Source organism: Papaver somniferum, chromosome 7, assembly GCF_003573695.1.
Source record: "Papaver somniferum cultivar HN1 chromosome 7, ASM357369v1, whole genome shotgun sequence".
Lineage (NCBI taxonomy): Eukaryota > Viridiplantae > Streptophyta > Magnoliopsida > Ranunculales > Papaveraceae > Papaver > Papaver somniferum.
The window spans coordinates 86,755,678-86,827,766 of record NC_039364.1 but is presented as its reverse complement, the minus strand read 5'-3'; the positions used below and the strand labels follow the sequence as shown (position 1 = coordinate 86,827,766).

The 72,089-nt window shown below is 36.9% G+C and overlaps 4 protein-coding genes across 4 annotated transcripts; 3 read left to right on the top strand and 1 right to left on the bottom strand.

Annotated features, from left to right (window-relative positions):
- Positions 1-7,168: 7,168 nt before the first annotated feature.
- LOC113294874 lies at positions 7,169-7,936 on the top strand. The gene has a single exon (XM_026543249.1). It carries the CDS (start codon positions 7,169-7,171, stop codon positions 7,934-7,936), a length of 768 nt encoding a protein of 255 aa, XP_026399034.1.
- A 17,093-nt stretch (positions 7,937-25,029) lies between these two features.
- Positions 25,030-27,712, top strand: LOC113294873. The gene is made up of 8 exons (XM_026543247.1): positions 25,030-25,107; positions 25,259-25,441; positions 25,545-25,725; positions 25,817-26,023; positions 26,143-26,177; positions 26,326-26,822; positions 26,932-27,022; positions 27,188-27,712. The coding sequence occupies exons 1-8, from the start codon at positions 25,030-25,032 to the stop codon at positions 27,710-27,712; spliced, it is 1,797 nt and encodes a 598-aa protein (XP_026399032.1).
- A 25,372-nt stretch (positions 27,713-53,084) lies between these two features.
- On the top strand, positions 53,085-62,726 carry LOC113297810 (WD repeat-containing protein 75-like). The gene is made up of 17 exons (XM_026546391.1): positions 53,085-53,239; positions 53,442-53,577; positions 53,664-53,849; positions 54,029-54,199; positions 54,790-55,189; positions 55,329-55,447; positions 55,562-55,639; positions 56,012-56,149; positions 56,913-56,957; positions 57,596-57,762; positions 58,404-58,482; positions 58,563-58,648; positions 59,302-59,431; positions 59,943-60,075; positions 60,661-60,818; positions 61,271-61,469; positions 62,085-62,726. Exons 2-17 carry the CDS (start codon positions 53,458-53,460, stop codon positions 62,291-62,293), a joined length of 2,418 nt encoding a protein of 805 aa, XP_026402176.1. The 5' UTR covers positions 53,085-53,239; positions 53,442-53,457; the 3' UTR covers positions 62,294-62,726.
- A 350-nt stretch (positions 62,727-63,076) lies between these two features.
- On the bottom strand, positions 63,077-67,399 carry LOC113297811 (tetratricopeptide repeat protein 1-like). The gene is made up of 5 exons (XM_026546392.1): positions 67,143-67,399; positions 65,522-65,701; positions 65,156-65,282; positions 64,923-65,036; positions 63,077-63,514 (listed from the first exon to the last, which is right to left on the bottom strand). The coding sequence occupies exons 1-5, from the start codon at positions 67,353-67,355 to the stop codon at positions 63,399-63,401; spliced, it is 750 nt and encodes a 249-aa protein (XP_026402177.1). The 5' UTR covers positions 67,356-67,399; the 3' UTR covers positions 63,077-63,398.
- Positions 67,400-72,089: the final 4,690 nt, after the last annotated feature.

The window sequence follows — 72,089 nt, the reverse complement described above, 5'->3', positions numbered from 1 at the left end:
GTTCAAGAATGAAATTTTATTGGAACTGTCCATATCCGGTTCATCCTTCGGAACCATATCACATCCCGGATCTGATGAAATAGGATGAATTGAGACGGTATTTTGTAAATACGTAATTATCTTGAATATATCAACCATTTCTTTATTTTCCGATCGTCTGGAAGGGACAAAAGAAACATCTTGTTCTTTCTTCAACAATTTATGATCTCTAGTGGACCTCTCAGTAGGATTCGAACCCAGATGAAGTTCTGACCATCTGTCAGAGAAAAAGGAACGAATTGATTTTGTAGAATTCCCAAGAATTGCTTCGATTTCTTCCGGAAGCAGATGATTATTCATATGCTTATCACGTTCCGTGAATAGCCGGGACATTGAGGAATATCCAGAAAGGCATTTCGGGAATCAGTCTGATTTTCTCTCTGTTCGTTCCGTTTGAAGAAAGGAAGGATCCCAAAGAATCGATCTTTCTTTTTGTTGTTGAATCTCTCTTTGATTGATCAATGTGTGATATTTCGAATCCTCATTACTAATCGAATCGAAAGGGTCTCTAGATTGATCAGAAGATCCTTTCAATTGGCTAGAATTTGTTACTTTAACGAAAATAGATCTTGTGGAATCATATTGAATATTTGACGATACATTCCGTACCTTGCTAAAAAACCGATCCTTGATTACCAACCACACATTGTCTAACCAAATCCAACTCTCTCTCGATACGTTGCTCAAAAAATCCGACTCGTGCAGATTCTTTCCCCAACTAATGAAGATATCTTGGCGGAATTGCCACATATGAAATTGAGCACAATTTTGCAAAGAAATACCCCACTTGTTTCTCGAGAAGAGATGGGAAACATGTTCAATCTCATTTGATTGAATAGTTGACTCAGCTCCTTGTTGTTTGAAGAAACCCTCCACTTCAATTGGTCTTTTTCACGAAAAGCAGACATAAGATAACAAATCCAGTGTTTCACTAAGATTTCGAATAGCTGTACCCAATTCAAGTTGATTATGTTTTATTTCTTTCTCAGAGAAAGACGATCAAACAATTCCCAATCATGGTCCTTGCGGATCGAATCATCCATATAGGATACAAAAAGAAACTCCAGATATTTGATATATTTCTCTGTAAATAAGATCTCAATTCCAACTATGGTTTCCTTAGATATATTACAACTAGAATTCCACCTTTTTTCCGATCTGGTTCCTCCACCACCACGAACTCCGTTAGAGTCAGGCACTATACACTTTTTCGTTATTTGGAGAACCCAAGTACTCTCTTTCGGATCCATGAAACAACTCTCAAAGATATTTTTCCCTTTTGGAAGATAGAGGAGCGAAACAATCAACCTATTAATATTGGAATACCAAAAAGATTCTTCCGATGTATCATTTCTGGGTCCAATGGAATTCATAAGTATACGAAGAAGCCCCATCAAATAGAATTTTTTTTTTCCGACCATATTTTGATTGTTAATACGATATATAAGGACCACTACTACAAGCAGTACTACACCTTTGATCGTGAAATATTGATTGCTTGTTGAACCTTGTGAATCGCGTGAAAGGAGGATACTTCAAATTCGGGGGTCAAAGAGTTTCATAAAACGTTCTTGGTGGAAAAAATGTGAGTGAAAGATCCCACTGAATCGAATTTGGTCCATGAATCTAAGAAATAGTGAGAATTCTTGATCTCTCTCAATTCGAAGATCCAGGATTTGAATTGATGTCGTTTCATTGATTCTTGTTTCATTGATTCCTCCTAAAGATTTCATTTCAATTGGAATTTGGTTATTCACGATGTACGATGATCCCTGTTAAGCATCCATGTTTTAATGGTTAAAGCGCCTAACTCATAATTGGAAAATTCGTAGGTTCAATTCATGTTGGATGCACGCCAATGGGAACGTTCAATAAGTCTATTGGAATTGGATATGTATCAATGGAATCTCATCATCCATACATAACGAATTGGTATGGTATATTCATACCATAACATATGAACAGTAAGAACTAGAATTCTTATCAATACTGGAACTCATAGGGAAGAAAATGGATTTATGGATGGAATCAAATATGCAGTATTTACAGACAAAAGTATTTGGTTATTGGGGAACAATCAATATACTTCTAATGTCGAATCAGGATCAACTAGGACAAAAATAAGACATTGGGTCGAACTCTTTTTTGGTGTCAAGGTAATAGCTATGAATAGTCATCGACTCCCGGGAAAGGGTAGAAGAATGGGACCTATGGGACATACAATGCATTACAAAGGTATGATCATTACGCTTCAATCGGGTTATTCTATTCCACCTCTTAGAAAGAAAAGAACTTAAAAAAAATACTTAATAACACGGCGATACATTTATACAAAACTTCTACTTAAAAAAAGCAATTACTTGCGTGTGACATTAACATACTTAAATCTTGGTTGTGAATTGGGAAAAAGGGCGACTAACTCGTTTTTCAATTCGGTCATTAATTTCTCAATCTTCTTCGAATCTGGTAAGATCATATTAAATCTCAGGTGTTTTTCAGGTTGTTTACTAATGATTGATGATAATAGAGTTCTGATTAGTTGTTTTAATTACAATTAGAATGGCAGAATCAGGATCTGGTGTTGGTTTGAACGAAAAAAAAATTGGAACAAATTTTAGTGAATCTTCAAATATGAATTCTGAGTGTGGCACACATGGGAATTCACCATCTCTTTTTATTCCTGATGATATAATTGAAGATAGTATCGAGGAATGGAAATTTAGCTTAATTGGGAGATTGGATGTTGTGATTGTAAAATTTAAGATTGCAGAATCGTCACTCAGAAGGCAATGGAAATTAAAGGGTTTTGTTCAACTTATTCCGCTGGGTAAAGGCTATTTCATTATTAAATTAGACAATGAAGATGATAAACGTTATATCTGGGATGGTAACTGGATTGTGGAAGAACAAAATCTCACTCTTAAGAATTGGGAACCAAATTTTAATCCAGCAGCACAGAAATCGACTTCAGCTTTTGTATGGGTGAATTTTCCTGGACTTAGCATTGAATATTGGAAGGAGAAGATTATTCTGCAAATGGGTAAAGCTCTTGGTAGACCAATTAAAGTAGATGAAACAGCATTGAAGAAGGAAGCTGATTTTTATGCAAGTGTTTTTGTTGAGGTTGATTTAACTAAGGATGTTCCAAGTAAAATTTGGGTTGAATCTAAATATGGTGGGTTTGAACAAGCAATTTAGATTCCTAACCTACCAAAATTCTGTAATCATTGTCAAGTAATTGGCCATTTTGTTGCAGAGTGTAGAAATAAGAGAAAGGAACAAGGTAATTCTGAAGAAGCTACTATTTCAAAGGCAGGTGTGGAAAAAAGTAGAACCAAAGAAAAAACAAACTCCATTTAAATCTGGATTTTATATTTGCTTCAGTTCACCTTCAAAGACTAATGTGATGGAAAGTATTGATGAAAGCTTAATGGATAATGATGAGGAAGTATGCAATCATTCCTCCTATATATACAAATGAAGCATCTACAAGTACTATAAATTCAGGTAAATTTCAGATTCTGCAGGATATGAATGAAGATATTTTCAACTCCCAAGTATAATTTCCAGTTTTAAATATTGAACAAACTCTTAAGTTAGCTTCAAGTGCACCTTCAATAAATGAAGTGGTCCATGTTATACCAGCAGTAGAAAAAGAAGTTGTTCATGTGGAAGCTCCTAAAGTTAAACAGAAAGCTGTTAAACATATCAGCATTATCAAGACAAGAAATCAAACTTCTAGTTTAGTGGGGAATGTGTTTCAAATTGGGAATCAGAGAGGGAGTAATCCTTTTCAAACTCCATCAAATAAATGAAGATTGTCTTCTGGAATATCAGAGGCCTAAGGAGAACTAGGGCCAAAGATAAACTTAGAAGTTTAGTGCATAATTTTAATCCTTCTTTAGTTATTTTAGCAGAACCAAGAGTTCACTATTCTACTGATTTTTGTAAGAAATTAAAACTAAATGGTATGCATTATGAAGCTATTCACAACTCAACATAATCAAAAAAAGGTAACATATGGATTTTATGGAGTTCTTCTATTCAGCAGCCTTCTATTATTTCAACTACAGATCAATCAATAATTGTTGAGGTGGGTGGAGCTCTTATTACAGGAATTCATGCAGATACTTTAACAGTAAATAGAAGAGAATTATGGTGTGAGATGGAGAACATAAGTGAACTGGATAAGCCATGGCTTGCAATTGGTGATTTTAGTTCAGTTCTTAAGGAGGAAGAAAAGAAGGGAGGTTTAATACCATTGAGAATATCTATGATTGAATTTAATAACTGTTTACATAGCTGTGGATTAATTCAAGCTCCTCATTATGGTTTAGAGTTTTCTTGGTGCAACAATAGGGATGGAAAAAAAGGATTGTATGCAACTTGGACAGAGATGTTTACAATGAAAAATGGTTAGCTTTGTATCCTAGTTGGGCTTATAAAGTGGGAGCAAGATGGATATCTGATCACAACACCTTATATGGAGGAAATGCTTCTATTCCTAAACCATTAAATGTTCCTTTTAGAGCTTTGAAGGTGTGGAAAAATCACTCTGGGTTCTTACCACTCATTAAGGAATCATGGAACAAGAATGTTCAAGGTAATCTAGTTTATGTTTTCATGAGCGAAGTAAAGAGATTAAAAATTGATATTAAGGAATGGAACTGGTCAGTTTTTGGTGATGTTAATAAAAAATTAAAATTAGCAGAGGAAGAGGTAGTAAGTACTACAATGGCTTCAGATCAAGAACCTGATAACACAATTCTTTTGGATAAGCTTGTGACAGCAAGAGGCAAGTTGGAATTATAAAGCAGCAACAAAATGAGATTACTCAGCAAAATACAGAGTTATGTGGATAACAGATGGAGCTTCAAACTCTAAAAAATTTCATGTAAATATGAAGGTAAGGCAAGCTCAAAATATGATTGTGGAACTAGAAGATGGTGATGGAAATATTATTTCTTCTCAAAAGGATATAGCTACAAACCTAGTAACTTACTTTGAAGATAAATTTAAATTCCAAGATGTGGAGATAAATCAACACTTCTTGGATGTTATACCAAAAGTGGTAGATGGGGAAGATAATAAAATGCTTGAAGAAATCCCTTCAGATGAAGAAATCAAAAAAGCTGTCTTTGATCTTAATCCAGAAAGTGCACCAGGACCAGATGGTTTTGCAGGATGGATATAAAGATTTGCTTGGGAAATAATGGGACCTTATCTGATAAATGATATACAATACTGCTGGAGGAGAGGTTTCATCCCTGATGGTCTTAATGCAACTTCCTAAGTTACTTCCAAAGGTCAGTAATGCAAAGAGAGCTAAACAGTTTAGGCCTATTGGGCTAATGAATTTCAGCTTCAAAATCTTTACAAAAATTTGGGCTAATAGGTTGGGAAGTATTATTCACAAGATTGTTTCACCTCAACAAGGATCTTCCATCAAGGGTAGGACTATCCAAGAACAAATAGCTTTAGCATCTGAAATGGTGAATGAATTGGATATTAAAAGAAGAGGTGGTAATTTTGGATTAAAGATAGACATTACACAAGCTTATGATTCCCTTAGTTGGAGGTTTTTGTTCCAAATCATGAGCAAGTTTGGGTTTTCTGATACAGGAATTCATTGGCTTCAAATTCTTCTAAATTCAGCAAGAATTTCTGTTTTAGTAAATGGTGGTCCAGAAGGCTATTTTAAAGTGGAAAGAGGTTTGAAACAGGGTGATCCCCTGTCTCCTTTACTTTTTGTTATGGCAGAAGATGTGCTGAGTAGAAACATTACAAAGAAAATACAAGATGGAGCTCTTAAAGAAATGGTCAATAGAAATGGAATTAAGCCTTCCCATATATTGTTTGCAGATGATGTATTCTTATTTTGTAATGGTGATAGGAGTAATGTGAAAAAACTAATGGAAATACTTAACGGTTATCAATATGCTTCTGGGCAAATGATTAGCATGGAAAAAAATAAATGTTTCATAGGGGGTACAAGTGAAAGTATAAAGAGTCAAATTTCAGAAGACTGTGGAATTCCTCTAGCTGAATTGCCTGACAAATATTTGGGAGTGCAATTGTTTTCTGGTGGTGTAAAATCATATCATGTATGGAATGGTGTTGAGATGATGCAGGACAGACTAGATGGTTGGAAGGGTAAGCTGCTCTCTTTTCAGGAAAGATTAATACTTGTTAAATTTGTTTTGAGTAGCCTACCAATTTACAATATGTCAGTCTATAGATGGCCAAAAAGAGTTATAAAAGAATGTGAGAGAATAATAAGAAATTTCTTATGGACTGGTGATCCTTCCAAAAGAAAGCAGATAAATTTAAAATGGAATAAGGTTTGTTCTCCACTCGGTGAAGGGGGACTTGGAATAAGAAGGTTGGAAATAGTCAATAAAGCTCTCATTATGAAGCTATTTTGGAAGATTCAAAATGGAACAGAGGAAATGTCTAAATTTTTCCAAGCTAAGTTCAAGAATAAAAAGGGAGAATGGATTTCTTATTATAAGAAATCATCCATATGGCAAGGAATAAAATGGGTGATGGAGGATGTACAGGAAGGTACAAGATGTCTTGTAGGTAATGGTGAATCTGTATCAGTGTGGAAAGACAAATGGATTCATGATAGAGCACTGGAGGAAAACTTCCATGGTAATTCTTTTATTCTTCAATTCCCAAATATGAAAGCAGCGGATCTTTTGCTAGATGGAGAATGGGTAATTCCTAGTGAGATGATGGAGATGATTGAAAGTAATGAACTGCCAATTATTAATAGAAGGGGAGATAGAAGAATTTGGTCATACACTATTTCAGGTCAATTCTCAGTGGCATCTGTTGTAGAAGCAATAAGAGAGAAATTTCCAAAGTTGCAATGGACAAATCAGGTATGGCATCCATCTGTTCACCCTAATGTTTCAAGAAAAATATGGAAATTAGCTAGGAGCATATGTGCAACAGATGAAAACCTCAAAAAAAAAGAAAAGTACAACTAGCTTCAAGATGCTGCTTCTGTAAAAAAGAGGAAGAAAACAAAGAGCATATCCTATGGTTCTGTAATTTCAGTGAACTAATTTGGAAATGGCTAGGAAATATGTTTAATTTCATCAATCCTAGCTCATTTGATGAAATGGTGAAACTGGCAAAGAACAAAAGTCCATCCATAAAGGAAGTTTGGAGAGTTATTTCATTTATTACAATGAGAGAACTGTGGTTTGCTAGGAACAAATATATTTATGAAGAAGAAGCTTTTTCCTTAGAGATAATCAAGTCAAAGATATTGAAATTTACAGTGGAATGTGAAGTCAGGATGAAAGCATCAATGTGGAATAACTCTTATGACTTACAAGTTTTAAAAGCTCTGGGAGTGAAATGGATAAAAGTTAAAGGAACTAGAGTTAAAGAAGTTTATTTTCAACTTCCTCCTCAAAATAAGATATTGTTGTGTTGTGATGGAGCTTCAAAAGGTAATCCTGGAATATCAGGGTATGGTTTTATTGGCAGAATAATCTCTGGTGAATACCTAGTTGTTGTTGCAGGTGCTTTGGGTGTTTCAACAAACTTTTTTGCAGAAATACTTACTATTTTGAATGCAGGTGAATGGGAAGTGAGCAAAGGTTACAAGGAAGTATGGTTTAGAACTGATTCAGCAGCTGCAATTTCAGCATTTCAAAACAACAAAGTGCCTTGGTTTGCAGTAAATAGATGGGAAAAAATATGTGCAAGCATTATATCCTGGTGCTTCATACATAGCTACAGGGAGGTGAACTTCTCTGCAGATAACCTAGCAAAGAAAGGATCTACCTTATCAAGGGGAGAAAGAAGAGAATATTATTCAAGACCTGCTTTCTTGAAGACCATGGAATTACCAGATCATCCATACTACAGATTCTGTTAAGAAATTCCTAAAATGTATTTGAATATAGGCATTGTTTATAGATTGTTTTTGTGTCTTTAGTTAAATTACAATTTTTTAGTATCTTTTTGTAATAAACTTTTGATATCAATATAATCCTTTGTTTAGAAAAAAAACTTGCGTATGACATTCAACCTGATTGTAAAACTCTACTAAGATAGTCATCGTACTTGTTACAACTTTCGTCACAACACTCGCATACTGAAATCACATGGATAGATAAGAATATGGAAATAGAAAAGTAGTGTGCAAATGTTGACTAAACTTAAAGATGTTACCCACAATACTTGTATGAATGTCGTCAAAGGATTCTTATTTATAGCGCAATAGTTGAGAGAAGCACCCATTTAACTCGACAACATGATTAGATACTCTAAGTGCATGTTCCTTTTCAGCAAGTACATGATAGTTTCCTTGGATCCTGCGTTCCACGCTTGTTTAGGCGACGGAGACAGGGACAACGTTTCACACATACTGCTATCCAAGTGTCGAGAACCTCATCAATAGTCTTTTTGACTTGATATATAACGATGAAATGGTTTTTGTTGTCATCGACTATGATTAATCCGAAATTCCGGACCTATCATTTATTAGTGTCGATAAATGAAGAGGTGCCTTATATAAATGTTTTTTTTCCCGGCTCACTCTTTATGAGTGTAAGACAATTGTCTACAGGGATTTTATAAACTCAACTAATGATTACCTTGCTACAACATCCATGGCAGTATCAGGATCCCACCAAATCACTTTAGAGAAACATATAACTGCAAAAATAAAAAGAAAGTGATTCAGTAATGATTAATTGCGAGGATGACTCTTTCAAATGACTACCATAGCTGAGTTTCACATTCATTTATGAGTATATAATAAAGGATTGTGGAACGATAAAGTGGAACTCAATCTGTAGCCGTAAGAACTGTTTTAACCTAAAAAGGTTTAGAGTGTCGTCCTAAATAGCACATAATTAACTCCAAAATATGAAGTCTCAAGAATGCAAGAAATAAAAGAGTATTATTTATTAATTTATGCAAACCAAACATGCTTAACTACTCCGCCTCACTTAAACTCAACATTGTCCTCAATGTTCAAAGCCGAAAATTCTGATTTCTGACAACAACCCTGAAAAACTCGAAAAATGTACAAATGGGTAGGGAACTAGGAAAAACATCCAAAACGAAAGTTGTTCTCCCACGTCTTTTCTATAAGGTTTCAAAAGGTCACAGTGTTTCGATAAACGGTCTGACTTTTATGGTCTCCGGACTGACAGACATGCAATCTGAAAAAGTTCTGTAAAAATATCGAAACTCAAATGTACAGGCACATCGCTCCAACTTAACAGACTCTGAATTCAGATTTTTTTTTGAAAAGAAAGGCGAGTCTGTCCTCTTTACAAGTTGGGGTAAACCACTCAAATCGGATTTCGTATGAAGTCTCGATAGCTATTTTTGTGACAAGTGCGCAGTCAGAATTTTCTGACGAGAATTCGTCAAAACTTTCATTATAAATATAGGACATAAGACTTTGTAAAATATAGATGGGAATGCAAGATATGATATAAAAAACTAAGAAAATTAAAAACAAAAAGGATAGAGATACAGAACCGATGGGTTGCCTCCCATGAAGCGCTTGGTTTAACGTCGTCAGCCCGACGTTATTGTTATCGTCTGTACACCAACAATCTGAAAATTTGGTAATCCTTCCAGACAATAATCTGCAATTCAAATAATAGCTTCACAAAAACATTAGAAAATAATCTGCACTTCGAATAATAGATATTAAATCTATCACTTTATTGAAGTTTCCCCCCACACTTAGTCCTTTCTGTAGTTGCAGGAAATCCTACACTACACCCCTCATATGATTTCATTGTTGATCAACTCATTTTTAAGTTTACACTCTTAATTTTATTGATAAATCTTTGAATGTTCTTACAAGAAAGATAAAGAAGTCAAGAATGATCTCTGCTCTAAAATTTCTCTCTCCTATTTACTTGTTTCTTACTCAAAAAAGATCCCTCCCTTTCTTTACAACTCGAACGACTATTTATAAAGAAATACATAGTGGATGACAGCTAATCTGTCCTTTATTTTCGGGTATGGTTTGCGACATTCTCGCAATCTTACAAATATTAATTTCGAAACTCTCTAATTTTCGCAGAACTATCATATCTTTCTCGTGATCTTTGCTGACGTCATTTATTTTATCATTCTTGAAATTGTTCTGCGACGATGTTGTGCTGTGTCATTGATAATTTCGTTGAAACATTGTCATTGCGATATTCTGATCCTACATCATGCCTCTTCTCATATCTTCTCTGCAAAGTAGAGAATGATGTGAGAAATGCCGCAGTTGCTTATCTTTTCATATTCTGCATTTATTACACGTATTCTTTCTTCCATTTATTTCTCGACACGTCTTTTGTAACCGTTACTTTTTAACCGCTTATATCTTTCCGTATTAATCGTGTTTATTTTCTCGAGGATAAATTCCCTCTATATATATTCCTTTTCACTCTCTTCTTCTTTCTTTTTATCTTCTCTGCAACTTCATCGTTCTTCTGCAAATTCCATTATTGCAACTTTTCTTCTTTCTTTTTCAATCTTTTTAATTTCTTCTTCATCTTCATACTATTTCTTCTGCAAATCTTCATAGTTCATAATTTTCTTCGAAACATTCTCCCTGCTATTATCTTCCATGGATTCATCAAGGTTAGTTTTCTTTTTTCTTCTTTATGAGTTTTGCTGAAATTGAACTTGTTTATTGCCTTATTTGATGTTGTTTATGTGATTCTCATACTCTTGTTATTTCAGCAAAAGCGCTTCCAACACTAGATTTACAGTTCAGAACCCTAACATTCCCAAGTCGCAGCATAAGGTTGTTGCACATAAAAAAAAGTCTGCGAATGAGAAGGTAGTAAGAAACACTATCTTTTATAATAACAATATTGTTGCCTCTGTTTCTTATCTGGATTGTAATTCGCAGGGTGATAAAGATGTTAATAAACCAAACAAGAAATCTCGCCACCTTAAAACTGTTCCAACTTCTGTTCCCTTCCACTTACTCATTTCTTCTAAATCTTCTGCAACATCTTCGCAAGATAAACCTTTGTCTCCAATTCGCGAAAAAGCTGCCTCAGACTTCATTTCTTCAACTGACCTCTCAATGATTGAAACTCCCCTTGTTGATTCTGCTGTAAATGAAACCTCTTCTCTTCCCATTGAGAATGTTTCCCAACCTTCTATCTCTACCAGTTCTTTACCTAAGTCTCTTCCTCTTTCGAAAGAAACCGTGGAAGGGATAGATATTGCCTTCAAAGTTTTATCTGAAGTTCTGGATGATGTAAAGAAGTCTTCTACTGATCCCATCAAGTCTAATGTTTGCGAAATTCTGAGCAAGCATTTGGGTTCTGATAGAGCTGCTTCGCAAACAGCTTTGGAAAAAGAATGTAATGCTATTCGTCTCGAAAATCAGAAGCTTCAGAATGTTTTACTGGATCGTGATAATCTTCGCAAGAAGAATGATGAATTGATAGGTATAATTTTCTTATCTGTGTCTTTAATTTTCCTTTTGAATGGTTTTATCCTTCCCCTATTTAATTATCCTTGAAATCCCTCTTTCGCATGTTAAGCTTTAAACCAGAAATGAATAATGGAGAGATATCAATTTGAATCTGCTGTTGAAGAAGCTCGTGTTGATAAAGAAATCTTGATGGATCAATATAACCAATTAGATAACCTCTATTCATATTCTCTTGATCATATAAATAACCTTACTAATGAAAATACCCAATTAATTCAAAGACAAGATTTATTAAGTAATAAAGTATATCGTCTTTCTTATTCTTTAACTAAAGCTAATTTAGGGATGGAAACTTTATTAGATGAGAATAAAACCTTGTCCCAAGAGAAGAGAACTTATTTAAACAAGATGGTGATATCTTCGCAACAACTTAGTATTCTTCAAAAAGTATGTGATGACCAAGAGCAATCTCTTCACTCTTTGAGAAATGAACTTAAAGAAGTAACAGAGTCATCTATCGCTGAAAGAGATACACTCATTCAAGGTAGAATAGCTTAAAGTGTAAAGGCAAATCAGCTTAAAGAATATTCCAAATTAGAAGAATCTTATTCTTCTCTTGCGAAGAGAAATGCCTTTCTTATTTCTAAAGAGAAAAATATTCAGTCTCGACTTAAAGGTTTAGTTGGAGATAAATTTGATGACGCAATGGACCGTTGGGAGAATAGTTGTTTGTTCTTGATTCAACACCTTATTTCGCAAAAGGAAGGTAGTCATAATAGTTTGACTGCCCTAATTATCTTTTCTTTGTCATATCTCTCTGAATTCCTTATCTTAATAAAATTTTGTATTCTATTTTTCGCAGAGTCTGAGAAGAATCTTCATTCTTCTATTTTTGTTTTGGAGGCTAAATATGTCGAAATTCGCAAAGAAAATGCATTGCTCGTCTCTACCCTTACTGGTTCTCGCGACCGAGCAGAAAGAAGACTTGATTATCTTGCTTATTTTAAGGATATCCAAGATAGGAATCATCAGAGAGCACTTCTTCGCCAAGTTCATCTCCGGGCTGAAGTCCTTGTAAATGATATTTTATTGTCCAACTCTCTTCCTCCTACATCAATTGATCCTTTAGAAGTAGATGATGATGAAGTTCCTCGTCCTGCTGATAGTGATTATGATTACGAAAGCGGTGCAGAGGATAATTTCTTAGAAGATGAAGAAGAGGTTCCTTCTAAAGAAGCATCTGCTGGTGTTAATCAGAATGAGAAAGAAATTTCTCCTGAAGAAGTAACTGCTGTCGATAATCAAGATGCTAGTCAAGGCGAAGACCAAAACCGAATGAAGGAGAGGCTTGCGAGAATGTTGGCGAAGAATTTCTGTTATCTCTTGCTACTGAAATTAATACTGAAGTTTGAGCTTCTTATTTAGTTCTGTCTTCTTGAACTGTCTTATTTTTATTACTTTTGCGAGTTACATTTTTCAACCAACTTTGGAGTCAACTTTTCCCTTTAAGATTTTGTTGTTGAGAAAGATAATGCTTCTTGTGTATTGATTCCCATACTTGCCTCTCATTATCTTTCTTGCAAAAAATAATTTGTTACGAATACTTATAAATATTTTGTTTGATAATATGGTCTTATTTTGCCTTCCTAATTAAAGGTCTTATTATGCCACCTCTTGTCATTGCGACAAAATCGCAGGACGTCCTTGCACTTTCATGCAAAAACCCATTGATCTTTCCTTAACTTTTTCTTTTGTATTATGGCCTCTTCAGGAATGTTGCGCCAATATGATAGGCCTAAATATTCTTGCGAAAATAAAGTCCCATGACATTGTCGTCTTGCGACGAAATCGCAGGACGTCTTCGCACTTTCATGCGAAAACCCATTGATCTCGTCTTATCCTTTTCTTTTGTATTATTTCCTCTTCAGGATTGTTGCACAAATATGACAAGCCTTAATATCCTTGAGAATAAAAAGCCTCATGACATTTGCGTCTTAAGACACTTATCAGCTCCCTAATGGAGGGTGCCGCCCTTATCTCCCCCTGGTTGCCCCTTCAAGGAGGCGTACTTCTACCATACAAGGTTAGATCCTCCCATCCAGTCTTAACAACAACCAGTTGTTTTCGCAGCCTCTTATCCCTTTTACCTATAGGGTTTATGGTTACGAGACTGCATCCTAAGTGGGGTTTTCTTCAGGCCGAGTGCAGTATAAGCCAAGACTTGTCAAGAATGGCAAGGTACGCTTCAAACGTCCCTGGCACTCTTGACTCAACCGTGTACCTCGACGCCTTGATCAGATCTGCACTCCTTGGGAGATTCCTTATTACCTTAGAGCAACCACAGTGGGCGATTATAACCAAATATTTGGTCAAAAAACGAGACACAACGGACAGACTATCGATTAAAATCCGGACCAAAGACCAAATCCCAGACTATATTTGGTCCAAGACCAAGACCAAAACCAAATACAGTCGAGCGAACGTATAGTTAACGCCCCACCACCAGGCGGGTGTATAGTTAATGCCCCACACCAAGCGTGCATAAAGTCCCCGCCCCACACCAGGCGTGTTTTATACCTCCGCCCCATTTGTTTTTTTTTGGGTGGGGCGGGGTTTATACCTCCGCCCAACTCTTTTTTTCAATTCACTTTATATATGGGGCGGGCTTTATACCTCCGCCCCATTTTTTTTATTTTTTATTTTTTGTTTTTTGGAATCTCATCGAGCGTACGTATAGTTTACGCCCCACACCAGGCGAACGTATAGTGCACGCTCGACCAAATTTAGTCTTCTACCCGTAGCGTCACACACCAGACTAAGCTCAAATTTGGTCGTTTTTTTTGGTCTTTAATCTTTGGTTATACTCGCACCACTACAGTTGCTCTTAGTCACCCAACCCAAGTAATATGCTTAAGCTGAGAATCCAAGGTGCCTCTCCCGGATGGGCTTTATTGACCCCAAATCTCCATGACTCAGGTTCTGGTGGCGGTGTAGCCTTTCCCTGAGCCATGCAACAGGTACCCCCTAATATGACGTACTTTAGGTCTTACATTTGCCTCTTGCGAAATTTTATTCGCGAACTAAGGTGTACGCCATAAAGGTTCGCCCCTTTCTTTTATGTCATTGTTCTATAATTATCTCTGCAAAAATTTCGCACATCATGATCTTGTTTTGATATGAGTAATCTTGCAATTATTCTTTCAAAATCCATAACTTCTCAAAGCTTCTAACGGATAATATTTTTTTAAGTACAACCTGTTCCATGGTCTGTCGAATCTATGACCAACATCTCTTCCTTCTGGATCCATTAATCTATAAGCTCTTGTTCCAACTATCTCCTTAATGATGTAAGGTCCATCCCATTTTTTCGCTAATTTTCCACCATTTTCTCGCTGATATATAGGTGTTTCTCGCAGAACTAAATCTCTTGGTTGAAATTCGCGTATTTTGACACGTTTATTATATTCTCGGGCTAGTCTTCGTTGATAATTCTCCATATGTTGTAAAGATTTTTCTCTTGTTTCTTCTAACTCATCAAGTTTATTTAAAATCAAGCCCGCACTAAGATTTTTCTCCCAAGCTTCTCTTTTTGTTGTCGGAATAACAACTTTTGTTGGTAGCACCGCTTCAACTCCGTATGTTAAACAAAAGGGTGACATTCCAGTAGCTTCTCTTCTAGTTGTATTATAAGCCCATACTGCATTATGTACTTGTTCGCACCATGCTCTGTGATGTCCTTCCAATTTCTTCTTTAATATATCTGCAATTGTTTTGTTTGTTGCTTCTACTTGCCCATTAGCTTCTGGATACAAAGGAGTAGATTTTCCACATTTTATCTTGAATGCATTAAGTAGCATTTCTATATTCTGTCCTTCAAATTGTTTCCCTTTATCAGATACTAACTATGCAGGAATTCTGAATCTGCAAATGATATTTTCGAATATGAATGTAAAGATATCTTTGTCGCGAATATGATGTACTGCCTTCACTTATGTCCATTTTGTGAAATAATCTGTTGCGACTATTAAGTATCTTCTTTGTCCAGATCCTGGTAAAAATAGCCCCACAATATCTAAGCCCCCACTTTCCAAAAGGCCATACACTAGTTGAAGATGACAATGGTGCTCCAGGTGCATGTATTTTCTTTCCATGCCGCTGAAAATCTTCGCAATGTCTTGATATTTGTTTTGCATCTTCAAGCTTGTATGGCCAGTAATAACCTTGCGTTTTTGCTCTATGTGCCAAAGACCTTCCTCCACTATGATTGCCAGCATCCCCACTATGTAACATTTTTAGCACCTTTTCTCCTTCTTCTCGTGTCAAACATCTGAGTGATGGTCCATTAAAGGACTTTTGGTATAACATCCCATCTCTTAATTCATAATTCGTTGCACGGCTTTTTAACTTGTGTGTTTCTGATCTATTTCTTGGTGTTTCTCCTTTCGCCAAATATGCATGAAGTTCCATTCTCCAGTCTGCGATATTGTTCATTTGTTCTTCTTTTTCATTGTCTATTATCATCACGTCCACGTCTTCTTCTTCTTTATTGATTGATGGTGACATAAGTGTTTGTATTTTTATACATCTGGCAGTTGGATCTGTCATCATGCTTGAGATGAAAGCAAAAGCGTCTGCGAGTCCGTTATCCTTTCTTGAAATGTGCCTCCATCTTATTTTTGGGATTTTCGCTGACAATTCTTCAACCAGCTTCTTGTATTTATTCAAGGATGGTTCGTTTTTAGTATACTCTCCCTTTATTTGGCGAATAACTAGCTGCGAATCACTAGTGATCCTGGTATTTTCTAGTTTCATTTCTATTGCGAATCTTAAAGCATGTACCACAGCTTCATATTTTGTTTCATTATTAGTGGATGCAAATTCCAGTCTGAATGAAAAGGCCATTTTTATTCCTTTTGGAGAAATTAAAACAATTCCAACTCCATTTCCTTCTCCATTTGATGATCCATCTACCAATATCTCCCATCTATTTGGTTCTGTTAATAAATCTTTTGGATCTCCATGTTCTTCTTCTACATCCATCATTTCTTCTACTGCTTCATCTTCTTCTAAAGGAAATTCTGCCAAGAAATCTGCAACAACTTGTGATTTTGGTGAAGACAAAATTTCATATTTAATATCAAAGTGGCCTACTTGTGCATTCCATATCTCCACTCTTCCTGATCTTTTAGAATTCTTCATCACTGATTCAATTGGTACTTTTGTTAATACCTTTATCTTGTGTGCTTGAAAGTATATGCGGAGCTTAAACGATGCATAAACTAATGCTAAGATTAACTTTTCAATCTTTGAGTAATTCTTCTCAGCAGTATTAAAAGTTTTGCTAATGTAATAAATGGGTTTCTCCACTCCTGCGTCTACTCGCAGTAACACACCACTTAATGCATGCGACGTCGTCGCAAGATAGATCAATAATTCTTCTCCTGATTCTGCCTTTTGTAAAATAGTTGTATTCATAAGATGTTCTTTGATTCCTTGAAAAGCTTTTTCACATTCATCAGTCCATTTAAATTTCGCACCCTTCTTGAGTATATCGAAAAAATATTTGCATTTGTCTGATGATCGCGAAATGAATCTCCCAGCGAAGCTAGAATACCATTCAACTTCTGTACATCTTTTATTGTTGTTGGTGTTGGCATGTCACGAACTGCTTGCACTTTTTCTGGATCAACCTGTATTCCTTCTTTTGATACAATGTAGCCTAAAAAATTTCCCGATGCAACTCCGATAGTACACTTCTCCGGATTCAATTTAATGTTATACTGCCGCATTTGTTCAAAAATCTCCCTCGGGTCTTGTACATGGTCTTTAGCTTCTTCACTATTTACTAACATGTCGTCCACGTATACTTCTAATGTTTTGTGTATCCATTTTGCGAACACCTTCTCTACCATTCTTTGATATGTCGCTCCCGCGTTTCGCAAACCAAATGGCATTTTCGTGTAACAATATAAACCTATAGGAGCAAAGAAAGCAGTATGTTCTTGATCTTCTTCAACGAGAGGGATTTGGTTATACCCTTTGTATCCATCTAAAGATGATACCCTATCATTTCTAGCTGCGGATTCCACCATTTGAGGAATATCTGGTAACAGAAAACTGTCTTTGGGGCAAGCTTTGTTTAAATCAGTGAAATCTATGCAAATTCTGATTCCTTTGTTTTTCTTTGGGACAATGACCATATTCGCTATCCATTCTGGGTATTTAGCTTCTTTTATAATTCTTGCCTCAAGCATTTTCTGTAATTCTTCTTCTATTTGGGAATGATAAGTTGTTGCAATTTTTCTTATTCTCTGTTTAAATGGTCTCACATTTTTTTTAATCTCCAACTTGTGGCATGCAATTGATGGATCTATTCCCGGTATCTCATCCATGTTTCCTGCGAAAACATATTTATATTCTCGCAGCAAGTTAACAGTTCTTTCTTCTTCTTCCATATCCATTTTGGTTTCAATTCTCAATATTAGAGGTTCTTCTATAGTCCCAACGTTTATTTCTTTTGTTGGTTCTGCGGCAGTGTAAGTGGGTTTAGGTTCTCCCATTGGTGTTGGTTCTTTTATTATTTTCATAGGTCCTTCTCCTTCTTCCGAAATTTCGCTGGGTATTCCTTTGCCTTTTTTTGCCCTTATCATATATACTCTAAATTCTTCTTCCTTCTTTGCTTCCTTTGCCAATTTTCTGCGAAATTGTTTCTTTTTTGCTTGTCCTTCATAATGTTTGACTTCAATTTGATGACATAATTTCGCATTGTCAACATCTCCTCTGATTTCACCTATTCCGTTTGGAGTGGGGAATTTAATACATTGATGCAACGTTGATACTACAGCTTTTATCGCATGTATCCATGATCTTCCTAATAACATATTATATGGCGATTCCATATCCACCACACACAATGTTACATGTGTTTCAATTTCTCCAAGTGGAATTCGTACCACTATCTCTCCTTTAGTTTTTGTTGTGGATTTTCCAAAGCCGTGAACAAAATATGCTGAACTGGACATTTCTTCATCTTTAAATCCCATTCCCCGGAATGCGTGATAAAATATTATATCAACTGAACTTCCTGTATCGATTAAAGTTCTGTTCAACATCCATTCCCCTGTGGATTTTATTGTTGTCTCCTTGTATTTTCATCTAATAGGCACTGTGATGACCAACGGAGATGTGTGGTTTAAATTTTCTTTTGGTATTTCTTTTGCCATGAATGCAATTTTTTGCTTTTCCCAATCTTTCAAGGGTGATGTTTTTTCTACCGCCATAACTTTCCTTCCTTCAAAATTTCGTTTATGTATTCTTCCTTTGATGTTTTCACGGAATTCATTAATCATCGTTTTTGTTATCATATTACACTCCAATCTTTTGCCATTTTCACTAATTATGTTCATCTTTCTTCTAATTGATTCACTGATTTGTTTAATCACTTTCTTGACTTGAATATTCTCAATGAACAATCTTCAACTTTCGATCTTCAAATCCCTGTTTCTAGCGCCATTATGTAGTTGCAGGAAATCCTACACTACACCCCTCATATGATTTCATTGTTGATCAACTCATTTTTAGGTTTACACTCTTAATTTTATTGATAAATCTTTGAATGTTCTTACAAGAAAGATAAAGAAGTCAAGGATGATCTCTGCTCTAAACTTTCTCTCTCCTATTTACTTGTTTCTTACTCAAAAAAGATCCCTCCCTTTCTTTACAACTCGAACGACTATTTATAAAGAAATATATAGTGGATGACAGCTAATCTGTCCTTTATTTTCGGGTATGGTTTGCGACATTCTCGCAACCTTACAAATGTTAATTTCGCAAACTCTCTAATTTTCGCAGAACTATCATATCTTTCTCGTGATCTTTGCTGATGTCATTTATTTTATCATTCTTGAAATTGTTCTGCGACGCTATTGTGCTGTGTCATTGATAATTTCGCTGAAACATTATCATTGCGAAATTCTGATTCTACACTTTCTACACTCAGAAGTGGATGAAGAACATATAATTCGGGAACTTCAAAAGGTTCCTCAGTTTCGTGAACCTGAACAATACTCAAATCAAACACATAAAGTGGTGGATACTTAAAAGCAAAATAATCCATTAAAACTTTAGAAGCACACAACTCCGATCCTAAGTGAGGTATTTTCTTAAAAATTGGGTTAAAAACTCTTTGAGAAGCTACTTCGATTAGAGGAAAAGGATCAATGGATATAGAATTATGCAAAGGATTAGATAAACCTTGTTTCGGATCCTCGTTAGTCATCTCCAATGAATTATTTACCTCAAGTATATCGTGGTCCTCTATCTAACTATTGTTATCTATCTCAATTGGGTCTTCCACGATTGTAATCAAATTGGTTTCATTCTCAATATCTAGCTCTTCAACAACCTCGTCATCAGAATCAGAATCCTCTCCTAAAACGTCTAGTTCATTGATCCAACTCCTAATTTCTTCGTTTGAGTACGTTACATCATTTATAACAATAGATATGTCATACCCAATCTCCTCCTTTTGAATAGGCGAAGGATCTTTATTATGATCCAGAGTTGGAATAATTGTATCATTGTTACAAGAATTTTCCAAAGGTTGCTCATCTTCATTAGAATCTTCGTCAATCTCGTCATCTTCCATATCCCAACGACGTTGAAGTTCGGTTCGTATGGCTCTATCAATTTCTTGAAGAGTCTCTTTCGATGCTCCAGTTTCTTCTAGCTGCTCGTATTGCTTAAAAAGTTTTCTGACATTAACACGCCTAGTCCGTATCTCTTCTTTTGGAAAAATTGAAGGAAAAGCACGATAAAGAGGAGTAGGTGTTGATTCAGTATCATAACTCCCTTTCATCTGCACATTACTAGAAAACGATTTATCAGAAGCATAACTATCCCTCCATCCTCGTGATTGTTCACATGCATGTCCGTCATAAGGTTGTTGACATGTATGAGAATATCCATAAGGTTCCGTGGGATATTGATCATAGCCAAAAGATTGGTTTTGATTATACCCATAGGATGGTTGGTAGTTGTCATATGAATGGGATTGAAAACCATAATGATTACCACTATTATGTGATTGATCTTGTGCTCCGTACATGTTATTTCCGTAAGGAAACATTACGATTCACAAGAAAGAAAGAAAAAATCAAAACAAAAATAAAAACAAACTAAACAAATAACAAATCAATTTGCAACTGCTCCCCGGCAGCGACGCCAATATTTGTATGGGTTGTCGTTGGCACAACAAATTAATAAATATATTTACCACTAATTAACTGGTAATATAGCGGTAGTAAGAGATCGTTCCCACAGAGAGATGTGTAATTGATAGGTTATTTGATCAGCAAAATAAAGTAAATAACAATGGGGGATTGGTTGTAAGATGAATATAAAGACAATAATAAAGAAAAGGATGATTAAGGAATCCTTCGCCGTTCCCAAACGATAACTGGATTAATATACTTATCTATCTTTCGTAAGAACCATTCATCACCAACCGTAGAATAACAACTAGATCAGTATTATCCCCAAAACTCCTTCAATCGCTGGATAAAGAAGTTCTCGACTACCAGATTCTGTCCAACGAACCACCAAGTAGTAGATCACTCAAGATGTAATCCAATCGAACGCCTTAAGCTTTTGCAGATGGTGGATTTTCGACAAAGGGTAGAATTGTAAAATTATACTCCAGATTCGGCAACCGGATGAGTATTGAGGCTCATGTCTCTCATCAAAGCATGAAAGCTCATGCCATAAAATCTCTGACTGAGAAGGCTGTCTCTCAGAGTACATGTAGATGTGTAGTCTCTCAGCTGAGGCCACGACACATCTCATGAATACTGAGCAATTTCAGTAATTACTCCGGATCTGGCAATCGGATGAGTATCGAGACTCATGTCTCTATGCATGAAAGCTTATACCACCTCTGATGGAGAAATTCTCTCAGAGAAGATGTAGATGTGTAGTCTCTCAGCTGAGGCCACGACACATCTCATACTGTATAGAATCGAAAGATTGGGCGGCTCCTAGACAGCATGTCTGCTAGTATAGAGCGACAACGTTTTCGGGATGTAACCAAGTTTTCCCCGACTATGCAAGAGGAATATGACACTCCAGCAAGTTCATATTGCTCAACCCTCAGATAATTAATGCTCCTAGACAGGAAGCCCTTCTAGTATAGAGCCAGCAATTAATTATCTTAAATCGTCTGAATATCCAGCAATATTCTACGAGCCATCACCTGAATATCCATCAATATTCTACGAGTCGTCAATTAATCGCCTGAATATCCAACAATATTCTACGATTCCTCGTTATATTTCGTTACTTCAATCTGTGGTTCTTCCCAGCAGAATTCCACAGGTTAGTAATAAATATTCAACGAAACAAGCATCTGAGCATCGAATAAGCCCTGACAAAAATGGTGCAAGTGTAATTAGCAGATGATGCACATACCAGCATTTTGAATGCACGAACGAGCATTTCAAAAATACGAATGAACGAGGAACCTATGTAAAATAGGAAGGGAAAATAATAATAATAATAAAATATTAAGCAAAAGCACCAGGGGACTAGGCTCACCAGCCGTCCAGTCATGCCGTGACTAGTCCCGCACCCAATTTTATATTTTATCATATTTTTACTATTTTCACGATCTCATGAAAATCCTCTTGTTCGAGCAAATTTCCTTTATTTCAAAGAAATTATCTAAATCACATGATTTTATCAAAAATAATAAAATTAGGGAAAGGTGTCGTGGGACCGAGTACCAGCCGGCCATGTCTTGGTCGTGGACGGTCCCACACCTCACGTCCCATTATTTTATTATTTCTTCTCAAATTATGAAAATTCCTTGATTTTATAAATTTTCCCTAAAATCATGAAAATTACCTAATTTCATGTATTTTTATCTAAATCACATGATTTTATCAAAAATAATAAAATTAGGGAAAGGTGTCGCGGGACCGCCGGCCGGACGGTCATGCTTTGGCCGTGGCCGGTCCCACACCTCACGTCCCATTATTTTATTATTCCTTCTCAAATTATGAAAATTCCTTGATTTTATGAATTTTCCCTAAAATTACCTAATTTCATGTATTTTCTCTAAAATCATGGAAAATATTAAAAAATTAGGAAAACTTGTGGGACCGGGCTCTAGCCGGCCAGCCATGCCCTAGCCGGTCCCACACGCCCATTATTTTATTATTATTTGGTGTTTTGTTTCCTGATTTTCATGTAAACTCCCTGATTTCAACAAAATATCTTGGTTTTCAACAAATCCCTTTGATCTTATGAAAATTATCTAAAATCATCAAAACTACATAAAATTGGGAAGAGTGCCTTGGGGCCCGCGCCCATTGGCCGGCCGGCCATGCCACGGCCATTGCCGGTCCCACACTCCCGTTTCCTATTTATATTTTAATTTATGTCTCTCATCTCATGGAAGTTCCCTAATTTCGCCAAACTCTCCAGTTTCATGGAATTTCCCTTAAATTATGATGATACCTCGTCTCAGCAGACACGTTAAATTCATGAGTTTCGAAACATTTACTCACACATGTTCAACTCAGCGCTACATGGACTCATCGTCCCATAAAGTCAGCAACTGACTCCAAAATCACGAGATTTCAATCGTGTCACATGGGGGGATATTAACTAGGGTTTTGGTCACGATGAGAATGTGAGCAAGTCGTGCAATCAGTTGGAAGAGTCAGCAAAGTAGTGGGTGGAAAGTTAACCAAGTCTCCGCACGATGAGTAATTGGTTTTAACATGATTTCCCCATTTCCAATTCTCTGATTCCAGCAACTGTCACACTTCATGGGATCATGGTGTTTTCAACTACGGCATTATAAAATGTCTCTGAATCCTGATTGAAAAGACAGAAGTTTTCGAACACTCGAACAACATTCACCAAGACGAGCAATTTCTCATCAAAGTTCATGCAGACAATCTTTCGTCAACACGAACTCACAGAAATTACTCTCAATTAAGCAAAATTCAATCATTCAGAGCATTTTCACGCTGAATTCACAACACACCTACAATCTCAGATCACCATTGATCTCATGTATTTCTGAGCTTCCCTCCTACAGATCAACCCATCCTCTCTTGTAACCGAATTGACTCTGGAATGGCCATTGTTCTTGGTTTAGGCCGGGGTCTTATATATTGATCTCTCGAACTTAAAGCACTCCCTTCTTGTAGTGCATCTGTGTAAGGTTCAACATTTCGCTCGGTTCAAGGAGTCTCCACACGGTCGACTCTTCAATTCCGTAAAAGCCAGCAAATCATTTTCCCCCACTCACAGCTTTGTGATTTAGGTTGATCCCAGTAGTTAAACTCTTAGATCAAGGTTTACCTACTGGTGTTGTCCTCACACACGATTCCTCAATAGAATGCCTCTACGAGGTCTCACGTTATCTACTTATGTAAGGGTTATTCAACAATTACACGGATATCATAACCCTTTACTAGCAATAGAATGATCAAAAGATTAATCCAACTGTACACTTGAACAATCTAGAAATCAATCATAAACCCTAAATATAGTGAAAACAAACGATAATGATTAAAACCTCAAATAGACTTGTATTATTAATAAAGCTTCACGCTTAGAACATTGAATTCATCCTTAATCAACAAAGGATTTAGCTACTCATATTACAAGGAAGATCAATAATGGTGGTTTCCCCCTAAAGGGGCAAACCCTAGGTTTTGATGTAAAACTTGTGATATGAGATTCGATCATGATATGTGAAAGGCCTAATACCTATTTTTATAGGTTTACATTGCTTGGCCTTCACGTATTTAGTTCGGTTCAAGAACCTGACCCAAAAAATAACGAAATAACGTTCCCAAACGTGCCCTTAGGCCTTCCAAGGAGTTTATACACATTTTCCTACTTGCTAGGTATGCGTACCCGTACGCGTACCTCAAATTCCAGCAGAAATTTTCGGAAGCAGGGTATGCGTACCCGTACGCGTACCCTAGTTGTCTTCGATATTCAATAAAAACTCGTTTTGGCCCCAACTTCTTCGTCCGAACTCAGAATGATCTCATTCTTTTTGCATTCTTTTTGTCTTTCAATTATCTTCAAGATGATAATGAGAAACCCTTAATTTGAATGAGTTAATCTTGGTCTTTGGACTGAGTCTTTATTTTGAGCGTTTTGCTCCTTTTCGTCGCACTTCTTCCATTTCTCTTGGACTTGGGCACTTGGATGCTTGGAATACTTATCTTCTTAGCTCTTTTCAGCACTTTGTAGATCCTTTTTGGATGATTCACCTATTGGAGGCAAATAAGAGAAAACAAGAGTAATAATACGAAAATATGCAAGAATAATAGCTAAAACAAGTATGGAATGGACACTAAAATCATATGAATTATGCACTTATCAACATGCAGAGAACTTTAGGCAAGAATAAGAGGAAGACTTGTTCTCAGAGGAGATAGGTGAGGAATTTGATCATAAAAAACTTGTAGTTGGTACCAAATATGTAAATAAGAATGAATTTAAGAAACATGTTAGGTATTTCTATGTAATGAATGGACATGAATTTGTATGGAATAAATGTGATAATAAGCAACAAAGAGCAGTATGTGTTAATTGTGAGAAGACCAAATGTAAGTTTATGATCTATGGCATCAACAAAAAGGGTGATGGAGAGGCCTTCACACTCAGAGGATATAAACTAGAACACAACCATCGAGTTCGTGGAGATGGGTACAACAGGAGTGCAAATCCTGCTTTTGTAGCTGATTGGAACATGGACAGAAGACAGGTTGTGATGCAACAATTCCTTGTCCTTATGACTTAGCAGCACAGTTCAAGAAGGCCACAAATGTTACCATTGCATACCATACTGCATGGAGGGCAAGGGTTATGGTGTTGGAGAAGATTTATGGGAATTATGAGAAGAGTTACCAACAAGTTCCTAACTTCTGTGAAATGGTTAAGGTAATGTTACCTTTTTTTTTCTTGTTAGTTATTTTTGCAAGTTATATTCATTTTATTTATGTCTTTTCTTATTAGTTATTTACTCATATTATGTTGTATGCAGAGGACAAATCCAGGAAGCCATTGTTCATTCTCATATGGCACTGAAGACAATACCTTCCTCTCTTTGACTATTTCATTTTTTCCTGCAATAAAGGGGTGGAAGGCTGGCTGTAGAAAGGTCATTGGTTTGGATGTTTGTCACTTGACAGGCAAGTTTGGTGGTGTGATGCTATGTGCAACAGGTAAAGTATTTATCTTCTTCACTTATATATTCTTTCTAATTCAGTTTATATGTCTTTAATGGATTATAACCCACTTGTTATGTGCAATCAGGTTTGGATGGTCAGAATGGCTTAGTTATGCTAGGTATAATGATGTGTAGGAATGAAACCATAGAGAATTGGAAGATTTTACTTGGATACTTGAAGCCTCTGATAGATGAAGATGGTGTGCGTATTTGTTTCATCTCAGACAAGCAAAAGGGAATCTTGGAGGGTGTTGAAGTCTCTTTCATTTATATGAACACAGATATTGTTTTAGGTAAAATGTTTATGATTGCAGACTACTATTCCATATAATGTGTTTGAATGTTTCTTTTTATATCACTTGTAATATTCATATTTGTTCACTTATGATGTGTTTGAATTCACATGTGACAGGCTCTTGCTTGCAAACTTTGAGAAGAAGTACATGGGTTTTAGTTTGCAAAATCATCTTTAGATGCTGCTAAATGCTACAAGAAAAGGCATTTTGAGGTAATGCATAAGCACATTTCACTTGTATAAGTACATTTCCTCAAAATTCTTATTGTTATGCAACAATAAGCATTGTTTTTGTGTTAGGAACATATGGCCAAGGTGAAGGCTGAGAATGTTGATGCTGCTTTGTATCTCTTGAAAGAAGAACAACCAGAAACCTGGTCCAGGTCCCATTTTCCTAATGACAGCAAGTGTGAGCACATCAACAATAATTTTTCTGAGTCCTTCAACAATATGGCAAAGAATATTAGGGACAATCCCATTTGCAAGCTAGGCATGATGTATGGAGAGCTGGTGATGAATACCTGGTATAAGAGAAGAAATGGGTCTGCTAAATGGACAGATGGTGAGATAGTTCCTAAAGCAATGAAGTTGATAGAGAAGATGATAGCTTTGAATCCTAATTTTAAGCTGGTTCCAGCTGTGAAGTATAAAGTATATGAAGTGGTTAGTGTGCATGAAGCAGTTTTTATTGTGGATCTCCAGAAGAAAACATGCAGTTGTTTGCAATGGGAGCTAAGGGGATTTCCATTCCAGCATGTTGTTTGTGCTTTGGCTCCATTGAGACCTAACTGGGCTGAGTTAGTTTCCCTAACCTTGAACCACTTTTTCTTATATTTCATCACTTTGGTTTCTATTATATTATTGCTTGAACCATTGTTTAATCCCATTTTGTTTTATGACTTGTAGCTATTGTAGCCCTTATTACACAGTGGACTATTATAAGATGACATATGCTCCCGAAGTCATGCCATTGGAGGGTCTAGCTGACTGGATAGAGGTGCATTTAATTTTAAATATTTTTGTTTATAATTTTATTTATTTTGTCTTTATTGTTTGTTGTGCAGTAAATCAGGGCAATAAAGTAGATTCCTTTAGGGTTTCATTGTACTAGTATAACAACCTCCACAAGTTCTCTAACTCTTATCTTCTTCTTTCTTTGCAGCCAGAAAAACCAAAAATTATGAAGCCACCAGTCAACATTAGACAGCCAGGGAGGCCAAGGAAAGAGGGGATGAAGTCATATGATGAACCAACATGTGAGAAGAAAGCTAGAAGCTGTAGTAGGTGTGGAAATATAGGTCACTACACAACAACTTGTGTTGGAGGACCAGTTGGAGGAAATCCTAAGGGATTCAAGCCCAAAACCTGTGTTGATGGCACAAAGAAGACAACAGTTGAAGCTCCACCAAAGAGAAAGTACAAAGCTAAAGCTGTTGCAAGTCTGGAGGTGCATCTGGAGAAAATTCTCAACCTTGTGCCAGCAGATCTAAGACACAAACAAGTGTTGCTCAATCTTCCCAACCAGCTGCAACATATTCTGCAAAACCAAAAGGTGTCAAGAGAAATGCAGGTGATGAATCTTGTTCTCAGGCCACTTTCAGTCAGAAAAACACCAATGTTGCATCTGTTAGCAACCATATTAATTTTACAACTCCAAAAGAAAAGAAGAAAGATAGGAAATATATGAAGCTTTAGATCTGTCTCTTTTATGTTTGTGTTTGTGATGACTCTTTTTTTCTTTTTGTTATATGACTTATGTTGAGACAATATTATGTTAAGAGAACACAAAGCATTTGTTCCTTTGTTAAATAGATAGTCTTTATTTAAAGATGGTTGCAGTTGCGTTTACATATTTTTCATGAATTCCTTACCTATTTCATTTACTTTCTCCTTTAGTGGTTCTTTTGTTTCGGTAATTATTGCATCTGAAGCCCATTTAACATGAATTAACTGCTGACATCTGAAGCCCATTTCCATGTATATATTCAAGAGGGAAAACAAGGATTTGACCTTTGAAATGTGGGACCACCTATTAAGTTCCACGCGTACATAGCAGACGTGGCAGAACAGGTCATTGGCACACTAAGCGCTTTTAACATGACTTAACTGCTGACATGGAAGATAACTTTCTGTTAGCCGTTTTTTCAAAAAAACGGCCCAAACCGGGGTACATTTGTAAAAGTGAAAAAACGGGGGTACATTTGTATGTGCACAAAAAAACAGGGGTACATCCATATTTCACCCATATTTATAGACCAAGGAAGTTTGGACACCAAGGAATTTCCAAAACCGAAAATATTCTCAAGATATGCAATATATTCCAGATTCGGTTTCCATAATTCCTGGAAATGCTTTGTCCAAACATTGAGCGAAAATCTCCAATTAGTAAATGCACATTACCAATTTTCATTTTCCAAAATAAAATTAAAAACCCTAATTAAAAGATTCTCAAAAAAAAAAAAAATTAAAAGATTCTCAACTTATTTTTCGATGTGAGATTTTCCTTTAGTTATTAAGGAATATCTTTGAATAATAAAAGATAAGCGTTACTGCACATGTTCAAAGTATGTCGGCATCTTTATTTTGTAAGTCCTCTTTCATACTTACAATCTTGAAACCGATTTGCCACACTTCCAAATGAGTTTAGAATTGGTTCATCTGACTTTCAAGAACTATGTGATTGATTAAGGACACTCAATCACAAATCATGGGTTTCACGGTTCTACCTGTAGATGGTGGATTTTCGACAAGGTCTAAAATCGTAAACTCATAATTATACGAAGCTCTGATCCAGCAATCAGACGTGAGTATTGAGACACGGGTCTCTCATCGAATTCTCAACGGAGAGTACTTTCTCTCAGAGTACGTGTAGATGTGTAGTCTCACGACTGGACAACGACATATCTCATGAATACTGAACACTTTCAGTGATTATTTCTATATAGTATCACGAGATGGAAGGCTCCTAGACAGCTTGCTCTGCTAGTGTAGAGCGATAACGTCTTCAGGAACAAACAACGAGTTTACCCTGACTATATAAAGGATATGACTTATCGACAAGCTTATATCGGGATAATTAATGCTCCTAGACAGCTTGCTCTGCTAGTATAGAGCCACAAATTTAATTATTCCTAATTAAGATTAATTCTGCCGTGACATTCACTACTGAATTCCCAGAATAATATATTATTGCTCCTATTCCATGGTCGAATCCACGACTGGTCCCATGGAGTAGCAATAACAATTGCTCCTATTCTATGGTCGAATCCACGACTGCTCCCATGGAATGGCAATAACAATTGTTCTGATTCTATGATCGAATCCACGGCTTGATCTCATAGAATAACAATAACTATATTATCTCATTACTCCGGTTTCATGATCGAATCCACAACTGGTCTCATAAATGGTAATAGATAAATCTTAATTACTCTGATTCTATGGTCGAATCTACGATCCCATGGAATGGTAATGCTCACTTTATTATTCTGAATTCGTAGTCGAATCCTCAACTGATCCTATGAATTAATAATAAACATCTTATTACTCAGTTTTGTGAATTATTCTCCACTGAATTCCACAATTAGTAATAAATAATCAACAACCGGGCATCTGAGCTACCTCTAAGTAAGCCTGATTCAAATGGTGAAAGTGTATTCAACGACGATACACTAACAATCACCGCACGAACGAGTATTTCAAAATACAACGAAAGGATGACCCTATGCAAAATAGGGAAGAAAATAATAAATAATTAAAAATATTGACCAAGGTGCTGGGAACACGGACACACGACCGTGCCGGGGTCAGTTCCATGCCAGTTTTATATTTTAATACATTTTTATTATTTTCCATGATTTGATGAAAATTCTCTCATCTGATCAAATCTCCTTCGTCTCGAGTAAGCTCCTCGGTTTCATGGTACTTCCATAAATCCATAACAAATAATATAAAATTAAGGAAAGGAGTGTGGGGCGTGACCATTGGCCAACCGGCCATGCCTTGATCCCAGCAGGCCCCACACCCCTCGGTTCCTTATTACTTTTTTATTATTATTATTATTTCTCTAATTTCATGAAAAAACTCCTTGATTTCATGGTATCAAATCATCATATAATAATAAAATAAAATAAAATTATGAAAACTTGTGGGACCGGGCTACTAGCCGGCCGGCCATGCCCTAGCCGGTCCCACACGCCCTTTCCTTTATTATTTTATTATTACTTATCCTATTTTTCCTTGAATTCATCAAATTCCTTGATTTTATGGTATTTCTCTCAAATTAGGAAAAATTCCCTCAAAATCATCAAAAATATCTAAAAATATTTTAAAAATTATGAAAAACTCGTGGGACCGGTCCATAGCCGGCCGGCCATGCCTCCATGGTCCCACACGCCCGTGTTTTTATTATTTTAATATTTTGTTTCCATGAACTCATGAAAACTCCTTCAATTCATTGAAACTCCCTAAATTCATCAAATTTCTCAAAATTCATGAATTTTTCATAAAATCATCAAAATATTATAAAATTAAGGAAAAGGCACCACGGGACCGTGGTCACGATCGGCCGACCATGCCTTGACCAGGGCGGTCCCACGCCTCCTTATTCCTTATTTTATAATTATTTTTCATCCTCTCATGGTGTTTTCCTCAGTTTCGTCGAAACCCTAATTTTGGCATATTTTCTCGAATGGATGCTCAATTGCACGCCAGAAAATATCAAAATTCTCAGGACTGAGATGCGGACGCCTTGGGGACACAAGCACGCTATCTTGACCGACCAAGATTGGCTCTTTGGCTCACGGAAGCCGGTCCCATCAATTTTCACAGTTTTGACCTAATTTGCACAATTGCTCGTATTAGGTCCAAAACTCTTCCAAACACTTTGGATTTTCATGAAGTGATCGTCAGGCGGTCACGTGACAACCCAGGGCCGGTTTCATGACCCCGTTGTCGGTCCCTCACTCCGTCATAATTAATTAGGTTTTCTCACATAAGGCTCAGACGAGCATTTTCGAATAAATGATTAAACCAGCATTTAATCATTCTTTCATCAACAAATCGTCAACTCTTCAGGAGTTATTTGTATTTTCTCACGTGAGCATATGGACACTACATGGTTAATCCACGGTCCCATGTAGTTGCTCCCTCCTTCGTCCCATGGTTAAACTTCTGACGAACCATGAATTGATCATCAATTGATCAAATTAGGGTTTCCGAATCCAAGGATCATCATTCCAGATTCCAACTTTAATAATTTTACGACCACCTCATGGTCATTAATTTTATTAATTATGCTCGGTTCAACAACCAGTATTCTAATTAATATTTTTGGTACGCTGCCAATAACCCATCAGATGAGCAACACATGCTCAGACGATCAAATATTCAACAATTCATCACATGAGCAACACTTGCTCAAATGATAAATATTTGCTCAAATGATAAATATTTGCTCAAACCAAGGAATATTGGTTCAACAATCAATATTCAAAGATCCATCGAATGAGCAATACTTGCTCACTTCATCGTAAGAACTATACCTCTATCTCATGACATGTTCAATTCATGAGTTTCAGAACATCATATTCAACTCAGCAACTACATGGACTCATAGTCCCATCAAACCACGAAGTCATCAATTGACTAACAAACCACGAGACGTCAATCGTGTCACTTGGGGGGATATCACTTAGGGTTTTGGTCTGGCAGTCTACGGCACGTGTGTTCAAACACACGATGGAATGTGAGCAAGTCGTGTAATCAGTTGAAGGAATTCACGAGGTAGTGGGTGGAAAATCGACCAAGTCTCCACACGTTGAGCAACTGGTTTCAAACACGATCTCCACTTCCCCACTCCTTGATTCCATCAACTGTCACACTTCATGTAATCACGGTGTCTAAAATTCCAGTAATATAAATAAGTCACTGAATCACGATTGAATCGGCATCATCGGTATCATCAATCTCACGTCAAACTGACAACACGAGATCATCAACTCATCAATTGAGCAACTACTCTCAATTGAGCAATTTCAATCACTCAGAGCTTATCATATTCAGAATTCACACACCCACAATCTTTGATTACCATTGATTCCACACATTTCCCAGCTTCCCTCCTACAGATCAACCCATCCTCTCTTGTGACCGAATTTACTCTGGAACGGTCATTGTCTTGATTTAGGCCGGAGTACTACAGATTGATCTCTCGAATCTAAAGCACCCCCTTTGCAGCGGTGCATCTGTGTGAGGTTTAACATTTCGCTCAGTTCGAGGAGTCCCCTTTGTACGGTCGTCTCCTCAATTCCTTAAAAACCAACAAATCGTTTTTCCCCATCTACAGATTTGCGACCACAGTGGGAGATCATTATCTCGGTTGCAATCTCACAATTTCACAAGATGGTTGATCTCAGGTCGGGTTCAGTTACGAATCCTAACACAAACCGTGCTAGCACTAGCAACAACAACAATCAGAATATCCCAGAGACAATTCGGATCTCCAACACTGATGGTGGTGACATTACTCCTCCTCACGCCGAAGGTCATCCGTTGTCCGGACGACACCCTGAAGAAGTCAGGGGAGATCCACCACCTACCATTGTTGATCTTATCAAAGCGCAAGAGACTCTTGCAAAGAATCAGACTGACATGGCTGCTACACAGAAGGAGCTGTGTAATTATCTTAAAACTCTTACTGACAAGATGTCATATAAGACTCAAGAGAAGGGAAGGGAGAAGGAGAAATCCTCAGACGACGATCCTGAAGTAATTCCAATCCATACAGTAGAAGACGATGAAGTCCACAAAACTGCTGCAGAAAACTCATCAGCGAAGGGATCATCGAATTTCATCACTCGCGAGGATCTGGAGTACGTTTTAGAGAACCGTGGAAAAGACAAAACATCGCATGTCCATCGTCATCAACCTCCTTATCCTGCCGCTACGCAGAGGATTCCACTCCCCAAAGGTTACGTTTCTCCAACCTTCACCTTATATGATGGAACTGGAAATGCTAGAGAACATGTCTCTCGTTTTCTCGAATCCCTGGGAGAACATGAACACAATAATGTCGTCCGTCTCAAGGAATTCTCAAAATCTCTGAAATACAGAGCATACACCTAGTATAACAACATCGCACCAGGGACTATCAACAATTGGGGAGAAATGGTTAACGCATTCTACAGGAAATACTTCTTCGTGTCAGAACAAGTCACCCTCTCCGACCTTGGAAGGATGTTTCAGAGGGTCAGTGAAAATCCCAATGATTATGTGAAAAGGTTCAGAGTCCAAGCTATGGATTGTCATGACCCAAACGTCACGGAGCAACAACTGGTGGACTTGTGCATCAATGGCATGCTCCCGGTCTACAGGGCCTTTCTAGAGAACCTTTGATTCCAGACTCTCTCAGAACTTCATGAAGCAGCCAAACGATCAGCGACTACTACACCTGCTTTGCTGAGCAAAGTCTACAAGGTCGAGGAACCTCGGAGCAGCCGATGCCTGATCAACAAACAATACAATGTCCAACCTTCCATGAACGTTATTGCTCAAGCAAAAGGAAAGCTCCTGCTCAAACATGATACATCCAACACCTCATCGTACAAAAGCATCAAGAAAGGATAACCAATCTTACACAAACCTCGATCCGGCATTAACGAACGGGGAGATGATCGGACATACTCAAACTTATCATGAAGCAGCGATCGAGTTACTAGAAGTCTGAGTTCAAGATGATACAATCAACTTGATGTTCGTCAAACAGAGCCAACTGAAGCAAGATGGAGAACCCCAGGTACTGTCATCTTCATGGATTCATCAATCATCCAACAAGTAACTGCAATATTTTGAAGCACGTCACCAAAGAGAAGGTTGATACACAATGGCTTCAACTGGGCACTGGAGGAGTACACAAGAATCCTCTCCCAATCATAACCTTTACACTCTATGAACAACCTATCAAAGAGGCAGTTCAATCCTTGGTCGAACGTGAATTGCTCTATCTGCCGAAGGCACAAAAGAGAGACATGTTCACAGCACTGAACCACATCGTGTCAAGAAGTCCATTCCGGAAATACTTCTTGAGCCTCCATCCACAAACCAAGAGATGTACGACTGGGGACTGCTTACCACAGTCGAATTTGGAAGAACGTTGATCGATGCCGGCACCTCCATCAACATCATTCCACTGAAAACCTCAGAGCCGCAGGCATCAGTCGACAAGAAGCTACTCATGTTCCCATCTCAATCAGAGACCTTGAAGGAGCGCTCGGAATACTTATGGCTACATCACTCTCAAAGTGAACACAAGTTCAACACTAGACAGAAACCAAGTTTCACATAATCAGGAAGATCCAGGATATGACATGTCCTTCAGACGAGCGTGGATCCACGCTGAAAATATGGGTACTTACAGAGCGCCTTTGTTTACACGTCTCTCCAATGAATAATTTTTGATCCAGAAGATTTTACGGACATTCCATCATCAGAGTACTTGGAGGAATTTCAAACTTTGACGAGGTTGAAGAAAGAACCAGCAAAAGATGCATATACATCCATCAAGAGGTTCCGCACTTAGGCAAGTCTCATCCCATGTCTATGTAATTTATTTCCTCACATGTTATCCTAACATGGGGACTCAATTCTGCTAGCAACTCTACAAGACGTTATGAATGGTAGCTTCACCACATTAGTATTTTACCAAGTGGTTGAATCTGGCGCTCCTCCGAATCAAGCACTGAAACATTCATTACCGAGATGATGTCCAAACATGGAAAAGAACACTTTGGTGTTTCTCCTGCAAGTCCATGTGTTCCACAAAATCAGAAAGCTCTGATGTCTGCACAAGTGTTGAATCCCACTACCGCAACGAAAGGGATGATGAATCAATGGAAGATACTCCAGAGCCGAGATGATCAAACATTCGATACTTAAGGAATATACGCTTCAACGCTCAAGCATCTAAGAAGCCATCAAATTGTACTCCCAATCAAAGAGTACAGCTACAGTAAAAATATATCGACGATGACACATTGATTCAACACCAAAACATCAAAGTGTAACTAAACGATAAGTCTTCACTATCCCATGATAAGACTTCTGAAGCATATGCAACATCATTCATACATGGATGACACTAACTCCTTCATTATACACTGGGCAACCTGAGGTGATTTCGTGAAACTTCATCAACGGGTTTTCGCTACATCACAAGCCCCTGCATGATTGAGGAACTTTCGCTCTTCACCAATCACATCCAGTATGAAAACTCTTGATGCCATTTACCGCAACAATGTCGACTCACTGACAAAGCCAGTTCGTGGTAAAGTTATGCTTTCAAGAGCATTCAGGTTGAACTCTCAGTACACCTTCATCTTACAGACGCTCAACTCATCAACAAGTTCGTGAATGTAAAAGGCTCACTGGATGGAGGAGCAAATATTATATCTATAATCACGGTTCTAGCCTTTTTCGGTCTTTGGAGCAATTCCAACCATGGCATCAGCATCAAATAATCTCTAAAGGAACACCATCCATGATCTCAATATCCACAAGGATCTCTGGAGCGTAATCATTCATGGTCTCAGCACCAACAACGGTCTCAGGAGCAACATCCTCAGGGCTTCATCAACTAATCATTCTCTTAAGTGTTACACATGAAGCAGACTTCTCCAAGAACTAATGATTCATATCAAGATGTGTAGACCTGATAACATGCTCACATGAAAGTCTTCCCAAAGCTGGCACGATTGGTGGGCATAATCCAAAGTCTCCTCCAAGATGTTCTCATCGCCTCTACAAATGAGATACGACATGCTCCGGGCCATGGGTTTACATAAACGTACAAATGGGTGAGGAATGGGACAATACTTCCTCAACAAAAGATGTTCGTATATGTTTCTTCTACAACATACCAAAAGGGCGCATCAATCAGACATACGAGCTGAAAGATATGGCCTTTACCGTCAGGTCTACGGAATCTGAAAAATTTGTACGGGATTACAAATTGCAAATGCGCACGCTTCGTTGGATGACCTCTACAACTCCAAATTGAGTGATTCTTTTCTCATGTGATAACTCATCCTCTTAGCTTCGAAAGTTGGGGTCAAGCATCGAATTCCGACCTTGTATTAGGTCCCTACAGCTTCTAGAGCGTACAACATGCAAGCAACAATTCTTAGACGGGATTCATGACTTCCACAGATCGGTGTCCACCAGGTCTCTTTGCTAAGTCCTTCATCAATGTACCTCCAACTTCGACCACCTAGGTCTTTACATCAATTTTTCTACCTTAGTCCTCTATCTAGGTCTCACCAGAAGAAGGGAAAACGAAAGGGAGAGACTTAACAAAATACTGGGGACTGATGGTCCACTTGTCAAGACGATCGATTTCACAATCCAAAACCGATCAAGAAATCAAGACCAGAATAAAACCTCACATCTCTCAGAAGTCCAAGGTTCAAGATATCATGGAAAGAAAACTAAAGAAAGTCAGCAAAATAAGATTTCTGCTTTTCTTCATCCATCTTCTTCAACACGGCATCACTGGTGGTGAAAGAAGTGTCACCATCCACCGCTTTCCTTATAGCATCAATCTTTTGACGAAGCCACTTCAAATTGAAGCCAAGTTCTTCAGCTTTCTTCAAGTTGTACTCCCAATCAAAGAGTACATCCCGTGTGACAGTATTTCCAGTTGTGATGCGGATATCATTTATAACACGCAATATGGCTTCTACCTGCCTCGTCAAGAAATAACTATGCTTCGGATCCTTGGTAACGACGATGTGCCCATACATCTTCCACGGTTTCTCGTACAAGCCTGCATATCCAATGGGGACGCTGAATCCGCCAACTAGTTCATGAAACGGGAGTGAAGAATCGAACGGAGGATCAAAAGAAACTCCTGCACTTGGATATTCATGCACCACTATACGGTTCTCAATTACTGGAGCAGCCTCCAGGGCAACAGTTTCTTCAGTATTCTCTCCTGGTGTTTCGGTTTCTTCTATCACTGAAGCAACAACAATCTGAGTTTCCAAGATTTCAATGACAACCTTCTCATGGCCTTGAAGTGCAGAGATGGTTGTCTCTTCATCAATAACTCCAGGGCAGTTTGAGTTATCCTCATTGGTTTCAATATCCTCAACTTCAGTCTTTGGCACCTAATACGAAGATTACATGAGGTTAGAGTCATTTAAGCTTGAAACCAAATGAGATCATAAAATACATCATACAAGCAATTCAAAATTATCAATATTAATCATTATACACTCAAGGCACGATCAAATAGCATGAAAGTCATGAAAATACGTTTTACGGTAACCTCGTCTGAAGAAACTGTACTCTTCCCTGTACTAAAAGAATAACTGGGAGCAATATACGAGGAATCTGAAGATGGTTTGTATACCATTCTCTTCGTATGGATGTCCTCTACAACTTCTCAAAATTTTATGACAATCCGATGAACAAGCAAAGAGATGTGGCTAAAACATGGAGCAACATGCCATCTGAAAAAGTTCTGAAGGTCTCCTGGAAGTTCACTATTTCGCCTTTTTCAGGCCCTAAACATGCTCAAACTTCAAAGAGCTTCTGCATTAAATCTTGGAAATTTCCTGGGCTTGAAGATACATATGCAAACCGCGAAAATCCGACTTCGGACGAAGATTCTACAGCGTTTCTAGTAAAATCTAAAGTCTGAAATTTTCCGGTGACTTATTTCGGCGAAGTTATCCATAAATTCACATGGATTTTCATTCATTCATTCACGAATCAGCGATATCATACTTCTTTGAAGAAATTACAGGAGATATACTTACTAAGGGAGTCTCTAAATCATTTGAAGGCTCGACGATGCCAGAATCTCCGTTGACAACACCGCTATCTCCATTCGGTTCAGGATTTCGGGAATTCTCCATATTCCCATCTCCCAAAGAAGAGTGCGCTTCATCAACATGATTCTTATCTACAATGATTTTTTCCTGGATTCATCAACAAAAATTATTATTATTTCATTCAAGGAGATGCTGCGATCACCTGCACGAAAGAGATATTTACATCGACTTCTTCATCAGTACTGGATTCCTGAATTGTTCGCCTGGGAACAAGTTGAAGACCGTCAATCGATGGAGAAAAGGTTTGAAAAGAAATAACAAAACCTTGGTCTCGTGATCCTAATTGCACGGGCAGGAAAAAGTCATGACACAAGGAGCGCTAACAACTCACCAAAGAAACGGCTGGGGACTGCACGTCATTTGCTAACATCCTGTAGTCCTTACTTTTGGGTGCTCCGCCCCGAAGACTTTCTTCCATTTCCGAGGAGTCTACATTGATCTGAAACCTCACTACATGATCATCTTGTGGTATAGTTGATGAAATAACCAGGAGTACAACTCAGTATGAAGGATCTCTCACCATCACTCAGAGGTCCCAGAAGTACTATTTCTTGAAGTTACACCCGCGGAGATGTCATCCCTGGAAACATCGTATTGGAAAGTGTCATCATGGGAGTCAGTCATTCTTGCAAAGTGGCTGTGACAGATGCATAACATTCAGCGCATCATTTATACAAAGCGCAGGATTCAGCAAAACAACGAATCATGGAATAAAGATGCTCACATCAGCGTCTGCAAAAATGGTAACTTTCAACTCTTATCGTTTACGATTCCACTAACAGTACATGAGTTAATACTTCAAATCTTGCTCGTTCCTTCAAACCTGCTAAGACGAGCAAAATTCTGACATGATTTTCACAAAATCGTGAACAACCCACGTAAATTTTACAGTGTGAACATTCACTGGTTTCTCAAAATCTGGACAGACGTCCATTCTACGATTGTGAAAACTCACATATAGACATTCTTTCACCATGTATGGTTGTCTACTTTCAACAATTGTTCAAAATCAAAACATTGATTTTACAAAATATATTTTAACGTGAAACTCACGTGAATTTGAAAAATATATATATTTTGCTCCTTCACGCGAGCATCCACCTTTGAAACGGGAGTTTATTCCACTTTGTGAGATCTCACATATTTTAAAATAAAATTTCGTTTTTCGTGAAAGCTCATAGACAAATTTTTATCATTAGACTCAGGTCTATTTTGTTTTTTCTTAAACTAAAGAACGAACGAGCGTCCGCGCTAAAACGGATTCCTTTCTTGGGCCAGGCCCGCGAATCCTAAATGACCAAGGTCCCATCGTCCAAACCAGCGGTTCAACACCAATTTATGCTCATCAAACGACGATTCAATCATGACATTGAAGCCTTCATCAAGTCGTGGTTTGCTCATGCTCTCTAAATCCGGTAACGTCTCAACTTACGACTAAGTTCAATTGCTGGTATTATTATTTATGGCCGGAAAATCACCATTTAATGCTGACTGAGGAACACAGCTTTCCTCAGTAAGCAGGGGACTTAATGTAGATGGTGGATTTTCGACAAGGGCTAAAATCGTAAACTCATAATAATACGAAGCTCTGATCCAGCAATCAGACGTGAGTATTGAGACACGGGTCTCTCATCGAATTCTCAAGGGAGAGTACTTTTTCTCAGAGTACGTGTAGATGTGTAGTCTCACGACTGGACAACGACATATCTCATGAATACTGAACACTTTCAGTGATTATTTCTATATAGTATCACGAGATGGACGGCTCCTAGACAGCTTGCTCTGCTAGTATATAACGATAACATCTTCAGGAACAAACAACGAGTTTACCCTGACTACATAAAGGATATGACTTATCGACAAGCTCATATCGGGATAATTAATGCTCCTAGACAGCTTGCTCTGCTAGTATAGAGCCACAAAGTTAATTATTCCTAATTAAGATTAATTCTGCCGTGACATTCACTACTGAATTCCCAGAATAATCTATTATTGCTCCTATTCCATGGTCGAATCCACGACTAGTCCCATGGAGAAGTAATAACAATTGCTCCTATTCTATGGTCGAATCCACGACTGGTTCCATGTAATGGCAATAACAATTGTTCTGATTTTATGATCGAATCCACGGCTTGATCTCATAGAATAACAATAACTATATTATCTCATTACTCCGATTTCATGATCGAATCTACAACTGGTCTCATAAATGGTAATAGATAAATCTTAATTACTCCAATTCTATGGTCGAATCTACGATCCCATGGAATGGTAATGCTCACTTTATTATTCTGAATTCGTAGTATAATCCTCAACTGATCCTATGAATTAATAATAAACATCTTATTACTCAGTTTTGTGAATTATTCTCCACTGAATTCCAAAATTAGTAATAAATAATCAACAACCGGGCGTCTGAGCTACCTCTAAGTAAGCCCTGATTCAAATGGTGAAAGTGTATTCAACGACGATACACTAACAGTCACCGCACGAACGAGTATTTCAAAATACAACGAAAGGATGAACCTATGCAAAATAGGGAAGAAAATAATAAATAATTAAAAATATTGACCAAGGTGTTGGGAACACGGACACACGACCTACCGACCGTGTCGTGGTCAGTTCCACGCGCGTTTTATATTTTTAATACATTTTTATTATTTTCCATGATTTGATGAAAATTCTCTCATCTGATCAAATCTCCTTCGTCTCGAGGAAGCTCCTCGGTTTCATGGTACTTCCATAAATCCATAACAAATAATATAAAATTAAGGAAAGGAGTGTGGGGCGTGACCATTGGCCAACCGGCCATGCCTAGGTCCCGGCTGGCCCCACACCCCTCGGTTCCTTATTATTTTATTATTATTATTATTATTTCTCTAATTTCATGAAAAAACTCCTTGATTTCATGGTATTTTTTGCACAAATCATCATAAAATAATAAAATAAAATGAAATTATGAAAACTTGTGGGATTGGGCCACTAGCCGGCCGGCCATGCCCTTTGCTTTGTTATTATTTATCCTATTTTTCCCTGAATTCATCAAATTCCTTGATTTTATGGTATTTCTCTCAAATTAGGAAAAATTCCCTCAAAATCATCAAAAATACCTAAAAATATTAAAAATATTATGAAAAACTCGTGGGACCGGTCCATAGCCGGCCGGCCATGCCTCCATGGTCCCACACGCCCGTGTTTTTATTATTTTAATATTTTGCTTCCATGAACTCATGAAAACTCCTTCAATTCATGGAAACTCCCTAAATTCATCAAATTTCTCAAAATTCATGAATTTTTCATAAAATCGTCAAAATATTATAAAATTAAGGAAAAGGCACCACGGGACTGTGGTCACGACTGGACGACCATGACTTGACCACGGCAGTCCCACGCCTCCTCATTCCTTATTTTATAATTATTTTTCATCATCTCATGGTGTTTTCCTCAGTTTCGTCGAAACCCTAATTTTGGCATATTTTCTCGAATGGATGCTCAATTGCACGCCAGAAAATATCAAAATTCTCAGGACTGAGACGCGGACTCCTTGAGGACACGAGCACGCTATCTTGACCGACCAAGATTGGCTCTTTGGCTCACGGAAGCCGGTCCCATCAATTTTCACAGTTTTGACCTAATTTGCACAATTGCTCGTATTAGGTCCAAAACTCTTCCAAACACTTTGTATTTTCATGAAGTGATCGTCAGGAGGTCATGTGACAACCCAGGGCCGGTTTCATGACCCCATGGTCGGTCCCTCACTCCGTCATAATTAATTAGGTTCTCTCACCTAAGGCTCAGACGAGCATTTTCGAATAAATTATTAAACCAGCATTTAATCATTCTTTCATCAACAAATCGTCAACTCTTCAGGAGTTATTTGTATTTTCTCACGTGAGCATATGGACACTACATGGTTGATCCACGGTCCCATGTAGTCGCTCCCTCCTTCGTCCCATGGTTAAACTTCTGACGAACCATGAATTGATCATCAATTGATCAAATTAGGGTTTCCCAATCCAAGGATCATCATTCCAGATTCCAACCTTAATAATTTTACGACGACCTCATGGTCATTAATTTTATTAATTATGCTCGGTTCAACGACCAGTATTCCAATTAATATTTTTGGTACGCTGCCAATAACCCATCAGATGAGCAACACATGCTCAGACAATCAAATATTCAACAATTCATCACATGAGCAACACTTGCTCAGATGGTAAATATTTGCTCAAACCAAAGAATATTGGTTCAACAATCAATATTCAACGATCCATCGAATGAGCAATACTTGCTCACTTCATCGTAAGAACTATACCTCTATCTCATGACATGTTCAATTCATGAGTTTCAGAACATCATGTTCAACTCAGAAACTACATGGACTCATCGTCCCATCAAACCACGAAGTCATCAATTGACTAACAAACCACGAGACGTCAATCGTGTCACTTGGGGGGATATCACTTAGGGTTTTGGTCTGGCGGTCTACACGTGTGTTCAAACACATGATGGAATGTGAGCAAGTCGTGCAATCAGTTGAAGGAATTCACGAGGTAGTGGGTGGAAAATCGACCAAGTTTCCACACGTTGAGAAACTGGTTTCAAAAACGATCTCCACTTCCCCACTCCTTGATTCCATCAACTGTCACACTTCATGGAATCATGGTGTCTAAAATTCCAGCAATACAAATAAGTCTCTGAATCATGATTGAATCGGCATCATCAGTATCATCAATCTCACGTCAAACTGACAACACGAGATCATCAACTCATCAATCAAGCAACTACTCTCAATTGAGCAATTTCAATCACTCAGAGCTTATCATATTCAGAATTCACACACCCACAATCTTTGATTACCATTGATTCCACACATTTCCGAGCTTCCCTCCTACATATCAACCCATCCTCTCTTGTGAACAAATTTTCTCTGGAACGGTCATTGTCTGGATTTAGGCCGGAGTACTATAAATTGATCTCTCGAATCTAAAGCACCCCCTTTGCAGTGGTGTATCCGTGTGAGGTTTAACATTTCGCTCGGTTCGAGGAGTCCCCTCCGTACGGTCGTCTCCTCAATTCCTTAAAAACCAGCAAATCGTTTTTCCCCATCTACACTACCAAAACAAGTTTCGATTCTACCTCCATGTGAGTATTGTGCATAGTCACACTAGCTTTCAAAAAATTCGGTTGACTAGGTACTAGGATCGGTTCCCCACATACTTACGGTAACTACTTGTATTTTTCGCACATGTTCATAGGATCGGTTCACCTTTCACTAAAAACTTGTTGCACATGTTCATAAGATCGGTTCCCCCATCTACTAAAAACGTGTTGCACCTCTTACAAGGATCGATTCCCCTCTTGTGATCGGTTGCACCTCTTAATAAGATCGGTTCCCCTTTTCCTAGAATTGGTCATACCAATAACACTAAATCGATCATACCATCTCAGGTGATTACTTAAAATCGGTTTCGCTAATAAAAGTCATACAAATACAAAAGTCAGGCCTTGTGAATAGTTTTACCAAGAACATAAACAAGTCATGAACGCTTATACTAATCACACATATTGGTAGTTCAAAAGATATGCAATGAATAAAAATACCAATAAGCCAAGCGATTTCCCTTTCGATCCACGAAACAAGTTCATGAATTTGCCTCCTTTAAACTAATGTAAAAAATTGTTTCCTAGGATGAAATCTCCACCTCATACCCATACATAATCACAATAGCATTCAAAAGATTATGTCAATGTCTTATATACGAAGTTCAAAAGATAAGCATTATACTTCGTATTGTATTCCTTAATACTACGTCTAACTAGAGTGTAATCATTCATGCTTCGCAGTTATGTTTTCAATATGCACGACATGAAAGATACGTTAGGAAATGAAACAGTTCAAGTCAAATATCACTAACCTCAAGTGGAAGGATGATGTTGTCGTTGTAGCTCCTTACTTCTTCACTTCTTCAAGTTTTCGAAGTACTTGTAATGTCTCATATCCTAATACTTTCAAGCTAACTTTTATGAAGTTGACTCTACTACATAATCAAGCGACTCTTTAAATAAGTTTTGGTTTACTAAAATATGACAACCAAACTTGACATACCAACGCTTGGTGGGTTCAACTGAGCTATGCTCTAACAGTATGATAGTAATCACTTTTTTTAAATTTGGGTTAATTGGGTTTTGGTACTTACATTTTTTTCAAAACTAGTGTTTGATTTAACTTTTGTCCAATTTAGTACTTGGTACTTGGAAATAACGTTGACCCACGTTGACTTGGATAACTCATGACGTGTCTAAATTTTGACATATAAATACGTAAAAACTAAAATATATTTAACATTAGTAACAATGACTTACCATGTCCCTAACATTACACGTGTACGATTTAAAACTCATCTCCAAGGATTTGAGATTAATAGCTGAGAATAATTTATCTTTGGATAGATATAAACCTAAAAACTAACCGATCCCTTTCATTTTTTTCTTCAGCAGACATGATTTGATAAGTGTAGTTTTAGGGATTTTTAGGATTTAAAGAATAAGATCATTACACATTGATTCGAGAGGGAGATTTAGTGTTATTGTTAGGGTTTATAGTTGAAACTGTACTGGAACCCGGTTCACGAACCGTTTTGAACGGTTTATTAAAGCTGGTGTTATAGGCTAGCAGTTCATGAAACGTGGTCAACTGAGTTTCGTAGTCTTGCAGGGTTGGCGAACCTGGTTCACGAACCGTTGCACCCTGACTCGTGAACAAGTTTACTAACGGTTCACAAACCGTTTACCAACTGTCCCAATGGATTTTAGCATATGCTTAAAAACTTATTTTTGAATATATGTTTAGCATTGCTAGAACTCCCTCAAACACTTTTAAGGCTCCATTAATCACTCAAACACTTATGTGTGTGCATCATGAATAAATTCTTAGATGTTTAAATGAACATCAAATTGCTTTAGTTCTTTGGCATACTTGCCAAACCGAACAATCATTATACATGTTACCAGAACCGGTTCCTAGTGTGTATTCTTCTATTGTATATTCAAGACCCAAAAGTGTTTGCTTGATTCTCAAGTTATCTTAGCTTGAATTCTAAGCAACCCCTAGTCTTTCAAAATTATAAATAGGGATGCTCTTTCAACCGGGAAATTCAATCCCTGACACTTTGTGTCCTATTTGATTCTGCAATCGTCCTTTATAAACCTAGGTTTCCTCTTCTAAGACTAAAAGACTTTGCTTTGAGGATTCGTGAAGCCAGGTCCAAATATCTTTACCTTGATAATTTGTGTATCCTGATCTTGCTTTTCTGTTATTGAGGTTTTCGTAATCTCTTTCAGGCAAGATAGGTAGTGATCACAAAGTTCTATTCGTCTCAGACTTTGTGACTCCTCAAGATAGATATCTGAAAACTAATATTAATTGAGCTTTTGAAGATTGTTCTTGAGAGGTGGTTAAGAATCTAGGCTGCACTTTGGGAGTCGTAAGTTCCGCATTTGTGAGGTTTGATAGCTGTGTCTATTACAAATAGATTTCACCACCTTGATCTTTGATCTAATTGGAAATCAAATATGCTTATTTGTTAGAGGCAGATTGGTATCAAAAGTCTTCACTTCGGCTGAAGAAACTCTTAGGTTGTTAAGCACGTCAGGAAAGGGAATCAATTTTGTACCTTGTCAGATTCAAGAGATGTAAGGAGCGCGAATGTAATTGAATCGCTTGGAGGGTCGATTAGGTATCAACAACATTGCAGTCTGAAGTCTAATAGTAGGCTAGTGTTTGTAGCGGCTTAATACAGTTTGGTGTTCAAATCTGGACGAGGTCCCGGGGGTTTTCTGCAGTTTCGGTTTCCTCGCTAACAAAACTTCTGGTGTGTTGTGTTTTTCCTTTTCCACATTATATTTTTTATCTTTATGATTTTATATACGCAAGTTGTACATATTCAATCTTAGTAGATACGTCCATCTAATTGTGATCGATTACGAGACTTGTTCTTGTAGAATTTGTATCTTGAAAGATATATAACAAGTTTAATTACTTGGAAGAATTTCGATCGGATTATTTAGATATCGATAAATTGATCTTGGATATTGATTTTTGAGATCGTCCAAGTACTCTTCTCGACAATCAGGTTCACGAGCTCCTTGTTTATATACATACTGATTGAGAAGAGGTTAAAGATCATTTAGTTGGTCTACTTGTAATTGTATTAGGTTTTGTCCTTACAGGTTGTTGAACGAGAAAGTTGGTGGTGTACTTGGTACCCATGCATTATCAGTTCCTTCAATTATTTGCGTTCTTGACATGGACATATCCGGTATACACTCCAATAAGAGAAAATTTTGTTGATAACACAAAATATGACTCACTTCTTGGTGGAAAGTAGATTTGTCCAGAGAGAGATCAAGGTACTTAATCTTTAGTGTCTGGGATGTGGTAGCAGCACAATTAGAAGTACAAGTTGCAGTGGTGGTGTAGGTGGCAGTAAAGTTTGAAGAAGAGCAAGGGGGGAGAATATTTAGTCTTTGCGGACCAGGTTGAAGAACCTCTTGCAAAAACCAACACCGATTGTGGTTTATTTTACTGAGGAATGAGCACTTTATGCTTTTTAACACTAGTATCTTTTATTACATCTCTACATGTTAGTTAGTTAGTATGCACTTATGTGAATGGATATTATTTGGTAAATATAAAGTATAGGTGTTTGTGTAATTGAGTATGAGAAATGTCAGCTGGTGATTGTGAATGAGAAATTGCAAGTTCAAGTTTTTTTTTTTTGTTTTTTTTTTAAATTGCAGGTACAGATGGTAGCAAATCAATGAAGAAGGTGCTTTTATGCCAAAATCCCATCAGTCATTTTATAAGATTAAAAAAAAATAAAAAAATCAGACCGTTGAATTTGATCAATTATGACCTTAGATACAAAAGATAGGCAAGTCACTCACATGCTAACAGTGGAATTAACGATGTTGAGTAATTTCTTTTTATTTAAAATTATTAATAATCATATAATAATTTTTAAGTATTAACATAGTCAACATGGGTCGATATTATTTCCAAGTACCAAATACTAAGTTGGACAAAGTTAGACCAAACACAAACTTTGGACAAAATCTAAGTATTAAAAACCAATTAACCCTTTAAATTCCGCACACTAATGATTTATGTAACTTGTACACAATAATGTACACATACATAACAGGTACATGATAAGTGCTTAATTTACATGTTTAGAATGTCAATTCCATACTTGTTTTAGCTATAATTCTTGCATATTACTTGTTATTATGATTATTTTCTAGTTTATGTGTCATATCAGGTGAATCATCCAAAAAGGAGATACGAAGTGCTTAAATGAGCAAGGAAGTGGAGTCTATCAATGAAGGAAGTCCAAAGACCAAATTCAACTCATTCAAATCTAAGAGTTCTTAATACCATCTTTAAGAGAACGAGAATATGAAGTAAACTCAAAAAGAATGAGGTCATTCCGAGTTCAGACGAAGAAGTTATAGGCGAAACAAAATTGAAAGACTTGAAGTTACAGAGAGAAGTTCGGCTGATAACTTTATCAGCTCGAATCAGCCGAACCTGGAGCTTAAAAATCAAGATTTTCGAAGAGTATACAGGAGGATGTTCGGATCAAAAGCAATCTAATCAAGTGAGCCGAACCTAACACTCGCCTGGAGTGAATTTTACTTGTCAGGTTCGTCCGGCAAAGGTCGGCAAGTTATGAGCCGAACCTGACAATTTCTAGGACATATTTGGACGCGAAATGGACTTGAAACTCAAGGAAACAAGGTCTCAGAAGAATTTAAAGCCTAATTTTGAGAGTTTTATATAAGAAGACATCTAGAGCCTTAAGAGGATGATCTTCCATATCTTTTACACCATATCCACCTCTCATATTACAATTCTACATCAAAACCTAGGGTTTATCCCTTTAGGTGGAACCCATTCTATTTTGTAATCATGCGTATCTAAACCTTTGTTGATTAAGGATGAATTCAATGTTCTAGCGTGAAGCTTTATCAGTTATATAAATTTATTCGGAGTTTTAATCATCATCAATTGTCTTTTCTATATCTAGGGTTTATGATTGATTTCTAGATTGTTCAAGTGTACAATTGGATGATTTTATTGATCATTTTATTGCTAGTAGAGAATTTGAGCGATCCATAATTGTCGTGCATCTCCTACACAAGTAGAGAACGTGAGACCTTGCAGAGGTATTCTGTGAACCAATCATGTGTGAAGACAACACTAGCAAGTGGACCGAGCGTAATGAGTCTAACTACTAGGATCAAACCTAAACTCACAAAGCTTAAAGCATTCGATCGGGTTACATCTTGTAAGCGTACCTCAAGGCGGCTCAGTTGGATAAAATCCGGTGACTAAGCGTACCTGTTGTCCGGTGATAGAAGGAGTTTTGGGGATAGCTAAGCATAGTTGTTATCCTACGGTTGGTGATGAATGGTTCTGACGGAAGATAAATAAGTATACTAATCCAGTTAACGTTTTGTAACGTCAGAGGATTCCTTGATCATATCTTTCTTTTATTTGTTTCATTACTTTAATTCAACAATCCCCCTTTGCCTTTTATTATTTTGTTGAACTAAATAACCTATCAATTACACAACTCTCTATTGGAACGATTTCTTACTACCACTATATTACCAGTTAATTAGTGGGAAATATCTTGATTAATTTGTTGTGGTTACGAAATGCATCAAATTTTGGCGCCGCTGCCGGGGAACAAAATTCTTTCAATGAACACTTCAATATATAGTGAATCTGCGACAACGTGTGTTACAAGAAAGAGAATCAGATAAGGTGGAACATCAATTGGATGAAACAAAAAACCGCACAACCTGCCCAATATGAAATTGACGAAGCCTATGCATAAAAATAAGAGGAATACTACCTTGATTAAGTTACTTATAATAAAGTTTGAAGACTAAATGTGGTAGTTACTTTTAATTAAACTTTAAAATTAAATGCACCAGTTTAGCTTTTAGTTGAAGGTACTAGTTTTTGTAGGTATAATTTAAATATACTAGATGTGTGCGGAATCATATTATGCAAAATTTAAATTCTCTTCAAATTATATAAAATAATTAAATAATTAAAATATAACAACATTTAATTTAATAAAAGATAAATTGACTTGGTTTTGACTAGCGCGCATAGCTCATTTTCTAGTCCAAAGATGCACGGTCGGATCATCCATGAACAGTCCACAGAGGCCCCGATTTTCAATTATGTCAGCGGCAAGTCTATATTTTCGTGCAGGACGACCACGAAACACTTCAAAATTATTCCTTAAATCTATTTCTTCAAAACTAGTCTAGGTAGGATCACATTAGGTTTCCTCAATGACCATGCTATGGAGAATTATGCAAGTTAGCATAATTTTGTTCATTTCTTGAAGATAAAAAAAATAATACAATCCACAAACAATGGGGAACTTCCTTTTCAAATTTTTGAGTGCACGTTAAACATCATTTCTCAAAGCCATTTGTTACGTGTTAAAATACTTCTTATCTTTTGAAGCCGGTCCCAAGCCGATCTGACTGTAGGATTGAACTAAAGTTGACAATTATAGATAGATCTTGTCTGCCAATAATAATTATTAGTGTAGTTATGACCCTTGATGATGGAATTATAGTGTGAACAAGGGTGATTTATGCAAAACATTGATGTTATTTTGTGAACGCGGCAGTCTAAAAAAAAGCATGCCAAATTCAACAATCATAAGTTGCCGAAGCTTCCAAAATATCGCTCTTGGATAATGACCCTTATATTGACCTTCTGATTCAACATGACATGTCTGCTACACCCAATGCATGCAGCCAAGACTACCTACCGTTACTGGAATACCCCTAGTTGTGTTTTGAGCAAAAACTTTATCAACATTTATCTGAGTAGGTTTTCATAGGAAAGTTGGACCAAAATATTTGACCACTGTGTCGTAAAAAATTTGAGATTCCTACGGATGTACTCATCTCTGGAATTCGTTGGTACCCCGTAACATAATATTCAGAGGGCTACAATGATCTTTTATTATGGACTTAATTCTCGTACATGTCGTGCATCATACTGATAATTAAATAGAGGTTGTGCCTGACAAAGCTCGACAATAATCCTTTGAAGCAAGTTGGAGCCATGCAGAATCGACACTGAAAATCTATCTTTAAAAGAATAATACAGCTTCTTGACATCGTAAAATGTCTCTCTCTCCACGTTCATATTCTAGTGAAAACTTATATTGGCTTTAAAGGCCTAACTATTATCCATGAATGCAATTACAACATAAAGGTTTGCCACCTTCTAAACTAATTTGACTCTTCATCCAATTGACGCAAAATCTCTAAATATGTATTTCCTCTTCTTTGTACAAAGTTTCGTCAATTTTCATATTTTCCCCAGAAGAATCAAAATCAGGATTCATGGTTGAAAAAAAAAATTGATTGAAATTGAGAAATGAATATGTGTAAACAATTTTGTGATTTGATTGACTAAAATTGAGAGAAAATAGATATATGTAAAGAGTGTTGTGATTTAGTAAGAGAGAATTGAGTAATTTATATAGATGAAAAGAATAACCGTTAGTTACCGTTGGAAAATTAGTTGTTGGAAGTAAACGCTAAGCCACCAGCGGCTAAAGCTAAAACACTAGAATCTGAATGTCAGCCGGGCATCCGAACATTTGCTGCGCGTTTTTTGTGTTGCTACCAAATATACTTTATGTTAGAGCATGCTCAGTTGAACCCACAAGTTTTGCTATTTAAAGCTTGTTGTCAATGTTAGATGAAAAAACTGTATCTTGATTTCTAGTCTGCTAAGTCAAGTCTCAGACTAGGTATAAAAGTTGGTAGTTGAGTATTAGACATTACCCTCGAAGACTGGAGATCAAAGAAGACATTTGGATAAATTCATCAACAAGGTATGTGAAGACTGAACCTTTTTATTTACTCACAAGCTTTACCATTATATCTTTATAAGACTATGTCGTATGACTTTTAATAGATTTATTGCAAAGAAGAAATTTCGTGTCAGGCTTATGTTATTAAACATCTTGAAATATGATACAAACATTGGATGTTCATAGGTCCTTAACAATATTAGTTCGAAATAATTTATTGTTCATGAATTAATTTTGTGGATCATTTAAAAATTGCCCGAGCAATGATTTATCATTTGGGAAGGTTTCAAACATCAAAAGAGAGAAATTCAGAATTACTGTAATTTCGACTCAAGGTAGGTTGGCGAACATCTCGCAAACCATAGATATTTGAGTTTGTGGAATACAAGAAGGTTGGCAAACCACTTTGCAAACCTTACAGTTCAGAATGGGACGATTCACCAACCCGGTACACGAACCGTGGTAGTCTGAATTGGTGATAAGGCCAACGGTTGGCGAACCCAGTTCATGAACCGTAGCGCCATGAGTTCACGAGTCGGTGAACGGTTGGTGAAACCGGTTCACGAACCGTTTCACCAACGATACCAGTGGATTTTTAGCAGGTGCTCAAAAACTTATTTTTTCTAAAATATGTTTAACATTGTTATGACTCTCATAAACTTCTAAGATATCATTGATCACTAAAACACTTGTGTATGTGCGTAATGATTAAATTCTTAAGTGTTTAGATGAACATCAAATTGCTTACTAGTTCGTATGGCATATTTTCCCAAAACTATCATAAACATGTTCCATGTACCCGGACCACTGTATATATTCTTTTATGTGATTTCAATACAAATTTCTTACATGCTTACGTGAAACCCTAATTAGAGTTTCTTCTAAACAGAGAAAGTGTTTGCTTGAATTCTAAGTAACCCTCAGTCTTGAACATCTACACTTTTTCAACTGGGAAAATCAATCCCTGACACTTTGTTTCCTAGTTGATAGCTAGAGTCGTCTTATATAGACCCATGTTTCCTCTGATATACATAATTAGGTCTACGACTAAAAGACATTTCTTGGGGGTTCGTGGATCCAGGTCCGGCTATCTTTATCTTGATAGTTCGTATATCCCGACCTTGCTTTTCTGTTAGCGAGGTTCTCGTAATGTCTTTCAGGCAAGATCAATATGAATCATAAAGTTCTTTTCGTTTCAGACTCTGTGATTCCTCAAGATAGATATATGAAAACTATACTTAATTAATTATTTCACCATTATTCTTGAAAGGTGGTTAAGAATCCGAGTTTCTCAGCTAACTGGGTGTAAGTGTTCGGGATTTATGGGGTTTGCCAATTTTGTATATTGCAAACAGATTTCCAAGCCTTGAACTTTGATCTAAAGGGAAATCAAATAGGCTTATCTATTAGAGGCAGATTGGTAACAAAAGTCTTCACTTAGGTTGAAGCAACTCTTAGGATGTAAGGACGTCAGCTAAAGGAAGCAATTGCGTAGAGCCTTGCGAGGTTCAAGAGACGCAAGGAGCGCGACTATAACTGGGTCGCTTGGAGGGTGGATTCGGTCTCTCCTACATTCCAGTCCGAAATCTGATAATATGCTAGTGTCTGTAGAGGCTTACTACAGTTATGTGTTCAAATCTGGACGAGGTCCCGAGGTTTTGCTGCTATTGCGGTTTCCTCGTTAACAAAATTCTGATGTCTTGTGTTTTTTCCTTTTTTGCATTATATTATTTATCTTTATAATAGGATTTACACAAGTAAAACGTTATGAGATTTGTTTCTTGTAGAATTCGTATCTTGAAAGGTAGATAACAAGTTTCACACTTGGCAGACTTCAGATCTAAATATTTGGATACGACTAGATTGATCTTGGACATTAATTTTTGAGATCATCCAAGTACTCTTCTTAACAATTAGGCTCATAGATTCTATTATCTATCTGATTAAGGAGAGATAGAGATATAAACTCTATATACATATTTTCAAGGATCATACTGGTTTACTTGCAATTATATTATGTTTTGTCCATACACATTGCCGAACAAAAAATTGGTGATGCATTTGGTACCATCTCTTTTTCACTTTACCATAGCGGCAAGCTAGGTTTGCCGATCCGCCTGGGTGAACAAATTTTATTATAAAATGGTTATCACTTCTCGGTGTGCGGCAAGATGCTGTGGACTTTCTGCCGACTCCACCACAACGGTGTACCGACTACCGAGTACATACCAGGAACTAGTCCGCCCAAGAGTCCGCCCTTAACGAGAGTGTGTATCCTACTGTCGGCTTAGGTTTTGGGTTCCAAGTTCGAAGGCAACAAAAAGACACAGACAGAGTAGAGTTTGGAAGAGAGGCACAACAGGGAGAAAAATACCGCCATTGAAGACCGCCGAGGTATTTCTACTTTTCATTCTTCGTCATGTTCTCCTCTTGCAGTTTACTATATTCATCTCTCTCTAACTTCTTTCAGATTTATTTATTTCTTATTCTAAAACCCTAATTTTTATTCTTCTAAACCCTAATTTTTATTCTTCTAAAACCCTTTCTTTTTTATTTTTCTAATATTAGTTCTATTTCTCCCCTTCTTTATGTGTAGGCTATTGCTGATAAGAATGATAACTGGTGGGAAAAGCCTTGTTTCTTCATCTCCCGCATTTTCAAGTGATGGGAAAAAACTATTGGTCTGTACCGGCAATACAGTTTCAATCTTTAGCACCTCCACTGGCTTACAGGTAGTTTTTTCTCATTTTCTCAGTTTTTAGAATTTGTTTTACTGAAATTTTTGAGATATTTAACTTTTTTGTTTTGGTTTACATAGATAACCGAATTGGAAGGTCACACAGGACTTGTTACTTCTGTGATTGTTGTACCGTCTCTTACCCCAGCAAGTAAATTTTTGTCTTATTGCTGGACATCGTCGCTGGATGGAACTATTCGTTACTGGGACTTTTCTACAGCACAAGTTATCAAAAAATTTGATACTGAGCTGCCGATATTCTCAATGGTAAGAAATAGTCTTATGCTTTCACTTAAAACCTTACAGGAAGTTATTGTTAAGGTCCATTAGGCGTTTTTTCTAGTGGTTTATTTGTTGTTGAAAGTGCGTAACTTTTTTTTTTGATCGGTTGAAAGTGCCTAACTTGCGATTCAGTTTAATTTTAAGTGTGTTTATTTCTTTACTAGGTGATTCCGAATTTACCTGGACTATCCAATGAGAGCAGTGGAAAAGTATCAGATCCTTTTGCTTTTGTATCAGTTGAAGATACAAACACAACAGATGACAATGCTTTTAGGGGAAAAATATGGAGATATAACTTAGCAAAAGGTTGTAAAGTTGGTGTAGTTCTGACAGAGGTAGTCTCTAGCCAACTCTTATTTTCTTGTAAAAAAGTCTAATTTTTGTGAGTTTGAAACATAATGATGTCACTAGGTATTTTTCCTGTACTTTGGCACTGTGCAAGTTCTGATTGCTTTATTGTTTGAGCAAAAGAGTACCTTACATCATTATCTGTTCCACACAACATATAGAATCTGGGCAGATTGCTATGCCTAGAAGTTGGATGTGTAGTCGTCTCTATCGCTCTTATGTCAGATTATTGTAATACTTGGATATTTTCCCGCCGTATGTACGTATATATGTGTATGTGGTCAATTATTTCTCACCTAATTCTAGGTCAGATGTGCAGTAGAAATATTGAAGGACATAAATTCGAATTGAATACTAAGCATTACTTCACACATTGCTTACGCTGAAACAATTAACCTTGTATACACCACTCTATTTAGGGTCATGTGGCTGTCATAAGCTTCTTTCTCATTTAATCTAAGATTCTCCCAGAATCCTGCTAAATGCGCACATTTCGGTTTCTTAGCCTGCATAGATTTGAGAAATTTCGTATGGGTATATGATTGTTTACTTATGTCTTGCATCTACTTGTGTTCAGACTAGACACCCGGAGTATATAACTAGCAGTCCCTCGGGAGATTTTTTTGGCATTCGACACAAGCGCAAGGTTCATATATGGAAGATCTTTGCTAAAGACTCAAAATATGATGTCAAGAAGATAACACTGCACCACACTAAAAACTTCACAGCCGTTGCGTTTCATCCAACAGAGAAAATCATAGCTGCAGGTGATTCAACTGGAAGGATTTTGATCTGGAGAGGTATTGGAAAGAAAACTTTTTCCGGAGGACGCAAGAATGTGATAGTGGTAAAGAATGATGAAACTGCTCCTGGGGTGAGGGGTGAGGATGATGCCGAGTCATGCTCAACATGGCATTGGCACCCATCTGAAGTGAAGGTTCTATCCTTTTCTTCTGATGGAGCTTATCTATACTCAGGTAAAGCAGAAACCAGATTAATGACTTCATTTTGATTTCGTTCTTTTCAGTATTTCGTGTGTCACTTGTTTGACCATTTTTTTTACCCTGGGGAAAAATGAAAAATCTAAATTCTGTATGTGATAATTATCTTATTTAGGGGGAAAGGAGGGAGTTCTAGTGGTTTGGCAGCTCGATACAGGCAAACAGAGATTTCTTCCGCGTATTGGATCCCCACTTACATATTTGGCAGAGTCTTTGGATCCTACTCTTTCCTCAGTAAGGACTTCTATTAATGTAAATTTGATGATTTCTTTTCAAATCGGGAGTACCTGTCAACTAGAATGTAGCAGAACTTACTGTTGAAGTTATACTGAATAATGGTACGTTTAGATATCTTGTGCAGACAATCAAATACATCTTTTGCAAATGCCTTCCATGGAAATCTTGAAGTCCATCGCTGGGATTAAGGTTTGTACTTGCTCTTTCTTTTGTCCTATTAGGTACTTTTTTGTAAATGTGCTACGGAATCTATTTGGTAATCCAAGAGAACTGCCAAGATCTCCAAGGTTGTTTGAATTATCTCTTTGAGACATTCGTGGTCTGTATGGGGATCCGCCGACAGGTTTCAAGATATATTCTGGCATTTTTTAGTAGAATGGGCGTTCGTACTCCCTCATTAGTTGTGTACTTGGACTAGATGTCGCACTTTGGGCACATTAATGCTATACCATTGGAACCATCCTGTAATTTTCTTCTAGGTGATGTGTGCCTTTCGGAAGGGATTCTTTTCACTTGTCTGTAGCATTATTTTAACATAGATACTCAATGGTGTATATACAGCTTCCTTCCCTTCTCGACGTCGAAGAGGGATCATGCAATGTTATGGCCTTCGATTACAGCACTGGTTTAGTTGCATTGAGAACAGAAACCTATTCAATACAATTCTACAGCTTGTTCGACGACCGTGAGATTTCACAGGTATGCAGATTTGGATATGATGATACCCTCTTTGTTGTTTACTTCATTCTGTATAATATCTTTCCAGAGTTGTGTTTTCTTCTGTTCAGATTTTAGAAATGTATTAAAGAATGCAAAACAAAACATTTTAAATTGGCTTCTTTTTTCCTTCCCAAGTTTTCTTATTCATGTAGGCATGTATTCCAACCTTTGTTGCCCATCTTGTGCCTTACTTTCTAGGAAATTTATTGTGGTTGGTGTGGCTTGAATAACTAGTATTCATTGCTTAATACATCTCTCAGGTTTAACTGAACCAAAAAAGTAAAGAGATTTCCCCCAAAAGAGACCTTCAGTCTTGGCATTGCATATCCACATGTTTTGGGTATGAAACACCAAACATTTCTTTCTATTGGATTGGCGCTTGTGCAAGGGCTTGCATACATTTTGTCTCTGCAGCTTTTTATATATTTATGAGATTTGCTTGCACTCGTCGAACCCATTTACACTATTGGATACACCCTAGGATTCGTTTAGATTGGTATGTTTCTGGTAAAACATTTTGATGATCATGTTATATAGTTCAGATCCGTATGACTTGTATGGAATAGTTTATTTTAGGGTTTCCTCTGTTTCACTAAGTAGTAAGGACCTCCATTGGGTCCTTACGTTATGTGCCTCATACTGTAACAATAAGAGTAAACCATGGTCAACTTACTCTTCCAAGAATGTCGCAATTATTCTCATTTCGTGATGGAAGCATTTATCCAATTTTGCTTATTTGCAGGTTCAAGTATGTGAAAGAAATCATCAGCCTGGTGACGAAATCACTGTATGTAAAGTTAACAGTAATGAATGGCAATTATTACTTTGGATATCTTTTTGAAACATTATTTTTTAAGTGTAGTGAATGAGTTGATATCTCAATGCCGTTCATAGGGATATCTTGAAATACTTTAAGAACGGAACAAGACCCCTTTTCCTTATCCCCACCCACCCACTTAAAAAAGTTCAAAACACTAGATTTTTATCTTGATAATAACTTGTCGAACCAACTCAATCTGGGGAAAAGCTTTGAAATTACAGTAGAATATCTTGTACAAGTCCAAACTCATATTTTCAACCCTTGATCATGGAACAACATCAAAGCAGATTTGGAAATTATCTTCACCATGGCTTGGGCCCATTTGAAATTAATGTAAGCTAGATATGGCTACCATTATCTTATATTGCTTTCGCATCACCCTACCAAGCCCTAGTTTTTCTGCTATTTTTAATGGACGCTGTTTATACTTACTTTCTGTGTGCGTTTCTTGATATGACCGAGTATGAACTGTTCTTTTCGTTGGTGACTTCCTTTTATTTTTAGTATCTAATATTTATCTAGTTAGTCATACAAATTAGTGATTCCTTATAAGTTGATCGTCTTTTGGGAAAGTGAAGACATTTTCTTATCTTTGATGGATGCAGTTAATTGTAAATTTATTAGCTCTCTCTAAGGATGGCACAAAAATGGGTACGGCTGAAGTTAAGCTCTCGGAGGACGGAATTGGTGGTCTTGTTTGTCTCAGATTTTGGGAAGCTGGGAATCGTAAGGGTGCATTCTCCTTGTCAACTGTTATATACGAGCCTCACAGGTCTAAATACTGCATTGGTTATGGTTTTGGATTTCTTAATTCTTATGTGGGTTTCTAACAGTGACATGCTTGTATCCAGTTTCACTCGCCTCCTCATACCTAACCTGAAAAATTCTTTAACTAAATTTTAGTTAAATCACCCTTTGAAGAACCTAAGTTATTTAACACAGTGCGAAAAGAATACATTCGTATGAGGATGAGACATGGAGTCTGTTCTCTTGAATGCAGTCTGATTTGTAGTGAGAGTAGGTCGCCTCTCATGGAGTAGTGAAGTTTCTGACTAGATGTTTCATATTTTAAAGGATAATTCTGATGATTAAGTGATCATGTTCGATAAAAAAGTTACTGGTCTCTTGAATCAATTAGCATGCACCAATTGTTGATCGGAAGGCCCGTCTCATATCGTAGTTTTCAGATTTGGTGTGTTAATGTGTAGCGTTATTAGCACATATTCCGCTAAAATGAAAGACCTCTCTGAGTCTTGAGCATATATATTTTTTCTAAAATATATATAGTGGTCAGATATGGTTTCTTTTTCTCTGATACTTAAATGTTGAAGTAGCACATAACTAGCGATTTGTATTTTTGTTTAAAGTCTTCACTGTGTTTTACTATCTATCTTCTTCGTCGCTAATCAACAGCGATGCTGGAATTTCTGCGATAGCCTTCAATCCCACTCGTAATATGGCAGTTAGTGCTTCACATGGTGGTGACTTTAAGGTAATAGTATCTCACTTAGCCTGATGAATTCAAGTATTTTTGTAATTATTTCTCAAATTTGTTCGTCTTTCTATACTCAGATTTGGGTTCGGAGTTCTGATCTGCAACAAAAAGATCAAGTGCCTCAGAAATTTGGCTGGAGATGTAACTCCGTTGGTTCATACAAGTATGGTCTTGTTTTCATTTAAATCTCTTTTCCCTATTTAGGCCATTTTACCTGCTATCCTTACAAACACCCAAATATAGTTAAAGCCAAATTAATTTGCTGCAGAACCTTTAGTAGATTTTTAGACCCTTCTATACACATTAGTATGTCTCCCTTATCCATTCAATTCCTTGTAATAATTGGTCTGTGATGCCTAAGGCTGGATATCAGAGAGTTTCCATTTTGACTTTTGAGACTCCATGGCAACTGTATGAAGTTTGTTCGTCGATAGAGATGCGACAAAGAACCTTCTAGAATGGCAACTCCTTGAAAAAGTTGGCACATGTATCCTCGACACAATCTAACAGCTAAAATTCCAGATTCTTAGAATTGTCGTTGATGGTTTTATTTATCAAATGTTCAATAATAATCAGAATCACTAATCATCTCTCTCTATCTTTTAACTCGAGTTGTGCTATCCTTTAGGTTTCTGAAGTTATAGTCACTGATTACTGAGATATACGCCATTATAACTTCCACAAGCAGGAAATGATTGCGAGGATAGTAGTGGGTAGTTTGTTGGTTCATGAAGCATTTTCTATGATTAATATATGATCGTTATAAGCTTCCACTTCTGTACGGATTATCAATATACATGGTTTGCTGCTACGTAGGGAAAAGCCAATGACAGCTGCTGCATTTTCTGCTGATGGGTCTGTTCTTGCTGTTGCTGCTGAAACTGTTATTACGTTGTGGAATCCATTAGAAAATGTTCTAGTTGCTGTAATCGGAGATACACCTACGGTAATCCTCTGATTTTCTTACCTGAATTTTTAGTAATCTTTTCTAAAGGCTCGAAGAAAGTGAGTTAAAAAAACGACATATGGTGGTGCTAGACATCTGATACTGTGCATGGAATAAACAAGCAGTAGGAAATGGGATGCCATTTTGTTCCCCCATATTTTATGAGGCTGGCCAATATTTTACCATCCCAAAAGGTTTGAGGCTTATGGGTCCAAACCCCCCCAGTCTCATGATTAGGATGTAGGGGTTTGATTGACCCATATGCAGTTATATGAGTTGAACTGAGTCCAAGACGTTTGGTCAAATGTACTAACTCTTACTGCTAGTTCCATGTTACGTTAAGTAGCAAGTTGAACGGAGTGGGAAAAATAGTACCTCATTCATTAAGTATTTGCGTATACTAGATAGGCACTTCCCTTGGGACCAAGCAAAGTTGACCTCTATGCTAACATCTTCACTGCATCTTATCTGTAAGTATGTGTAACACTAATAGTCAACCTCCTTTTTTCAGCGAATTGTGTCCCTTACTTTTGCTGGGAAGTCAGAATATCTTGTGTCAGTATCCAGAGATTCAAAGCCACAGCTATCAGTTTGGAGTACATCAAAGCTTTCTAAGTTGTGGTCCTATAATCTTCTTATCGAAGGTGCGTATTCTCTTTAAGGGAAATATCAGGGTAGCATATTACTTTATTTGATAGTCAATTCTTGATCATCCAATATCTATATTGTCTTGCTGTTTAGTTTACTTGATAACTGCTCAACAGAAAGGCTCCCAAAATCTTCTATTGAGCAGAAACAAAGTGTGGATGTTGAGTAAAGTAAATAGTGACGGCGTGGGCATGGGTTTCGGGGATTACCTGTGAATAATGAACAAGTTGTGACAAATCTAACTTTTTATGTCTTTTCCTAGTAATGTACCTAGTAATATGTATATTATTTTTGTGAATTGCATAAACTCATTAAGTTGAAAGTACTGCAAAAGTTTCAGTACATTTTTCCCTTTCATTCTTGCTAAGTTAGGGTACCGGTGTAAGATATTAACTTGCTCACAATGGCCGAAGGCTTGACTTTCAAAGCATGTGTCTTGTTACTGAAACTTTGAGCTGGTACAAAGTTTCGGACTAATAAAACTGGATATAATTAAATCCATCTCTTTGCTGATATCGTGTTTTCTCCTGGATGATGTATGATCCATGTTCTCATCTTCAATATTTTTCTCATGCATGCAGCTGTGACCTGTACCATGGATGGTACTTGTTTTGCTGTTCTAGCCCTTAACCCAAAACTATCCACATCTAATGAGACTGCACATGAAAGCATGGATGGCGTAATCTTATTATTTAGTGTGGAGGATGTGGTTCCTCTGGCAACCTGGACAGTAAACAAGGTATGTCTTTGCCCTGCATTATTTATCCGATGTGCCACGTTGTTCATTTGTCTGTTGATACATAGAAAACTAATATGTCCATTTATTACTTTACTATAAATACCCGTGACTGGCATACTTCCGACTCTCAACCCAAACTAATGAGCCAATTTAACATGATTCTGAGTGATTTGGCGAGGTCTTTGATTATAGAACTGTCTGAGTAGTCTGAGCTGAGAACGTCCACAGTAAGTGGAATACACCATTGTTCATGATATACCATTTTCTAGGACTTCTTTTTATCCCGATGAGCAATTTTTTATATTGGAAGAGGCCTCTTTACTACTTGTGACCCATCCAAGCTGCTCATCTGTAGGTATCGATGTATTAGCTCTTGGTGAGCATCACCATGAACTCAATTATATAACTCTCTGGCTTATAGCTGGTTTTTATTCTCGGTGTTTTTATCTCAGGCAAAGGGAGGGGGACTATCATTTATTCAAGGAGACCCATCTTCACTTGATAGGAAACCTGTCAGCGAAGAACAACCTGCTGAGGTTCTTGTTTATGTCAGTGGTGACCATGAGTATATCATCTTCGATCCACATGGCAAAGAAGACAACACCAACAGGGTATATCGCCGAGAGAGTGTGGTCCCCACGGAGGAGACAGGTAATTTGCTAGTTTTTCATGTCATCTGCTTGTTCCTTTTTTTTGTTGAAGATATCCATTCTCTTCTGATTGAAAATTAGTAAATGCTGTGGAGAACTGAGAAGGGGAAGTATCCTCGCCTTGTTTTTGTCAATCAGTTTTGACATCGCTGAATTGGTACACCTTGGCTATTAGTTACTTGTTAACAAACAAGTGGGGTTAACTATTTCAGTCTCAGATCCACATTGTCTTGTCTTATACATTATTTTAGTCATGCCAACCGGTCCAGGTACTGATTCTACTGTACCTGAATGATTCTGACACCAACTGTGGGTGTATGATGAATATCATTATGTAAACATGAGTTAAACTGTGAACTGTGAGACATCTCTCATCTCTTTCAATACGATGCTTAGAGCCCAAACTAAACAGTTACAGAGAAACGTCATAGTTGTATGTCTTCTGAATCTCATCTGATTGTGAATCTCAGGGGAAACTTGATTAGAATTCCTTCCATATAACTGAATCTCAAATTTAGCAGAAGAATCACTGGTGCGATGTCCGTAAATAAAAACCATTAAAGAATTGCCGGCACCCGTTATTGTTAAGTTAACAATCTGCTTCTCTATGTATCAGGAATATCTGGGTATGCATCTATTTATGGTGAGCTTCCTAATATTAGCGGCACTGAGAAAAATCAGACGCCGCGGATTCCATTTGTGCCTTCGGAAAGGCCTTGGGAGAGCATATTCAGTGGATCATCACATGTCCGTCTACCTCTTACAAAATTATGTTCAGTATTTTTGGAATCCTTGCTTGAAAGAAGGCCAGAAGCTGTACAATAAAGTAGGATAGCTCAGAATTTCATCAATTTTGTTGGATATATTTATAATCACCTGTTATATCTTTTCATGCCCACTTATACATCTTAGCTGTTTATGACGGGGACAGAGGTGGAAATTTTTTAAGGTCAGTGATGTGTATGCGGTTATAAAAGATTTTACTTCTTCACACTGAGAAGGTTTGTTACAGGGGACCAACTGTTTCACCAAGGAGGTTCCAATATAAAAAGAGAAGCATGCGGGTGGTGCTGTAATCCTTGTAAGGTAGTAGAAGTGGCAGATTCATCATGTGATCGTAGTCAAAATTTTGTTTTTCACCCTTTGTAATGTTTTGTTACTTGACCTTTTATGTGTGGTTGAAATCATTTTGATTAGTTTTCATCTTCGTTTTTGAAATTTCATTTCTTTTTGCAGATTAAAAATTTATATGCCGACCTATTTTGCCACATTGCTGCCTTTAATTTTATCTACCGTTCGTCCATTTCGATGGTAGTGCTTTCCACTTTCGTTGACCATTGCACTACTAGTTTCTTCTCTAGCCAGACGTTCCGCTCCTTGCTCAACTACCAGCCGGGACTAACCAATCAACTTGATTAATTCATTCCTCCTATTTAAATTTTGATGGACTGCATGTTTGATGATGATCGTAGTTTGCAGTGAAGAAACCTGACCCATATATGCAATCAGACAATCAACGTATATCTGGAAACGAAGTTGATCTGCTATTTCTTTTGTAATGCCGTTGAAAGCCTTGGAATATGGACAATGAGCGTAACTCTAAAATTCTCACACAGCAAAGTCGCAGAATGCAGCTTTTCTTGTTTCCAGAAAAAAATAAATATGATGCTCCCGAATAAAAAAGAATTATAGGGACACTTTCAAATCAGTGCCTACCTAAAAATACCCAATCATTCAGTTCATATGATTCGGAGGTAAAAACTGTACACATTTATCGAGATCTATCAATATTTCTACGTAGTTCTTTATCAGATTTCAATATCTGCATGTGAAAGGTTCTCCCGGAGCATGTCATAGTACTGGCACATTCGTTTTTCAAGGTTCTGTCTCTCCAATTTTCTTCTCGTTTAACTTTTGTACGAGGAACAATTTACTTCTGGAATGAGAGGGAATACGATCCTGTAGTTGGATCTTTCACCGCTTTGAAGTTGTCGATGCTCATCCCAAAACGTCCTAACACAGAGTTTCCCATTTCTTTTTGCTTCCCTGGAATAAAAAAGAGGCTGGGTATTATAAGCATAGCCCCATCAAAGAGTATGCAAATACCAACATTGAAGATTAAGAAGTCCTACTCATACAAAGGGGCCATTGGGCCAAACATTACAAATGAAAATAATAACAACTCCTACAGGAAACCATCTAGCCTAAAGACCCTAAACCATCATGGGATTCAACAACTCAAAGTCTTACTTTGGTGTTATTCGAAGAAAACACTAGCTCTAGTATATTGCATTTCTGCATCATCTATTCATGGTCCTTAAAAGAACTGATACGTTAAAATGGCGTTAATGCACCATATACACCAGCATTACATGTCCACAGTGTTGAATCTGAATTAGTATCATGACTCATATCATACCTTTCAAAATAGCAGCACTGAGACGATTAAGTACAGATACATCACTAATCTGATGGACATTTTAACTTCGCGTTCTTAAACCCAGATTATATACCTCAACTGAATATGTTTCATATAAGGCTCCTTAAGGTACTCCAGTGACAGCAAAATAGTACATAATTTACGTACTTTATGTAGCTAGTTGTGAAGTGACAGACACTTCACCTACAACAAAAACCCGATAAGGAACTCGAACACAATAGATAACCCTGACGCATATAAGCCATTGTTTAAGGCTTTAAGCCACCTTCAAAACTTAACCACTTCACACTTTAAAAATGCTCAAATGCCATTGAAACTTATCCTATGTCCACACAAATTCAGGAAATCAAGAGGCCAAAATTTAATTTCTGAATGTTATATCTCTCTCTCTGACCATATATTACTTTCTAGAAACAACAAACCAAAACTGTACCCAACCTTCACATACCAGAAACCCTGGTTGACAAGGTATACGCCATGCCACGATAACCATGAACTTTAAGAGGAATTGTGGCCTACTGTCTACCACTCGACTTGTATACTTCCACCAACAGTTATCGGTAATTTTTAAGAAGACTTGTAGCCCACAAATACTGTGACCTTTGATAGAACTTGTAGCCCAATGAGGTGATTCTCACGCACATGCAACTCACAGGTGTTGGCTAAGTTGCATCCCAATATGCAACAGAGCATGAACTTTTAACTACTTATCACGCCATTAAGACAAGACAATATGAAAGATGCCATCCTATTCGGAAGTACTAAACTAGTGCATCATGCTTCATTTTCATGAAACTTTACTGAATATCTAGTCCCATATCTATCAAATACAATACCTCTTCATCCTAAAAGGTCTCATGTAATTCATCAGAAGACTGCTAAATAGTCCAACTCCATACAATCATTTAAAAAAGTAAGATTCACTGATAGAAGAAACGAGCTTAGAAGTTTTCTGCACTAGAAGTGAAGGATGAGAGATATAATAAGAGAACAGAGCAAGAGCTTATGACTTACCAATCATCTGTTCTTTCATCTTTTCTCGCTTTTCTGCAGCTAAGGGCTCCAAGCGTACAATGGATCTTCTAGCTTGATTATTTGAAGGATCCAACTCCACAATTTTCTTCATGTCTGAAAGAAAAGAAAAACAGTAAATAAATTCATAAGTTGATCAGTGGTAAACAAAAGATATCTTCACGAAGAATAAGGGAGAGGAACTATGTCTAGAGAAATCTTGTTAACATTCAGACCTATCACAGCTTCTTCAAAGTGTTCAAGCTTTTCGTGAGCCTCCCCTCTTCTAATCAGAGCTTTCATATATGCAGGATTTAACTCCAAAGCTTTGTTGCATTCCTTAATAGTCTCCTCATATCTGCCCTGAGAATATCATGTATCAACTTCAAGATCAAATAATACAACAAAGTGACCAGACGAAAAAGAAGCCCACTATGATACATGAAAAGAAAACCATGGTTGAAACTTAAAATTACACACTCAAGTACATAGTTCAGAACAGACAGTGTAACAAGACCTAAAAGAAGGCAAACGAAACATATTGGGTCAATTGTCATGTGCCTTAGGTTGAATAATAAACATCATGTTATATATACTCGTACCGAATTTGAGAAGCAAGCAGCTCTATTTGCATGACATATAGAGCGGATCTCAATGGATGCAGGCATATCAGCAGCAATCTGTAACGCAAGCTCATACCGCAACAAGGCATCTTCATACTGCGCAGACCCGAAAAGCTTATTTCCTTCAGTTTTCGCATCATTGGCTTCACTTAAAGCTTTCTGCATCAGTAATAAACGAAAATAAAAGATAATGATCATTTGATTCTAGTGTAACTTAATGATATAACAACTAATGAGTAGTAACCACTAATATTTGGCTCGATGTTCAAGTGAAAAAACATCATGCATTGTTGGCTACTTGGCTTATTGCTGGTAAAGAGACAATATGCTAGTTGAATCTGATATCAATTCATGTTGACAGCATACAATGCGCCAACAGAGGATGACAGCCAAAACAATTACTTTCCATAACAACCAATTTCCTCTGTGATCTCCACAGAAAATGTAAGCACCTTTTTTATAATTATCAACACTTAATTCACACTAGCTATTAGACTCAATACTGTTCAAGTAACAGTAAAAAACAACTAAGCAAAAGTGAAAATAAGATTGCTACAGAGAGTGAGAATGGGGAATTAGGATCGAAGTAGAATAAGGTTAAAGAAGGAAGGAGGGAGATAACTTAGAAGGTAAAGGATACATGGACATGGTTACTGTTAGAGCAAGTCTTATGGTGGAATCCATCCTATTCCAAGTGTGGAAAAATTGTGGAATGTCAAGTCTAGTGGCTTCCAAATTGGTGTTTTCCATGAAAAATCCAAGCAGTATTCCATGGTTTCGTGGGAGGTCCCGTGGAATCCATATGAGCGCTAATCAGATTAGCGTAAAACGCTATTCAGAATAGCGCACTAGAAGACAGAAAGCGCTAACCAGAATAGCACACTAGAAGACGAAAAGCGCTAATCAAAATAGCGCTCAACGCTATTCAGAATAGCGCTTTTTTTTATCCATAGATTTAAAAGGAGCCTTTGAAAATCTAATGGCTGAAAAAAAGCGTTAATCTTAATAGCCTAAAGCGCTATTCTTAATAGCGTTTTTCTAACGCTATTCTGATTAGCATTTTTGTTGTTCCACCACTACACTTGCACTTCCATCCACAATTCCAAATGCTGAGGTGGTGTGGAAGATGGAAGATGGAACTCTTCCACCATGAGACTTGCTCTTACTAGTATAATGAAATTATGTAAATTTGGGAAGAACTTTGGATATAAAAATTGAGACTAATATAGATAGTCTACTCATTTTCCTATCTTTACACTAGTTGTATAGCAGTATGAATAAAGAAGACACAGAATGTAGATATACCAATACTGTAGTTTCTCTGTCTCCATGGCTCAGCTAAGCTAATGTATCCCATTGATTCACATACTTGGATCTTACAGACTTTACAAAATAATTGGTACAGGATTCCTAGTTTAGTGCATGCTCCTGGTCTTTGACCAATTATCTACTCTTTCATATATATATATATATATATATATTATATAATAAAAATCAATAATTGAGGAAATTAGACCTCTAATGTACATCAAATGCAAATAAAAGCCAAATTAAAACCCTAATAAACAGAATACTCCAACACAATCAAACTTGAATGTACCTGTTGTAATTCCTCGTTAGATGGAGATGGAGCAAGAACAGGTTCTTCTTCTTCTTCTTCTCTAGCCCCATCACCTTCACTTGCTGTTTCAAATCCATCGTTATTAGTCTCTTCGGTTGATTTAATACTACTACTATTTGATTCAACTACATTAATTTGTGTACTGGTATCTTCATCTTCACCCCCGTTTGGTGCTGATTCGATAATCACCATTTTTGCGAATTATTTCACGGAGATTCTGAGAAAAACAAAATGAGTTTTTTTTTTTGGGGGGGGGGGGGGGGGTATTTGGATAAAGGGAGTGAGAAACTCGTACTCAACTCGCTGATCTAAAACTGAGTTAGATTTCAGTATCTTCTTGACCAAAATACCCTTTAAAGCTAACTCATTAGAAATTTACTCAAGCAACTTTCGTACATGGAATACAGTTCCTATCTGGGGAGTGGAAGAATTAGCCATGAACCATTAACACTTCCATTTCCAAATCAATCCTAAGAAAATTAGGACAATTTGCTAATCTTTATCATCAAACGTACGTGAGTATAATAGAAACGGAGAATCTCTCGTTTCCATGAGCATGATTCTCTCTTGTTTTTATCTGGTGTGAACTATAGATGAATAAAATCTACATGTATGATCTTGGTTCGTTTGAGCCAGAGGTAGTGAAATGAAGCATTCACGTCCACATTTTGGAACGTGAATACTTAGTTTCTATACCAGGGTAGAGGTGGTTAAAACCAACAGTTCACTTCCATCCAAATTACGGTGAAATACGATATATCCCTTCTACTCATGTGATTGTGAAATACAATTCATCGTCCATTGTTTTCCTTTGCTTTGATTGATTAGTATTACTAATTATACACTTAATCTGAATGTTTAAGTTTGTTGTATTTGCAAAGAATAAACTCGTCTCAGCCCCTGAAGCCAATTGCATTTCTAAGCTGTTTGGAATTAATATTTTCACCGTCACTAAGATGGCAGCGAAATATTCTGTTTCGCCGGCACTGAAGTGCAGTGAAATGTTCACTATCACCTACACAATAGAGAGATTTGGTATTCACGCTCATTATTGTGAACGTGATAGTTTCATTTCTCTTCTATTGATGTGAACGAACCAAGGTTTTACAAATGATTTTTTTTGCTATAAACGTAAATTGAAAAAACAGTGAATCATGGCTTAATCATTTGGGTACACAAAATATTTCGTTTCCAACATACTCTTCTGGAATCTGGTATATTTAGAAAAACCTATTCACAAAATGTTTCATATGATTTTCTTACCTTCGAAAATTGTTCCAAACTTTCGTATCCTAGAATCTCTAGATAGGTGATACATTGAATGAATCATAAATGGATCAGTTGGGTTTTAGGTTTTACGAGTGTTCTTCACATTTAATAGGAAGAAGAAGTACAGAAGGAAGATTAATATTCTCTTTGAAACGTGGATTTTTTTGTGAGGGTTGTTTTATCGGACTCATAGGAAAATATCGAATATGTCAAATTAGGTGAGTCGACCACGATTGTTCCACTCTCTTGATCCAAAAACTCCCTCCCAATAACAAAAGTGTTCTTTTTTCTTCCCTTTGAAGTTTGAACTCTAGAGGGATCCAGAGAGTTCTGGCGATTTATAAAACAACCCAAAATCTATCTAAGAAAACCCCACTTCAAGTGTCCCAAACAAACGGTGTTATTCGGAAAAATAAAAACCTTCTAGTTTTAGAGGTGACTTGAAAGGAATCAGGGCCACTAATAAAATAAAATAGGGTCATCAAAACCTAAAATAATAACGAATATATCCTTAATAATCGGTAGCTAATTTATTATTTCTATTATCTTTTTAAATAATTTTTTTTTTTCAAAAGAAAAAACAAAAAAGAAGATTCATTTTTTCATTAAATTTTTATTAAGATCCTAATATAATCGATAGATCCTCCAATTTTAATTACTACCGATCATTATATAATAAGCCCAATTAAATTTAATTTTTCTTCTTTCATAATCGGTAGTTTCGTCAAATTATATATCAACCGATTATGGAAGTATCCCGATGAATAATTTTTTTCTTATTAACAAATTTTGAATTTTTCTACTTTTATTATCGGTAGTTTTGACAAATTAGTTATCTTCCAATTATGAAAGTCGCCTCAAAAATATATTTTCCCAAACTTTGAAATTTTCTAATTTTTCTACTTTCATAATCGGTAGATAATTATTTATCGATTATGAAAGAAATATATTTCTCACATTTTGAATTTTTTTCTTTTTATAATCGCTAGTTTTGACAAATTAGTTATCTACCGATTATGGAAATAGCCCAAGAATTCAGTTTTCCCAAACTTTGAAAGTTTCGAATTTTTCTACTTTCATAATCGGTAGTATTGCCAAATTAATTATCTGCCGATTATGAATAAAATAAATTTTCCCAAACATATAAAATTTCGATTTTTTTCTTAATAATCGCTAGTTTTGACAAATTAGTTATCTACCGATTATGAAAGTCGCACCAGAATTCAATTTTCCCAAACTTTAAAATTTTTGAATTTTTATGCTTTCATAATCGGTAGTCTTGTCAATTTAGTTATTTATGAAAGTCGCCTTAAAAATAGATATTTCCAAACCTCAATTCATTTTTTTACCTTAAATTTCTAAAACTTTATTTATTTTTTTATTTTTTTTGGATATCAAAAAAAAAAAATGAAAAAATAGTTTTTAAAAATATTATATAAAAAAAGGAATAAATAAATAAAGATAAAATAATTTAAAGTTTAAAGGGTAGAAACGTAAATTAAACTTGTAAGGGTAGCTTAGTACTTTTACCATGTGTAGACACCCCTTATCCTTTGTCCTTAAGTGGGTATAAAAAAGTCGCCCCTAATTCTTTTTGGGCCGCCTCTAAATATATCAGGAATAAAAACCCGTCGAAAATTTTCAGCACTCCAACTGATATATGCTTCCCTGTTTTATTCTAGCGTCAGGATTATGTTTATTTCATTTCTAATTATGCTAATAATTTTTCTTTTAATACATTCTGCAGGTTAAGGAAACCTTAACCAAAACAAAAAATAACTAAGAACACGTTTTAAGACTCTTATTCTCCTACAATATCTGCATCAACTCAGGACTAAATTCCCAGGATCAAGTTCACAAACTCCTCAGATGGGTGTTTAGCAACTAGAAAGTCAGTTGCACGATTCGTTTCTCTGAACACGTGACTCACTTTAACCCTTCTAAACCACCGCTTGAGCTGACTAATATGTCTCCACATGTGAATATCCTCCCAACAAGGCTTAGAATCCTTACCATTAAAAAAATTGTAGACAGCCATCAAGTTCGTGCAAATATGAATTCTAGGCATGCTCTTTGATCTTGCTAGAACCAGTGCTAGGTCAGTATCCTTAATCTCAAGAGAATCAACAGACTCTAGACCTGAACCTCCTATAGAAGCAGTCAGAGCGGTCTCTAATAATAGCACTAAAAACCCCTAGACTCATCACCCCTAGACACATCAATGTTGATCATCACCTCGTCATTTGCAGGAAACTTCCACCTGCAAGCAATAACCTTCTTCTAAACTAACTTGCAAGTAACACTTAAGAAACTCCATCTATCAAGAAATGATCCCACGAAAGGGGGAATCAACATCTGAAAAGTTCCCTGACTCCACCTTCAACCTAACGTCCGCAACAATAAGATAGCTGACAGTATCAACAAAGTTAGAACTTACATCATTCCATCGCTTATTACGCTCCTTCCAGATATGATATAAGAAACCATTCAAAGCCAACTTCCTGATAGAATTTACTTCCCGTTCACCAACAAAATGAACAGCACACCATAGTAATTCCTGATCCCAATAAGGAATACAGTCTCTAACAAATCCCAATTTATACGAAATTCCCTATCAAATCCCAGAAGCAAAGCTGCACTTACAAAACAAATGATCTTCATCCTTAGGGGAATCATTGCATAATAGACAAGAGGCATCAGGCACAACTCCCCACTGCAAGAGCATACATCGAGTCTTCAGTCTATTAATCGCAAGCCAACCAATAAAGGAATGTCTAGGAATCAGTCCTTTAAACCAAATCAATTTGGACCATCCAATTTTAGGACTTGAATGGGAAATAGCAAAATAGGTTTCCTTTATGGAAAAATTTACATATTTCCTAGCCTAGAGAATCCGTCTCCTAGAGATCAAACTTGATCTTTGCAAACTAATTACCCACATATGAGTCCAACCCCTTAATACTAGTGTTGATGGTGGATTTCTGACGAAGGTTATATTCATAAAATCAACTCAGAAATTATGTATCTCTGATAAGTATCAGAAGCATAAGAAATTCATATCTTCACCTTCCGTAAGAGAAGTGAATTGCAGTTATGTAACCTTATCATTTGTAATAATATATGTCAGCAATATCAGGGCTTCTGAAGTAGAACCTTCAATATTTCATGTATTACAGTTAAGCTGAAAGACTCAGCATTTCTTATTTAGAATTCATTTCTGGTGTCTAAACTTTCCCAGATTAATACTCAGAACTAATATGATGCTGGTTACATCATATCTAAATCAATTAAATGCTCCTAGACATATTGCATGCTAGTATAAAGCGACTGATTAATTAATCCTAGTGCAGTATTCATCGGTTGAATTCTCAGAAAAATACACTAAATAAACCATAATATTTACTTACTCAAATTCATGGCTTTTCTCAGCTGAATTCCATGGAATAGCAATGAATATTCACCTTTCGGGCATAAGGGGCACCCCGAGTAAGCCCCAAGTAAAAGGCACATGTGTATTTAGTAATAATGCTCAAAGGAGCATCCAAAGAATGGAAGAACAAGGATATGGAAGTTGTATCAAAATAGGAAAAGGCAGAGAGAGAAAACAATAATAAATTAAGGAAACCGTGAGGGATGGGTCCATACGGTTAGCCGGCC

Bases quoted from the DNA above. Each gene is read 5' to 3' on its own strand.
- LOC113294874 (XM_026543249.1), top strand. From the start codon at position 7,169: ATGGTGAAACTGGCAAAGAACAAAAGTCCATCCATAAAGGAAGTTTGG.
- LOC113294873 (XM_026543247.1), top strand. From the start codon at position 25,030: ATGGACATGAATTTGTATGGAATAAATGTGATAATAAGCAACAAAGAG. The intron at 25,442-25,544 runs GTAATGTTACCT...TGTTGTATGCAG, and splicing joins ACTTCTGTGAAATGGTTAAG to AGGACAAATCCAGGAAGCCA. The intron at 26,823-26,931 runs GTTAGTTTCCCT...TATGACTTGTAG, and splicing joins TTGAGACCTAACTGGGCTGA to CTATTGTAGCCCTTATTACA.
- LOC113297810 (XM_026546391.1), top strand. From the start codon at position 53,458: ATGATAACTGGTGGGAAAAGCCTTGTTTCTTCATCTCCCGCATTTTCA. The intron at 60,076-60,660 runs GTGCGTATTCTC...TCATGCATGCAG, and splicing joins CTATAATCTTCTTATCGAAG to CTGTGACCTGTACCATGGAT. The intron at 61,470-62,084 runs GTAATTTGCTAG...TCTATGTATCAG, and splicing joins GGTCCCCACGGAGGAGACAG to GAATATCTGGGTATGCATCT.
- LOC113297811 (XM_026546392.1), bottom strand. From the start codon at position 67,355: ATGGTGATTATCGAATCAGCACCAAACGGGGGTGAAGATGAAGATACC. The intron at 65,702-67,142 runs GTACATTCAAGT...TTACTGATGCAG, and splicing joins CTAACGAGGAATTACAACAG to AAAGCTTTAAGTGAAGCCAA. The intron at 63,515-64,922 runs GTAAGTCATAAG...TTTTTATTCCAG, and splicing joins GATGAAAGAACAGATGATTG to GGAAGCAAAAAGAAATGGGA.